The sequence below is a fragment of the Xenopus laevis genome, chromosome 5S, assembly GCF_017654675.1.
Source record: "Xenopus laevis strain J_2021 chromosome 5S, Xenopus_laevis_v10.1, whole genome shotgun sequence".
Taxonomy (NCBI): Eukaryota; Metazoa; Chordata; class Amphibia; order Anura; family Pipidae; genus Xenopus; species Xenopus laevis.
Window position 1 is genome coordinate 86,172,409 of NC_054380.1, and position 72,089 is coordinate 86,244,497.

General features: G+C 39.9%; 2 protein-coding genes across 5 annotated transcripts; both read right to left on the reverse strand.

Annotated features, from left to right (window-relative positions):
• Positions 1–16,416: 16,416 nt before the first annotated feature.
• On the reverse strand, positions 16,417–20,030 carry teddm1.S (transmembrane epididymal protein 1 S homeolog). Its single transcript, XM_018264788.2, has 2 exons — positions 19,805–20,030; positions 16,417–17,730 (listed from the first exon to the last, which is right to left on the reverse strand). The coding sequence occupies exon 2, from the start codon at positions 17,694–17,696 to the stop codon at positions 16,842–16,844; it is 855 nt and encodes a 284-aa protein (XP_018120277.1). The 5' UTR covers positions 17,697–17,730; positions 19,805–20,030; the 3' UTR covers positions 16,417–16,841.
• Positions 20,031–39,749: 19,719 nt separating this feature from the next.
• On the reverse strand, positions 39,750–47,676 carry polr2h.S (polymerase (RNA) II subunit H S homeolog). 4 transcript variants are annotated; one of them, XM_018265575.2, is made up of 7 exons: positions 47,528–47,676; positions 43,925–44,014; positions 43,745–43,828; positions 42,389–42,451; positions 41,973–42,066; positions 41,784–41,867; positions 39,938–40,158 (listed from the first exon to the last, which is right to left on the reverse strand). In XM_018265575.2, the coding sequence occupies exons 2-7, from the start codon at positions 43,995–43,997 to the stop codon at positions 40,041–40,043; spliced, it is 516 nt and encodes a 171-aa protein (XP_018121064.1). In that variant the 5' UTR covers positions 43,998–44,014; positions 47,528–47,676; the 3' UTR covers positions 39,938–40,040. The 4 variants fall into 4 exon arrangements, with proteins under 4 accessions (XP_018121066.1, XP_018121064.1, XP_018121065.1 ...); XM_018265577.2 differs by lacking the exon at positions 43,925–44,014 and having other exon boundaries at positions 39,750–40,158; positions 47,528–47,669; XM_018265576.2 differs by lacking the exon at positions 42,389–42,451 and having other exon boundaries at positions 47,528–47,675.
• Positions 47,677–72,089: the final 24,413 nt, after the last annotated feature.

Here is a 72,089-nt window from a genome sequence, read left to right on the forward strand (position 1 = left end):
ACCTATTGGACAAAGAGTGTAATGACACTCCCCTGCCACACTGCTATATAGTGTGTGCAGGGAGTGTCCTCTTCCTCTTTGGCTCCTGGTGCTGCTGCTAGTAGAGATGTCGCGAACTGTTCGCCGGCGAACTTGTTCGCGCGAACATCGGGTGTTCGCGCTCGCCGGAAGTTCGCGAACGTCGCGCGACGTTCGCCATTTTGGGTTCGCCATTGTTGGCGCTTTTTTTTGCCCTCTCACCCCAGACCAGCAGGTACATGGCAGCCAATCAGGAAGCTCTCCCCTGGACCACTCCCCTTCCCTATAAAAACCGAAGCCCTGCAGCGTTTTTTCACTCTGCCTGTGTGTGCTGAAGAGATAGTGTAGGGAGAGAGCTGCTGCCTGTTAGTGATTTCAGGGACAGTTGAAAGTTTGCTGGCTAGTAATCGTTTTGATACTGCTCTGTTATTGGAGGGACAGAAGTCTGCAGGGGTTTGAGGGACATTTAAGCTTAGGTAGCTTTGCTGGCTAGTAATCTACCTTCTACTGCAGTGCTCTGTATGTAGCTGCAGTGGGCAGCTGTCCTGCTTCTGATCTCATCTGCTGACTGCTGCAATAACAGTAGTCCTTGTAAGGACTGCTTTTATTTATTTTTTTGTTGTTTTACTACTACTACTACTACTACTACTATAAGAGCCCAGTGCTATTAGTCTAGCAGTGTTGGGGAGTGGGACTGGTGTGCTAATCTGCTGCTCCTAGTAGTTCAGCAGCACCAACTTTAATTTTTTTTTTTAATATTCATTTTTTTTTTATTTTACTTTTTTTTATTTTACTACCGCTGTAGTAGTGTATAAGTTGACCTTTTAGGCATTATTTGCCCTGTAGGCATTATTTGCACACTGTTTTCTTCAACCCGCCATCGAGCTGTGTGACCTTGTTCCCATTCTGTCTAAATATCCATAATATTACCGTCTCCAGAAAAAACACCGGAGTCACTTTTTTCAAGCAGCATTCATATATTTTACGTAATCCGTATCCACCGCTGTAGTAGTGTATACGTTGGCCTTGTAGGCATTATTTGCACACTGTTTTCTTCAACCCGCCATCGAGCTGTGTGACCTTGTTCCCATTCTGTCTAAATATCCATAATATTACCGTCTCCAGAAAAAACACCGGAGTCACTTTTTTCAAGCAGCATTCATATATTTTACGTAATCCGTATCCACCGCTGTAGTAGTGTATACGTTGGCCTTGTAGGCATTATTTGCACACTGTTTTCTTCAACCCGCCATCGAGCTGTGTGACCTTGTTCCCATTCTGTCTAAATATCCATAATATTACCGTCTCCAGAAAAAACACCGGAGTCACTTTTTTCAAGCAGCATTCATATATTTTACGTAATCCGTATCCACCGCTGTAGTAGTGTATACGTTGGCCTTGTAGGCATTATTTGCACACTGTTTTCTTCAACCCGCCATCGAGCTGTGTGACCTTGTTCCCATTCTGTCTAAATATCCATAATATTACCGTCTCCAGAAAAAACACCGGAGTCACTTTTTTCAAGCAGCATTCATATATTTTACGTAATCCGTATCCACCGCTGTAGTAGTGTATACGTTGGCCTTGTAGGCATTATTTGCACACTGTTTTCTTCAACCCGCCATCGAGCTGTGTGACCTTGTTCCCATTCTGTCTAAATATCCATAATATTACCGTCTCCAGAAAAAACACCGGAGTCACTTTTTTCAAGCAGCATTCATATATTTTACGTAATCCGTATCCACCGCTGTAGTAGTGTATACGTTGGCCTTGTAGGCATTATTTGCACACTGTTTTCTTCAACCCGCCATCGAGCTGTGTGACCTTGTTCCCATTCTGTCTAAATATCCATAATATTACCGTCTCCAGAAAAAACACCGGAGTCACTTTTTTCAAGCAGCATTCATATATTTTACGTAATCCGTATCCACCGCTGTAGTAGTGTATACGTTGGCCTTGTAGGCATTATTTGCACAGTGTTTTCTTCAACCCGCCATCGAGCTGTGTGAGCTTGTTCACATTTTGTCTAAATATTGATAATATTATCGTCTCTAGAAAAACCACTTGAGTTACTTTTTTCAAGCAGCATTCATATATTTTACGTAATCCGTATCCACCGCTGTAGTAGTGTATACGTTGACCTTGTAGGCATTATTTGCACACTGTTTTCTTCAACCCGCCATCGAGCTGTGTGAGCTTGTTCACATTTTGTCTAAATATTGATAATATTATCGTCTCTAGAAAAACCACTTGAGTTACTTTTTTTCAAGCAGCATTCATATATTTTACGTAATCCGTATCCACCGCTGTAGTAGTGTATACGTTGACCTTGTAGGCATTATTTGCACACTGTTTTCTTCAACCCGCCATCGAGCTGTGTGACCTTGTTCACATTTTGTCTAAATATTGATAATATTATCGTCTCTAGAAAAACCACTTGAGTTACTTTTTTTCAAGCAGCATTCATATATTTTACATAATCCGTATCCACCGCTGTAGTAGTGTATACGTTGACTTTGTAGGCATTATTTGCACAGTGTTTTCTTCAACCCGCCATCTAGCTGTGTGTATTATCGTTTCCAGAAAAACCAACTGAGTTTTTGTTGTTGTTGTTGTTTTTTTAAAAATAATGCCAGGCAAAGGCAGGCCGCCACGCAGAGGGCCGTGCTAGGGGCCGTGCTGCTATGCAATCCTGTGGCCCTAGCAAATTGCCCAGTTTTAAAAAGCCAATGACCCTGAACTCCCAAAATGCTGAAGAGGTAGTTGACTGGCTTACACAGCACACCCCATCCTCTACCGTTTCTAACTTTACCACAACATCCTCCTCATCCTCCACTGCTATGGCCACCCCACGTAACACTTCCTCCACCACCGGTGCCCCTTCTTCACTGGGGTCAGAGGAGTTATTTTCCATGAGTTTCTTGAACTGAGTAATGCGCAACCATTATTGCCAGAAGAAGATGAAGGAGATGAGGACCTTACACCAGATTTAATTCTGGCAGAGAACACGATAGAGATGGACATAATGAGTGATGAGGAGGAGGTCCCCGCTGCTGCTTCCTTCTGTGATGTGTCAGAAGAAATTGATGCATCTGAGGAGAATGATGATGAGGAGATTGATGTTTTGTGGGTGCCTAGTAGAAGAGAGCAAGAGGAGGGTAGTTCAGATGGAGAGACGGAGAGTCAGAGAGGCAGTAGGAGAATAAGACTTAGAAGAAGCAGGGAGGACAGCCCGCAGGGATCAGTAGGGCAACAACATGTATCGGCACCTGTGTTCAGCCGGCCAACGCACCCGCCATTGCCGCCAATACCGCCAACTCCGCCAACTTCTACTGTTACCGCCAGATCGCACACTTCCAAAAAGTCAGCAGTGTGGGATTTTTTTAATGTGTGTGCCTCTGACAAAAGCATTGTAATTTGCAATGAGTGCAGTCAGAAACTGAGCCTTGGTAAGCCCAACAGCCACATAGGTACAACTTCTATGCGAAGGCACATGAGCGGCAAGCACAAAGCACTTTGGGAGCAACACCTCAAAGGCAACAGGCAAACTAAAAGCCACACTCCTTCTGGTCCAGCATCTTACTGCTCTACCTCTGCTCTCCTTGACCCGTCTGAACCACCCTCCACTCCGCCTTCCACCTTGACCACCTGTTCCCATTCCCAGTCATCTGCCACCAGCCAAGTTTCTGTGAAGGCCATGTTTGAGCGTAAGAAGCCAATGTCTGACTGTCACCCCCTTGCCCGGCGTCTGACAGCTGGCTTGTCTGCACTCTTAGCCCGCCAGCTTTTACCATACCAGCTGGTGGACTCTGAGGCCTTCCGCAAATTTGTAGCAATTGGGACACCGCAGTGGAAGGTACCCAGCCGCAATTTTTTTTCTAAAAAGGGAATACCACACCTGTACCAACATGTGCAGAGCCAAGTTACCGCATCTCTGTCACTTAGTGTTGGGCCAAAGGTCCATATGACTACTGACGCATGGTCCTCCAAGCATGGTCAGGGCAGGTATGTCACCTACACTGCCCACTGGGTGAACTTGTAATGGCTGGGAAGCAGGGAATGGGTAGCTCAACAACAACAGTGGAGTTGGTGTCACCGCCACGGATTGCACGCGGTTCTGCCACCACCTCTACTCCTCCATCGCTCTCTACCTCGTCTTCTTCTTCTTCTTACTCTGCTGCTGGGTCCTCCTTCTCCTCCTCCACACCTGTGCACCCCCAGCTCCCCCTAGGCTATTCGACGTGCCAGGTACGCCGTTGTCACGCTGTCTTGGGGATGACGTGCCTGGAAAGCAAAAACCATACCGGATCTGTACTCCTGTCATCTCTGCAGTCACAGGCCGATCGGTGGCTGACCCCACACCAACTGCAGATCGGAAAAGTGGTGTGTGACAATGGAAGCAATCTGTTGGCAGCGTTGAGACTAGGCAATTTAACACATGTGCCCTGCATGGCACATGTGTTAAATTTAATAGTCCAACGTTTTGTCTCCAAGTACCCAGGATTCCAGGACGTTCTCACCCAGTCCAGAAAGGTGTCGGCCCATTTCAGACGTTCCTACACAGCCAAGGCACGCCTTGCTGACATTCAGCAGCGCTACAACATGCCAGTCAGGCGTTTGATTTCTGACAGCCAGACTCGCTGGAATTCAACGCTCCTTATGTTGGAACGTCTGCTGCAACAACAAAGGGCCGTCAACGAGTACCTTTTTGAACTGGGTGGTAGGACTGGATCTGCACAGCTGGGGATTTTTTTCCCCCGTTACTGGGTGCTTATGCGCGATGCCTGCAGGCTCATGCGACCTTTTGAAGAGGTGACAAATATGGTCAGTCGCACCGAAGGCACCATCAGCGACCTAATACCCTTCGCTTTCTTCCTGGAGCGTGCCGTGCGACGAGTGACAGATGAGGCTGTAGACCAGCGTGACGAGGAGCTGGAAGCGCACGATTTCTGGTCGGAATCACCAGAACGAACCCAGGCACCTGCTGCAACGCAGGGAGAGGTGCCAGAAGTGGAGTCAGAGGAGGAAGGTGGCTTTGTGGAGGAGGAGGAGGAGGACCAACAGGAGCAGGCTTCCCAGGGGGCTAGTGGTGACCTTTTGGGGACCCCTGGTCTTGTACGTGGCTGGGGGAGGAGACCGTGGATGATGCAGTCCTTGATAATGAGGAAGCGGAGATGGATAGCTCTGCATCCAACCTTGTGAGAATGGGGTCTTTCATGCTGTCATGCCTGTTGAAGGACCCCCGTATCAAGAGGCTTAAGGAGAAGGACCTGTACTGGGTCGCAACGCTACTAGACCCTCGGTACAAGCATAAAGTGTCAGAAATGTTACCAACATACCACAAGTCCGAAAAGATGCGGCATTTACAAACCAGCCTGCAAAACATGTTGTACAATGCTTTTAAGGGTGATGTCACTTCAGGAACTCATCAACATTCCAGGGGCAGAGGTGCCAGTAATCCTGCCACGAGCACACCTGCAAGGACAAAGCCCTTTGGCCAGTCTGTAACGTCAGACATGCAAATGTTTTTCTGTCCAAGGCAGCGCCACAACCCTTCTGGATCCACCCTCAAAGAACGCCTCGACCGGCAGGTAGCGGACTACCTGGCATTAACTGCAGATATCGACACTCTGAGGAGCGATGAACCCCTGGACTACTGGGTGCGCAGGCTTGATCTGTGGCCAGAGCTGTCACAATTTGCCATGAACCTCTTGTCTTGCCCAGCCTCAAGTGTGCTCTCAGAAAGGACCTTCAGTGCAGCAGGAGGGATTGTAACTGAGAAGAGAACTCGCCTAGGTCACAAAAGTGTCGATTACCTGACCTTTATTAAAATGAATGAGGGGTGGATCTCGGAGGGTTACTGCACGCCGGAAGACTTGTTCTGACTTCTATGCAGCTGTCCTTCTCTTCAAGCCTCATGACTCCACACACAGCTGTCCTTTAGCGTCCTCCTCCTCCCTCCGCCACCGTTACAAACTAGGGTGCAAACCCTACTGGTTTAATTTTTTCTGGCCTCTGTGCTTCAGTGGCTGCAACCAAAAAAACTGGGCAAACAATGTCTACAAGGTCAACGTATGGCAAAAAATGACTATTTTCAGCATTTATATGGCATAATTTTTCTGTCAACTGTGCTTCAGTGGCTGCGACCAAAAAAATGCATGTTTTCTGCATTTATATGGCATAATTTTTCTGGCCTCTGTGCTTCAGTGGCTGCAACCAAAAAAGTTTATATTTTCAGCATTTATATGGCATAATTTTTCTGTCAACTGTGCTTCAGTGGCTGCGACCAAAAAAATGCATATTTTCTGCATTTATATGGCATAATTTTTCTGGCCTCTGTGCTTCAGTGGCTGCAACCAAAAAAATTTATATTTTCAGCATTTATATGGCATAATTTTTCTGGCAACTGTGCTTCAGTGGCTGCGTCCAAAAAAACTGGGCAAACAATGTCTACAAGGTCAACGTATGGCGAAAAATGACTATTTTCAGCATTTATATGGCATATTTTTTCTGGCAACTGTGCTTCAGTGGCTGCGTCCAAAAAAACTGGGCAAACAATGCCTACAAGGTCAACGTATGGCAGTTGTTTAAAGAGAACAGTAGATTACTAGCCAGCAAAGCTACCTAAGCTAAAATGTCCCTCAAATCCCTGCAGACTTCTGTCCCTCCAATACAGAGCAGTATCAAGCAGATTACTAGCCAGCAAACTTACTATCATCTGTCCCTGAAATCACTAACAGCTCTCCCCCTACACTATCTCTTCCAAGCACACACAGGCAGATTTTTCAGATACATTTTTGCCCTTGATCCCCCTCTGGCATGCCACTGTCCAGGTCGTTGCACCCTTTAAACAACTTTAAAATCATTTTTCTGGCCAGAAATGTCTTTTCTAGATGTTAAAGTTCGCCTTCCCATTGAAGTCTATGGGGTTCGCGAACCGTTCGCGAACCGCTCGCGTTTTTGCGCAAGTTCGCGAATATGTTCGCGAACTTTTTTTCCGACGTTCGCTACATCCCTAGCTGCTAGGTGAATCTCCATTGAGCCTGGGATCACCATAGGCCCCAGTAAGCTTTTACCCTAAAGGGACCTGACACCTTTAGTGTTAAGTCGGGGACCAGGTAACCCCGTGAACGAGGACCAGCTAAAATAGTAAGATACTGTTATAGTTCTCTCTAGGAGAGAAAGACAGAGAGGTGTAGCAGAAAGAGCAGCTGTCGCTCCAACGAGGATTGTAGGAGGAAGTAGCTTCCCACAAGGCCTGTTTGCCTTTAGAGCAGGGACCTCAGTTGATAGGGCAGTAGGTGAGCAAAGGACTACCTGAACCCTACCTGATAGATCCCGATCCCCTCACTGTGCAACGTCGGTTGAACTGGGATTTGATGTGCACCTATCTGCAATATCCTTTGGGAGTCGCATCTGTTTGACTGTGAACCTTTACTGTCCAAAGTGATTCCATCTGCTGTGTCCTCAGACCTATTGTAAGTAAACCTGTGGTCATTTGCCTCTGGCATAATAAATCTGCTCCTGTTGTACCCTTTTAAAGAACCTCCTGGTGTCCATTATTCTATTTGTACTTATATGCCTGTGAGTTGTAGTTCAACTACAGTTTAAAGGGGAAGCTTCCATTTGGCGAAGGCTCTGCCCTGGGTGAAGATTCGCAATGTAACCCATGCTCACTACCTAGCTGGTCACCCTTAACTTCTAATTGGTAGATTAGGCCAAAAAAGCGTTACATTTTTGGCGCCCAACGTGGGGCCACGCCCCTAAATCCAGGCTATTTTTGTGATTTAGTGTTTTTGTGCACTGTCGCTTTAAATTTTCGTGACAGGCGGCGGACCTGATTGGCAAAAGGCTGCCTGCATGTCTCCTCTACTAAATTGCTAGGTATTTTGCCCCTAGTATCTCAGGGCCGTGGGTTCGGGCTTGGAGGTTCTATTTCCCGATACACGAGCCTGCGCCATAGCTAAAGTCTCGCGAGCGCGAGATTTTGCTGGCGCCAATCTTTTTCCCGCGCAGTAACTGTTGGCGCGCTTTGGGAGTAAGGCGGTCCCTGACGTCACGTCCCGCCGCCATTTTTGTGAAGAGACTTTGCAGAGAGAGGACGTGTGTATCACTGCTCCACCTGTTAGTGCCTGTGGACTTCCGGCGGCTGCCTAGAAGTTTCACCGCACTTCCACTCTTCACATCAGCTGTACCAGCTACTTTACAGCTTCTCATTCCAGCAAACCGGAGGATTTCTGCATCGCTCCTGTTCAAGGTGCTGCACCATCACGGACCCCGGCTGTGGCCCATCCACGTGCGGACCTTCCGGATCTCCCTACTAATTGCTTTGCGGCTGCGGGCATAGTGGAGGACTATTCTACATTCTTCATTCCGGTAAAACCCTTTTCAGTTATTATGGCTGACCATTCCTGGGAGGGTTGGGCGGATGCGGAGGAGACCATGACTGGGGCTCCGCTGTTCTCGGATGAGGACATAGAAGATGTAGACTTTGGCCTTAGATATATTTGGGCCGGGACATATGGAGAAAAACTAAATGTCCACTATAACCGGATAGTTGTTCCCTATTGCGGGCACTGTACCCGTGAGCTATCCACAGAGACCTGCAACTTTCACTCAGCGTGTCCCTATTGTTTTCACGAGTGCTGGTTAGGTCCCTATGTACTTTATGCTGATCCTAAAAAGGGCATAAAAACAAAATCCATCGCTACAGACACAGATGGACTGTCTTCAGTGTCAGGAGACTCTGCTCCTGCACCTGTTCCCGCATATCCTCTTCACCTCTCCTCAGTGTGTCCACCCAGCAAGCAAAGCCTGCTCGTTCCTATAAAAGCTTTGTCTATTTCACATGGAGTAGGCGCTGGTGGGGATGCAGCCACAAAGAGTGAGGATCCACGTGTTCCACCCAGAGGCAGGGGGAGTACTATGCGCAGGAACCCTGATGTTGTACCTAGGCCTATCACTCCTAGGCCGGCCACACCCAAGCCTGCCATGCCTAGGCCTGCTACTCCAAAGCCAACCACTGCACCAAAGGATGAGGCTTCATCCACAGTGGTTCCATCAGAGCTTCCAACATCTCAGCAGCCTGTTGCCTGCTTGTCAAAACCCTTGCTTTCTCCAGAGGCACAAGGTTTCTGGGTCTCTCAGGGAAGGGCCGACCCCAAGAAGGCACGCACAGTTTCAAGGGTGCAACGTATTATCAATGCCCGTGTTCGTGACCGTTGGGGATATCCAATGCCCTATGCACCTGAGTGGGTTTATGACGAAGTGGAGAAGAATTTGGAGGAATGGCTTTATGGAGAACTTTTAAAGAAAACAGATGTGGGACCCAAGGGATTGTTCCAGAGCAATCCACAGAAGCGGCAGCGTGACATGGTCTTCCTCTGTGACACCCTCAGCGAATGGTGGTATGGGCGTACCATCTTAAAGCACCATGTTAAAAGTTGTGGGAAGTTTCAAGAGGACCGTTTCTTCAGCTTGTCAACCACTCTGCCTAATGGAGGGAAGGTAGAGAAGCCTCACCCTTCTTACTATCTATCCTATGAACATACCCTGGAAAAGTATGGGATGATTTCTTGAGCTGTCCACAGTGGATCCGGCTGGACCCTGTGTGTTGTAACTTTTCAGTATGCCTCTAAGAGTGAGAATTCCTCTTAGAGATGATTTGTTTACACTTGAGGACGTCGTTTGATTGCCCCAAGTTTTGGGCCTTCTTCATTTCCTGATGTTCTTCAAGATTGATGCCCCAAGTTTTGGGCCTTCTTCATTGTTTTGTTCACTCATTGTTCCATTTCTGGACTTCTGAACATTGTCTGGAACTGTAAATAGTTGGGTTCATGAGACAAAGACTGCTGAGCCCCCACCAAAAACTCTTCTACCTCTAACTACTCGCTGAGTAGCACCTTTATTCTTTGCCTTACTACTCCCCAAGTGGCTCTCAGTGACTTTGTACACTTGGGTAGGGGGGGGGGTGATATGAATAAAGCTTTTGGTTATGGTGGGGTCATGTAACTCAACTGCAATAAAAATGAGTGTTCATGTGTGAAAAGAAATCTATGTTAAATTTTCTTTTCAGCCAAGCCTGTGCCTGGACCTCCTGATACACTATGGATGGTTCAAGTGTCGTAAGTTAAGTGCCTGAGTGTTCCTATAAGGACCTCATGAATGTAATAAAGTTATGCAACTGAAGTTATTTGCACTGAAACTTATCCAATACAGTATTGCACTTTTGCTCTTTACTGTTCTTTTCTCCACAGTACCCATTGTTACCAGGTATTCCTCAGGAGAGGATACCAGAAGAGTGATGTTCAATGGTATTGTTGGTTTGCACTTATATATTCACTTTGTTACTATTGTGTCTATATCATTTCACCATTGTCGGGACGAAATGGATTTTTCCCCCGGGTGTATGTAGGGACCTATAGGATATCCTATCCCTATAGAGTTAATCCCCTACCTTTTGTATGTAGTTCTCTTTTCCCTTGTTATTGGGCCAAGCCCTTGTAACTGGTAAAGTGTAACACCCACACCTATTGGACAAAGAGTGTAATGACACTCCCCTGCCACACTGCTATATAGTGTGTGCAGGGAGTGTCCTCTTCCTCTTTGGCTCCTGGTGCTGCTGCTAGGTGAATCTCCATTGAGCCTGGGATCACCATAGGCCCCAGTAAGCTTTTACCCTAAAGGGACCTGACACCTTTAGTGTTAAGTCGGGGACCAGGTAACCCCGTGAACGAGGACCAGCTAAAATAGTAAGATACTGTTATAGTTCTCTCTAGGAGAGAAAGACAGAGAGGTGTAGCAGAAAGAGCAGCTGTCGCTCCAACGAGGATTGTAGGAGGAAGTAGCTTCCCACAAGGCCTGTTTGCCTTTAGAGCAGGGACCTCAGTTGATAGGGCAGTAGGTGAGCAAAGGACTACCTGAACCCTACCTGATAGATCCCGATCCCCTCACTGTGCAACGTCGGTTGAACTGGGATTTGATGTGCACCTATCTGCAATATCCTTTGGGAGTCGCATCTGTTTGACTGTGAACCTTTACTGTCCAAAGTGATTCCATCTGCTGTGTCCTCAGACCTATTGTAAGTAAACCTGTGGTCATTTGCCTCTGGCATAATAAATCTGCTCCTGTTGTACCCTTTTAAAGAACCTCCTGGCGTCCATTATTCTATTTGTACTTATATGCCTGTGAGTTGTAGTTCAACTACAGTTTAAAGGGGAAGCTTCCATTTGGCGAAGGCTCTGCCCTGGGTGAAGATTCGCAATGTAACCCATGCTCACTACCTAGCTGGTCACCCTTAACTTCTAATTGGTAGATTAGGCCAAAAAAGCGTTACATGTGCTTAACATTATGCAAATAACAAGTACCATATGTGCATGATTGATACAAATGAACACGATTTGGGCAGGCAGAATTTGTGATCAGTAGCTATTATCCCACAGTTTCTTCTGCATACTGCTATGAAGCAATGAGATAATGAACATATTGCTATTTTAAAAGGCAGAACCAATTAATCTCATAAATCCATATAAAGCAGCAGTGCTTGAAGTGAGTTCACTTGGAATTCTGGTTGAAAGGGAAGAAATTGTTTAATTTTTCATCCTTAGCTACGATGTAACTGTGTAAAAATCATTCCTATCATAAAATGAACTGGGGGTCTATGTGTCTTGAATGCTGAATTTATTTTCATACAGCTACATACCCCACCAAAATATAATGTATAAATTGTATTGGGGGGTGTTACGATTCATAGTCCCCTCCATTAAAGCTATTTAAACTCTGCAATGACTATATGGAAATGTTGGAGTTAATGGAGATTATCCCCCTAAATGTATTGTAAAATATGAACCATATTTTCTTCCTTCAAGTCTGTGTTCTGATTTAGAATAGTGTGTATGTCTATCTGTGAAAATTTACGGGAGTCTGGTATTGGTAGTTATGCAAAAGTTCAAAGGCCACAGGCTGGGTATTCGTGATGTAATATACATAAACAGATATATTAAACAATTATATAACAAAGAATATATCTAATTATATATCATTTCCTGACCAAGAGGCTTTCTCCGAAGTGATGAGCTCATGGTATATGACTCTTTGCCCTACCTTAAAACTGCTACATTTTTTTCTGTAGGGAGGGAGAGATCCTGTAGCCTTCATTATTGGCTTTTGATGTACATAGAATGGCTTCCATAGTTACAGACACCCTTCATTTGCAAAAGTAAACAAGAGTTATATTCTTGTACAGCCCTGTAGCTGTACTCAGAAACAAAAAAAGTCTCTATCCTCTATTCTCTGCTCCCAACACTATAAAGAACGACAAGGCAGCAGCTTTGAAAGTCCTTGGTTTACGTATTTTCTTATTATTTATGTAAGTTTGCGTGAAATGTTTGTTAGCAACTCCCATAATCCTATACACATAAGCATATACACTTATTTATCTGTCTGACAACCATTTTAGCCTTGCTTAACAGCCACCACACCTGACACAGCACCGTACCTGGATACCCAGGGGTGTGCGCCAATGAGGTGAGTTGAGAAGCATCACCCCACTAGTTACCAGGGACGGCAAAGTGCCGCTCCTATAACTTTAAGAGCCGAATTTCCAGTTTTCAAACTAGAAATTCGGCTCTTCTAGCGCAGAGAGGTAGGGTGGGTGGTTGGGTGTGAGAGTTGAAACATTCATACTGATAAATAGGTGTAGCATTTCTTACACCTAAATTAAAACTGACCATTTCTCAAACTAATGGCCCCTAAATGGCATATGAGTACATTGCTATATTACTATTATTTTAAATGCATGATCTGTGAATGCTGTAGATTTATCCAAATCCAAATTCTCCATTCATGTGCTTTATGTATTTACATAGAAACTAGTGCATCAGAGCTGCTTAGTTACTAGCCCTGTGTGATGCATTATAATGTGTGCTTTCATTCTAAATTGATTGGCTACTCCATATTGGTAACAGCATAAACACTGACTAAGCTTATGGTGTAATTTATAAAAATTAAAGTCTAATAACAAACAATAGGAACAAAAGCAACCAGGGTCACACTGGGCTGGCTGGACACCAGTAGAAAACCAGGTGGGCCCCAAGAGGGCCAAAGGTACAAGGTTGGGGTGGAAGGGAGATATGGTTGGGGCAAGACATATAAGGTGAGGCAAGTTGTTAGGAAGCAACTGTATTCAATGCTTTAGCAAAATGTAAGTAGATCTCATGCACTGCAACCCTAATGTGTAGGCTGCTGCTCACCTTCTAATAGAAGGCAATTAAATTTGTCTGGCATGATTTATTATGCAGAAACCATACTGGAACAAACATTGTATTTTTGTTTTTAAGTATGCATTTAAGTATCTTTTGCCTTATTACCCCTTCCAAGTCTATAATTTTCAGGTTGAGAGTGGAATCTCTTTTTGAATAATGGCACAGCATTGGCATGAGCCAATCTCTTGGTGCCATGCCAGACCTCAAGGAATCCTGGAAAATTACTAAACCCCTCAAAATGCAATAGCACCCCTTCAACTGGCATCCATGTGCTTTCTTACCTCTCCCTCCCTGCACAGTGTATTATGTAGAAAGTAGCTCCTGTTTAGAAATCTGAGCTAAAAACTGTAGAGCAGCAGAGTTCCTCTGCGCCATCTTCTGCCTATTTATATCTATTTGAGTCTGTTTAAGTCTCAACTACTTTTAATTGGTGAATCTTTGTATTTTCAAGTTTTTTACACACATATAAGTGTAGAGAAATACAAAATTACGCAAATGTTAGGGAAAAAATATGATGCGTGAAAATTAGAAATCCGAATTTTAGTAAATCAAGCCCTTAGTTCAGAGCATGGCCAGGCCTGGCAGGTGCCCTAGGCAACCGTGCCAGCCGCGGTGCCAGCTGAGCACACTCATGCGCAAATTAGCGATCATGCTCAGATTAGCGTTGATGCGTGCATGCGTGAAATGGATTGTGTGCATGTGCAGAAGCGCAATAGCCAAGAACTAGCAGTGACAGTCGGGGAGAGAGGGGACCGGACATGGAAGGTACGTGCCTGGCACCCCCCCCAGCTTTACACCCTAGGCACGTGCCTACTTTACCTACCTCTAGTTCCGGCCCTGCCTTAGTTTCTCCCTTATACAGTTGTTTCGGCTATATAATGTCATGGGCCCATGTTATGAGAATTGTTCCCTAATTCTCAAATGCAAATGCGAGAAATGAATTTGGTTTTATTAGTTATTGCCATATTCATAGAGTAGTTGTGAACTAGGAGAAGAAAGCGTGACTGCCTTTTCTGCCTTTTCTGTCATCCAGCATATTATGGGAATCATGATCTGGAAACATTTCATGCCAGGCCAGAGAACCTTTAATCACTTCATAATCTAGTACTGTATGAATATAAATGTTCTAAACAGGCCCAGCTATCCAATAACTAAGTTTCCATAGCTTGATGTTGAGCCCACAGACATGCTGATGGCTCTAAAAGCTTAAAATGGCCTAATCCTGTTCATGTTCCTCCAAATTTCACCTTATGGCAATGGTGGTCAATACATCCTTAATCAAAACCATAAGCAAGAAGTACTATCCCTATACTGTATATTAATGACTGTTGTATCTTGGCAGCTGTCTGTACATTGGTCTATCAGGAGTGCCCATACTTTACTAAAGCGGGATCTACTTTTAGTGATGTTGTCCCATTATGTTCCTCATCCATAATAACACTGTTAGCATTCTGTTCCATTGAAAATATTACTTCAATATTGATTTATGAGAAAATGTATATTGCTATATTTAACAAACAACTATTTCTTATATAACCTTAAAACATAATATATGTCTGAATAAAGAGCATGAAAGAAGAGGGTGATATAGACTTTTATTGGCCAACCAATATATACATTCACTGGGGACTTTCATTTCAGCCAGAAATGCATTTCATTTCAAACTACAAATGTAGAGTTCAATTTCAAGTACAATGCACCATGTTTTAACTATGGGTGCACGGACAACATGCACCTGAAGTTCAGTTGTATAAAGGCAAACAAGTGGGCCCTTTAGTGCAAAATAAAAGCAATTGCACTGAATTTGTTTTTTGTGATTGAGTTGTGTTGGCATTGTGTTGCGTCTGGCATTCAGCACTGAAATTAATTATCGTTGTGATTCTTAAAGTGGACCTGTCACCCAGACATAAAAAGCTGTTTAATAAAAGTCCTTTTTAAGCTAAACATTAAATCTAAATTATTATTTTTTTAATTAAAGTATTCATGACTGTTGTAAACTTATTTAAAAATCTCAGCTGTCAATCAAATATTGTCTGCCCCTCCTCTATGCCTTAGGCATAGAGGGGGGGGGCAGGCAATTACTTTCACTTTCCATTCAGCAGTTCCTAGATGTAACTGTTCTACCCACATTCCCCCATTTATCTTATCCATTTAATTGTGTAGCCAGTGCATGGGGATGGACATCAGGCCCCCCATTCTGGTGCACAAACAATATTCTGAGATGATGCAGGGCTTTCTTTAATAACAGTGTCCACAAAATGGCTCCTGCTTGCTTGCTATAATTCTGAGTTCCCAGTCCAAAGGAAACAAGATTCAAATGATTTATATAATTAAAGTAAATGTAATTAAAGTTCATTTTGATTGACTAACGTGATAAAATAGGATTTGGAATAATTATTTTGAGTGACGGACCCTCTTTAAGTGTTAACTGCTGGTACGAGATGAGATGGGATGGACAGACTGGTGTAGAGCAAAAATACGTAAAAGTTCAAGGAACGGCTTTGGATGCAAGTACCTTGAATAAATACTGCAGATTCCCACCATGGCTGCATCATCTGCATTTGCAGCCACAAATAATAGTGTTATCTGCATAGACTTCTACCTTTGCATTTGTTAATCTAAAACAATATGATGAACTACAGTGAGACAGTGCCTCTATTGGGCAAATATTGATAATAAAAAAGAACACATAGTTCCCCTTGGTTTTCCAAAACAGTAACTTATACACCGTTAATTTTTTCAAAACATTGCAATAGCTTATTTTGTATTTCCAGATTTATTAAACAAACACTATAGTGTCCTTATAGTGTCCTTTTAAAAACAACAACAATAATAATAATAATAATAATAATATAAAGTAAATGCATGTTTGCCATGGTGCCGAATACTTTTCGAGATACTTTGCAACACTTTGGATTTTTTTTTAAATCAAATATGACCTCCGATGCACCTTGTCTAGTGAGATATTTTGCCTTTAGTCATGCATATTATACACATTTGCACTTTAGGAAGCCTAGACTTTTCTTGTGAACTGTGCAGTGCAACGTGTGAAAAAAAAAATATATAACTTATAATAACAAACAACTGCTGTTATGATAAAAGGAAAATGTACTTTCGCAATTAATGGAGACTGGAATATGAAACATTATTTTATTACATGAGTAATTTACCATATTCATGTAAACCTGTATAAATGATGCTGATGAACTGCAGGTTACCACATTACACTTTGCCAATGAAATCTTAAATTCTTAAATAATATTTTCATTGTGACAGAATAGCTGTAATAAATGCCACTTTATGGCAGAAATATCTGGTGGTACGATTTACGACTCTCATTGGACTGTTTACCATTGCAATATGTTATTGCTTGGATGATTGGCTTCATCCTGCAAACATCACTTCCCCTATGTCTATTTGAATTAGTAACTGCTCCTTTTTGATCTGTTTTTGGATCTAGTACTCACATGACACATTCTGTTCTTTAATTGTAGACATTTGTATGACCGTTTTTCTTATCTGCTATTTCTAGTATAAAAATATGTATTGCTTACATGTACTTTAAAGTTCCTCATCCCCATCATATAGTGTAAGTTTTTCTAACTCTCCATTTTCAGCCAGCTGGTAGCCTGTATTTTTTAATTTACCCCCAACACGGCGGTGCACAAGGTAGGTGGCCCAAAACAAAGCTCCCATTAAGCCTGAATTAAAGGCCAGATGCCAGCAGTAGAAGGTTGTGAGGAACATGAGATCAGCCGGGTCTTCCCCATTCCAATATTGGCCAGTAGGGGGTTTGTACAAAATAAAAGCAACATGAAGCAGCCATGTTCCCTGAACCAACACCAACCATGCCTTGGTAAACCACAATTTGGGTTGGTTGGGCCACCAGAATTCAAAAATGAAGATAGCACATGTGATGGCACATGTAAGAAGTAGCAAGAGGTGAACCTGAACCTCAACAGCTTCTTTCCCATGGGCATGGAACTTAAGAAGAAGGGTGGTAACAAAAAAGGCAGCAGTGGTTCCAGCATGTTCAAGTAGTGGGCAACGAGTGGACAGACAAGCTTGACTTACAATATCCAATGCCCCGCTCATGCAAAAGTATCCATACATGGTGGCATGCTGCCATTCATTGGGGTTCTGGAAATGAAAATTAGGATCACTTAAACTGAAGAAGCGAAGTTTCTGAACCCCAGGTGGAAAGAAGAATTCTGCCATAACAGCCATAAAGCCATAAATTAACTTCATTACACCCTCAGCTGGCAATGATTTCAGAAATCCACGGTTTGTCTTGTTCTTTGCTGGATACTGATCACGGCAACCATTGAGTACCATCCAGGCGTAGCGGACAGCATACAAGAGGCCAAAAGACAAGAAAGCTAATCCAGGGGAGATATGTCCTATGAAAGTACCCATCTGCAAGGTGCTAGGCCACAAGTCTGGTGTTGCACTAAAAGATAAAATACTATATATATAAATACTATAATACTGTTAAAATCACTGTAACAGAAAAATAAAGCAGTGCAAAAATTATTTAAAGGGGACCTGTCACCCTAAAAAATAATTCCAAATACTTTTCTATCATGTTAGTTGAGCAATATGAAATGTACTTAAACCATACATATTACTTAAATTTTGTTTCCTTCAGTCTTGGAATTACACAATCACAGCACCACCTCTATGTCTCAGGCATAGAGGCGGGGCAGGAACTATATGATTGACAGCTCAGATATTTAAACACTTTTATAACAGGTACGAATGCTTTAATAAAAAAAACAATTTGAGTTCTATGTTTAATTTGCTTTCATTATACAGTTTTTTATGTCTGATTGCCACGTCCGCTTTAATGAAGAAACAAGAATTCTGCCTAATTCAATTTATTAGATGACAGCGGAGTTTAAGGGTCAGGGCACACTCGGAAAACTAATTGCTCCGAGTGCCATCCCATCGGTGATTTACATGGCAGGCGAGGCAGTTCAGGGAGATTAGTCGCCCCGAAGAAGAGGAGATTTGTTGCCGGGCGACTAATCTCCCTGAATCTGCCTATGTGCCATGACCCTAAAGCTACACAAATTATATGTCACTGGAATTTAAGGCAACATGAATTTGCCTAAAAGTTCATGGGAAGGAAAGGTTAGTAGAGTTCAGAGTGGAATGTTATACTGCTGTTTAGAAACATGAGAGCATTAAAAAAAAAAAAATTGTAAAATTCTACAAGACCAACCTATTTGTGGTTTAAAATATTTGATCTTATTCTTGTACAGTAGATTTCTTGTGTTTTCTGCCAGTCACTGGATATTTTGCAAATGTCTGCTTCTTGTTGTTCTCTGTTTGGTTCAACTGCTTTTTTCTAATAGGTATGAGGTATATATTTGTTATGTGAGTGATTTCACAGATATCTACAGTAGCTGCATAGAACCCAACACAGCCCACGAAAGTGTGGAAAGGATGCAGAGTCCTTAAAGTGATACTGACACTAAAAAACTACTTTTTAAAATATGAATGTACATTAAAAGTTACCTATAGGTCATGTTTTTTTGCAGAGAGGTTTGTTATTGTAAGTAATTGTTTGTTTGAAGTTCCTAAACCTGACTGTTTTGCCAACCTGACTGCCCCATCTCTGCCTGTTAAAAATTCTAATGCTAACGGACTCCTGCTGTACAAATATGGCAGCCCCCTCATAGGCAATCCCAGAGATTCAGATAGGTAATGTAAAAGCATTGGGCAAATACTTTACGGCAAAATTATAAGAAGCATGCAAAGTCAATTTTATGGCAGATGTAAAAAAAGGTTAAATTTCTCAGTATCTCTTTAAAGATATTTAAATCAGGGCTGTCCAGCCTGCTACCTACTTTTGTTAAGCATCATCATTTAAGTGGGATTCTGGATTTATTTTGGAAACAGGGTGATGGTGGCAGGTTGAATATTACAAACAAAAACTCACATGTAAGATGCCAAATGATGAACCTACATGTAAGCTAACAATTGTATTACCTAGCTAAGCCCTCCTCCAAGATTGGTGGTTTATATAATGAATAAAGTACCCCCTCTTGTAAATTATAAGGATATTATAAGTTACAGAGGAGTTTCATGACCAAATAAAAACACTTGGCCCGAAGGTCGAGTGTTTTTATACAGATCATGGAACTCTGAGGTGACTTCTAATATCCTCGTATTTTGCAACAGTGGGTACTTTATTTATTATAATACACAAGTTTCAGTGAGTCATATGACAGAAATGACATCACTACTCACCGTTTATAACTGATGACATCAGTACTCACCGTTTATAAGGATATCATTTACAAGATATTCATGGCTTTTGTGTATTATATCTCTATCACCAGAGCTAAAACCCAAAATAATATCTTGGTTCTGCTTTAATTCACTGTGATATCTCAGGTTTTGGATTTAAGTTACAGTATACAGTAACAGGTCCCCAGCAGTGCTTCAGAATTATCACAGCTTTTCTATGAATAAGAGTGCTTCATTACATTAGTGTCTGGTATAGCATTGTACAGTACCTTTATGTTGCACAGTTTCTTCTCTGTAATGTCTTAGAAGTACAGCAGTTTGTCTGTGAGTAGGTCTTTAGTGCCAGTTGGTGCTGCTGATAATAGCTCAGCTGTTATAGCAGGTGCTTTCAGTTGTGTTTCCCATTGATGGTTTGGTTGCTGAATGACAGAAATACTTAGAACACACCTGAGTTCTTACACATACACCCTCCCCCACAGGTTGGCTCTCCGTGTATAGCTGTGTCAATAAGCTATGGGTAGGGTGTGGGTTATAAAGTAGTGATGCATTTTAACAGAATGTAAAATCCAAGCGTGAAAGAGGCGGTAATAAAAAAACAAGCAGTTAGAAGGTTAAAGAGGAAGAAATACTGATTTATAGACAGGTGCTAAAAAAAGAATAGAATATGCAGAACAAATGTGACTGTACAAAATGACATTTCAATAATAAAATAAAAGGAATATTGGCCTGGAACCTACGTGTAGTATTTGTACCTGGATAGAGAACTGGCTGAAGGATGGATTACAAAGAGTGGGGGTAAATGGAACAATTTCTAAGTGGACCAGTGCTGTTAGTGGAGTACTAAAAGGCAAGTACCCCTTGGTTCTTTGCTTTTTAATGACCTGGATGTGGGCATTGAAAATACAGTTTCTATTTTTTCTGATGATACCATATTGGCAGAACTAGAAGTTTCATGCAGGATGCTGCCACTTTGCAGAGTGATTCGACTAAACTGGAAAACTTCAAAATGAGGTTTAATTCAAGGTTATACACTTTGGCAGAAATAATATAAATGATATGAAGTGTATTGGGGGTTTCCTTAATTGGGAAGGATCTTGTGGTTTTTGTAGTTAACAAGTTGTCTATTGCTGGGCAGTCTCATTCTGTGGCTATTAAATTAAATAAAGTTCTGTCTTGCATAAAAAAGGGCATTAACTGATGAAAACATAATTATGCCTCTTTATAGGTCCCTGGTGAGGCCTCATCTGGAGTATGCAGTGCAGTTTTGGACTCCAGTCCTTAAGAGGGATATAAATTAGCTGGAGAGGGATGGTAAGAGGGATGGAAGACTTAAATTATGAGGGTAGACTGTCAAGGTTGGGGTTGTTTTCTCTGGAAAAAAGACGCTTGTGAGGGGACATGATTTACTTTATTAGTACATTAGAGGACATTTTAGACAGATATCAGGTGATCTTTTTTTCTATAAAAAGGATCACCACACCAGAGGACACACCTTCAAACTAGATGAAAAGAACTATTTTTTTATTATTTGAAGCAGCGTAGGTGGTTCTTCACAGTCAGGACAGTGAGGTTGTGGAATGCACTGCCGGTTGATGTTGTGATGGCTGATTCTGTTAATGCCTTTTAAAGGAGAACTAAAGCTTAACTAAAGAAGTAGGTTACAAATGTTGTACATTATGATTTGGGCTTCTGTACCAACCCAAGGCAAACAAAGACCTTTAGCACGGAATATCTTTGCCTCTAGAGATGCCCCAGTAGCTCCCCATCTTCTTTTCTGCTGATTCACTGCACATGCTCTGTGCTGCTGTCACTTACTGAGCTTAGGGACCCACTCACAATATACAGTACACATAGAATAGAAATGTCACAATATACAGCTGATTAGTAATTAATACAGATAATTACTACATGTCAGCACAGAAATCAGTGCAATTAGCACCAGAATTTAATAATCAGCCCTGTAGCATCAGCTTATATTACAGGCCCACCTCATTTTCTACTTGATAATTTGTGACGACCCCTAAGTTTAGCTTCTTTACAGAGCCCACTGAGCATGTGAGTGTCACAGACACTATCCAAGGTGGTGACCCTCTGTGACAAGTTTGAAATCCTGGATCATTGCTGCTATTGACAAGCTGAAACTTTAGGCTGGTGCAATAAGTGCAGTAAAATACGGCATTTTTAGCCATATTCATTTTTAGGGTTTAGTTCTCCTTTAAAGGGTCTTAGATGATTTCTTGGACAAGGGCTATAGTGATACTAAAATCTACAATTAATATAGATATTGATATATAGAGTTTATGTGTGTATACGGAGGGATCATGTGAGTGTGTGTGTGTATGGATGCTGGGTTTTATTTGGAGGGGTTGAACTTGATGGACTTTGGTCTTTTTTCAACCCAAATTAACAATGTACTGTAACTACGTAAAAGTTATCTATAAAGGACTAAAATGTATAAACTTTGATGTCAGGCGTTTGTTTATGTGAAAAATCCGCAAGCTTCACTAAATGGTATTTTGAGTTTACAGTCCAATCTATATTACTACTTCTATATATGTTGCCTTTTATTTTATACACTCTGTTTTCACTTGCCAACAGCCCCACAATACCATCCTGTGGTACTGCCCATTACCTGTCCTTCTTATTTCTCCTATTAACCTTCCAACTACCTGCTAAATTATGTCTTTTTAATTTGCCTACTCCTCTATGGTATCTTTTTGATTAGTCTTAGAGCCTCTGTCGTAGGGTACAACACACAAATGAATGATACATGCCTATTTAGTATATATCCAGGTTTCTAAAGCAACATTGTATATCCATACTCTATACAGCTCCCCTCAAACACATCAGTTAACACATGTTCCATCTTCAAACACACCTTAAAACCAGGGGTGTTTCAGGAGTCCTTGCAGCACTGAGTCAGCCTTTCTGATGTTGGCCTCCAACTTGCACCTGGTGCATACCATTTCAAGTACCTGGTAACTTGTGGGCTGTTGCAGCCTGAGGCGAGATTCTCAACATCCACCACTGGCAATGATTTTAGTTAAGCACGGGTTGGCCTATTCTTTGGTTGATACTGATTACGGTATCCAATGAGTACCCATAAGGAGTAAAGCTGGCAATATACATTGGCAATAGACGTAAAGATCTGATCATACGAATCATCGATTTGTACGACCGTGTGTGTTGACATTTTTCGTTCCATGGAGATTGGTCGTTTGGCCAGGTTAAAATTTCTGTCGGCTGCGATAATATCTCTGCATGTATTGCCGATTTCCAATGGGAGACTGTCACCAGCTTTGTCGGACATAACTTTCCTGCGATTGCTGTCAGGGTCAGAACATCGGCTGATCTGTTCTTTTACTACTTTATTTAAACAGAAGGTTAGTGGCAGGTCGGGAGATGGGGAAGTCCGATTATTCAAGGATTCAAATGATCAGATCTTTGCGTCTATGGCCAGTTTAACAGACAGACATACAAGAGGCCAAAAGACAAGAAAGCTAATCCAAGAAAGATATGTCCTAGGAAAGTACCCATCTGCAAGGTGTTAGCCATGAGGCTGGGGTTGCATTATATGTTAAAATATCAGTATGATACTGTTAGTATCACGGTAACAAAAAAAACAAAGCAAAGTGAAAAATATTTAATGAAGCAAAAAGTAACAAGAGTTCTGCCAAATTCCATTTAATAAATGTCATCAGAGTTTAACACTACACAAACTATATGTCATTGGAGTTTAAGGCAACCTGAATTTGCCTAAAAGTACAAGGGAAGGAAAGGTCAGTAGGGTTCCCAGCCACTACAAAATGAAACTGCTGTTTAAAAGAATAAGAGGATTTAAAAAAATTGCATTGAAACAAATTATAATATTCTGTGAAATCAATCTATTGTTTTTTTTGTCATTTGGATTATGTTAGGAAATGTTTCTTACAGATTTCTTTTGTTTTCTGTCAGTAATTGGATATATTGCTAATGTGATGTATAGTCTCCAGGCCAATTGCTTTTTTCCCTAATAGTCAAAGTACGTAGTTTTATGTAAAACAAAATGAATGAATTCCTTGAATTCCTTCCTCTGTCTTCAGAGTTTAACACTATACAAACTATATGTCACTGGAGTTTAAGGCAACCTGAATTCAGCTAAAAGTACATGGGAAGGAAAGGTCAGTAGGGTTCTCAGCCGCTACAAAATGAGACTGCTGTTTAAACGAATGAGGATTTAAAAAAAATAGCATTGTAACAAATTTTAATATTCTGTGAAATTGTTAAATATATTTGTGTGAAAATATATTTCTAATGTAATGTATAGTCTCTGGGTCAATTGCTTTTTTTCACCTAAGTCAAAGTATGTATTTTTTATGTAAAACAAAATTAATGAATTCTTTTATTGTCTACTGATATGCTTTTGATGCCTACAATATTGTAAGTGCATTTTATTTTCATAAAGAAAACTTTTAAAAGCGATTACACTAAGGAAGCACACCCTTTCTGCATTTTGTTTTATAGACTTTTTCCAGTCTGAACATCCGTCTTTTAAAGAGGTAGCACCCAGAAATTGATTGACTGCACCAAGATCAATTCCTATTAGGATTTATGAACTGCCTATTGAATCATAAACTGAACGTTTACCTTTGAATTTAGAGGAACTTGGTTTTTTTTTTAGCCCAATCATAGCGTCCCCATAACATTGAAACATTTTCCACTATGCATTTTTATGTGGTTTATTTTTCTGCATTTTGTTTTATAGACTTTATCCAGTTTGAACATCCGTCTTTGAAAGAGGCATCGCCCAGAAATTGATTGACTGCGGCAAGATGAATTCCTATTAGGATTTATGAACTACCTATTGAATCATTTATGTGGTTTATTTTAAAGGTATCCATTCAGTTGCATGGAACCTCCCAGCACAGCCCACATAAGTGTGACATGGAACAACGGCCCTTAAAGGAGAAGGGCAGGTCCAATTGATTGGAGGTGCCAAATGTTAGACAAACCCCAGGGAGTAATCACTTACCTGATACCACAGGCCTGTGCTCTTGTTAGCAGAAAACGTCACCAGCCCAGGGTACTTGCAAATGAGATTTATGTACATGCCTAAATAAAATCACAAATTGCTTCACAAATTGTTTTTCAGTATTCCCAGTCCCATCTATATTACTGCTTCATATATTGATTGCTATAGGTGACAAACTATAGCAAATTGTGAACCTTTTATTTCATAGCCCCATAATGTCCCTTAAAGGAGAAGGAAAGCTACCGAGGTAGTTTATTGCCAATAGATTAACGACAATAGGGCAGGCTTAAATACTATATTTATTCTGTATAATGCTTTACCATACCTGAGTAAAAAGCTCTAGAAACACTCTCTGTTTAGGATAGCAGCTGCCATATCAGTTTGCTGTGACATCACTTCCTGCCTGAGACTCTCCCTGCTCACTCATAGCTCTGGGCTCAGATTACAGGAAGGAAGGGGGGAGGGAGAAATGAGTAAACTGAGCATGCTCACGCCTGGGGCAAGGAGGTTTAAGCTGAAAACCGGAAGTCTGATACAGAAGCCCATGTGAACACAAAAGAAGGAAAGAAATGTGGTGTTTCTTTTGATAGATGACTCTGAGCAAAATTACTTTGAGTGTTTATTGGTGTATTTAGATAGACCTTTCTGATAGAGCTTACTTAATTTTAACCTTTCCTTCTCCTTTAACATTTTTGCATTCTAATTTTACAGGTGAAGAAAATGAACCTTTAGAGAAACTACTGAAGAATATGCTTATCAAACAGACAAAGGCGCAGTGTAGTTATTTGGCCAGAGGAAATATATCTAACCAATAGCCTAAAGACGTGAACATTTGCCTAGTGAAATAAAACATAATTCTAAGCAACTCTCCAATATACTGTACATTCATTAAACATTTCAGCCCTTTATTTGTAAAAACAATTGCTATTAAAAACAGCATTTGCTTAATTCCTGTTAAACAATGTTGCAAAAGTATTAGCTCCCAGCAAAGACAGGTCTGTTAATCAGCTGGTTTATATTGTTTCAACAGTCTGAGCCATCAGGGCAGAGAATAGAAATGGATAAACATTGTGTTTAATAGCAATACATATATAAACAACTTAAAAACATAGACAAATTGCAATAAATTTATTTTGCAAAGTTGTTTATGATTGTGGGTTTTTTTTATTAGACGAAGGAATTTTTTTTGGGTTGACATTCCCTATAATAACACCATATATACATTCAAATCCTACACAATACAAACCAAGTTTTTAAAATTAGTGGGTTAAGCAGTACACAATAGGGTAATTCTGGCCAAACAGGTCAGTTTCTGAAACTTATGACCCCAGTCACTCCTACTTTTTATCTTTTGCCCAAGATTCACAAACATCCCACCAGGCCACTAGGGGGGAGACATATCATCTTTGGCATAGGTTGATTTACAGAACATTTCTGTATCTATGGAGGATGATATTTTACAATCACATGTGAAAGCTCCTATACCAGAAGTCAGGAGAGTTAAGATTTAGAATGTACCAATGGATTCAGACAGTTTCTTTACATGCAATGTACAATCCCTGTACTTTTATATTGCACACTCCCATGGTATGATGGCATTGAATACACTGATAATAGGAAACACCACCGCTTTCTGTTTGATCTGTTATAGGTCATTCTTAATTGTAATTACTTAGCCTTTGCCAAAGAATATTATTTACAGACATCAGGGACAAAAATTGGAGCAAAATGATTGATTTTTCTGAGGACTTGTTATTTTAAATGTAGTACAGTTTAGATTCATAGATGATATTCTATTTGTCTGGAATGACAAAACATCTTTATGTCAGGACATTTGGTGACACTTAATGATAACAAATATAATGTCTTTTTTTTTTTAATTAAATTTCAGTTTTATTTGGTCTGGTAGCAAGAAATTCTTAGTGCAACAATTGTGCAATGCTACATGGTTAGAGTCCTTATTTTCTCACAAACACAAAATAGCTTAAAGCATCAAAGATACATTTTAACATAACTGAAAAGAAATGAAAAAAAAAAGTTAAAGAAAAGAAAGTTGAACTTAAACCTTAAAAGTTAAAACCCACTATCATTTAAATGTTGTTAGGTAGTGAAATGTTATTCAGAGCTGGCCTACGTGGTGGAGGGCCGATAATGGAAGCTAGTGTTGACCACTCCCCCTTGTAAACCACACTCTTTTAACCCACACCCAGGGCTGTAGGGGTGTGAACAGTGCAGGACTTACAGGTGTGCACAATACAGAAGTTTTGTAGTCTTTAAGGACAAGTAAAGTTAAACTAAAGAAGTAGCTAGAAATGTTGTAGATTATGTTTTGTGCTTCTGTGCCAGCCCAAGGCAACCAAAGCCCTTCAGCAAGGAAGATCTGTGCCTCCAAAGGTGCCCCAGTAGCTCCCCATCTTCTTTTCTGCTGATTCACTGCACATGCTCTGTGCTGCTGTCACTTACTGAGCTTAGGGACCCACTCACAATATACAGTACACATAGAATAGAAATGTCACAATATAAGGCTGATTAGTAATTAATACAGATAATTACTACATGGCAGCACAGAAACCAGTGCAATTAGCATCAAAATTGAATAATCAGCCCTGTAGCATCATCTTATATTACAGGCTAACCTCGTTTTCTGCTTGATAATTTGCGATGACCCCTAAGTTTAGCTTCTCAACAGATGCTCAGAGCCCACTGAGCATGTGAGTGTCACAGACACTTTCCAAGATGGTGACCCCCTGTGACAAGTTTTAAGTCCTGGATCATTGCTGCTATTGAAAAATATATAAAACATAACATTTTTAGGGTTTAGTTCTCCGTTAATTAGAGTTGTAAACAATGCAGGGGCCAGTTCATCTCAGTACTGATACCTTTAAAGGGGAGCCAGTGTAGAATTTGGAGGTAGATATAATAATCTGTGGGTTGTAAATTATATATTTTAAAGAGCCTTTCAAAGGTTCCCCAAGTATTTGCATAGAACAGGTCTATAATTTGTGTAATCCCACAGTCACTCCATCACGTAATGTGGATGTGGGGGATAAGATTAGTTAAGGCAGTAGTGGAGAGGGAAATATCCCAAATGTGTATTTGTAATATAAATCTGGTAGTTGGAAGCAGTTTATTAAGAGTGGGTCTGTTTTGGCTGTTAAGCCAGAAATACTGTGGAAGTTGATGGTGGTCAGAGTAGCCGGCCTCGTGGTTGATCCATCTTATATATCCTTGAGGGGCATGCATACGGATAGCTGTTTCCAACACAGAACCACGAGGCTCTAGTATATTGCGTTATTTGAAATTTCACTCTTGTGGGGCTTGTCATGCCATATAAACTTATTAAGTGTTCTTTTAAATGATTTAATAAAATGGAGCAGCAGCGAGATTTGGCGAGTTCTAAACAGGTATATATCTGGGGTAATAGATTCATCTTTACAGCTACTATACGACACAACAGCTTTATGGGCTAGCCCAAGGGTTTGGGGGTCGGTTGTGGATAATGAATTAATCATTATGAGTTTGTCAGTTATTATTTGCTTCGAATCTGATTGTAATAGTAAGAATTTGTTTAACCTCAATTTCCCAGGATTTTATCGTCAATACATCAAGTTCACTCCGTACCTTAGTGCAGGAGTCTGCTAGAGTATTGTGGGCCTCTGCAAATACTCCCACCTTGTCCTCTATGTGGGCATTGCGTATTCCTATATCTTGCCCCATTTGGGCAAACCAATACACCAGCTACAAATGGAATGGTTAGTTTGACAATCAACAAACATTACTGCTGAGGCAACATGAATACCGGTAAATTTAGTTTTTAGATAGGTGGTACCTACATATTAGGGGCTTAAGGAGTTAAACAAAAGGCTTTACTTATCCAACAGGATTGTTGTGTTAGTATTATGCTATTACTAATATTTATTACAATAACTGGTTGCTATGGGTAACTTTATTGGTTCAGTAAATGGCTACATTGTTAAATCAGCCTCAATTGTTGAGTCTAGCATGCAGTTAAAATGCTGGCAACAACATTTATTCACATGCTCTCTTGCCTCAGCAGTAATGTGTGTTAATTGTCAAACTAAGCCTTCCATTTGCAGCTAGTGAATTGGTTTTCTCATACCATTGTTGTCCACTTTCTGATGTTTATAGTGTTCACAACATGCTATCTTTTGTATCTCCAGCCAACAAAGACAATGGATTAATGTTCAGCAAAAAACAAACAAGACTCATAAGGTGGGAGAGGGAATGGAGGATGTGAAAGAGTAGAAAAAGTGCAAGAATCATTTAGTTAAAAAAAACCCACACTTTATCCAAATTGGTATTTGTGTAATTTGAGGTTTTACCTACCATGAATAAAATAACATTTAAAAAAGAAATGTTGCCATATTTATTCAAAAAAAACCTGAATAAAAAAATGATTGCATTAATTCATGAAAAAAATTGTAGTTTACTCAGATTTTTCATAAGTTTACAAGTATTAAAAAAATATGAAAAACTCTAAAGCCTTGATATCTGTACTAGTAAGACAAATCAACTGTGTTTTTCTTAAAGACGTTTCACCAGTCATCCGTCTGGCTTTCTGTCAAGAACTACCTCTGGTGTGAGGTTGGCAGGTTGGAGCCTATGTGCTGTGTAACCGAGGCTTGATGAAAATGCAAAGGCCTTATGATAGTGAGCAAATTATTTAAATTTATTTCAAATTAATTAAATTTGATGCAATAGCAAAATATCAATACTGACCAGTGATTTGAAAACAAAGCCAAAATAACAGATAGTCTTTAAGTAGGCGAGGCTAAGGGGCAACCAAGAGCAGATCCATGAGGAAGGTGGTGGTCTAGACAGGCAACAATCAAGGGTAAGTCCGTGGAGCAGGCACAGGGCCAGACTTACTACTCAGGTGCCCTAAGGCCAGCTACGTTCCCTGTCACCTCCTCCCCCCATCTTCTTCCGCTGTCCTTCCCCATCCCGTCTCCAACCCACCCACTTCCTTTAGGTGCGATCGCGTGCACACGCAGATGCCAGGGTTGCCAGGTTGGCGGGTTTTCCACCAAATTGGGCGGTTTTTTAAGCGTGGTGGCGGTTTTTCCAAGTCCAAACCCGCCAATGGCTAGTTTTGGGCTAGTTTTAATGGGTGCCGCGGGTTTCGACATGGAAAAACCGCCCAATGCTCAAATAGTAGCACACGCACTGCTGGTGGCTGGCTGGCTGCACGATCGATGCGAGGGGCGGAGCCGGAGACTTTGGAAAGGGAATCAGACTCAGAGAGAGCCTCAGAGAGGGGCGGGCACGCCGGGCAGGGGCAGACTGGGCCTTGGGAAGAGGAGGAGCCGTTGGGTAGAAAGGGAGGGGAGGTGGATTTGCGTGAGTAGAATGGCGGTGTAGGCTGGGGGAAAGAGGAAGGGCCAAGCTCTGAAGGCAGAACTAGGGGTTTCCCGGAAGGCAATCTTTGGGGAGGGGAAGGTAAAGATTGGGTCACGTGATAATCATATTACGAAAGTCCCACTTCCCTCTTGTGTTATAATAGTTAAGGGGCAGATAAAGCAGTGAAGGCTGGATTTCAGGTGAGACAGTGTGAGAGGCAGTAGGAGAGTTCAGCTCTGTGAATATTCTGTCACTTTTGTGTCCCTGCGCAGGGTTACCTGCTCGAACTGATTAGTGGGGCCGACACATGTATTCCGTCACGTTTATATGCTCTGGCGCAAGCTTGCAGTCCGGCCTGAGACAAATCTGAACCTCACAGCGAATTGTTTCACTGTCACTGCAGAGGACCCTTTGGCCGTACAGTGTGTTACCGCCTGGGCGCTTATTCATATGTTTACCCACCATTTATTACCACGCCCGGGCTGGGCTCTCACTTCGTGGTGGGAATTGGTTGGAGACAAGTTGGACACCACGACGACGACAGTGCCGCTTTGCGGGACTTGTGAGTAGCTGTCTGCGACTGTGTGTACTGCGTTGTGTTTGTGTCTTTCTTATTTGTATGTAGGGCTGTTGGGCAGTAATGGGATCCTGTCATTGCCCGGTCCCCAATAAAACAATATTCGGTTGGGTGTGTCACAAGAGGACTCAAATGAACACACATTTATAAGCGCTCAATGTATTCGCAGTACTGTCAGTACAGTTATGGGACCTGTTATCCAGACTGCTTGGGAGTTTTCCAGATATGGGATCTTTCTCTAATTTGGATCTCCATTTCTTAAGTCTACTAAAAAAAGCATTTATTATTTAAACCCATTAGGATTGTTTTGCCTCCAATAAGGATTAATGATACTTAAGTGGAGATTGAGTACGGTTTTATTATTTCACAGAAAAAGAAAATCAAATTTAAAAATATGGATTATTTGGAAAAAAAATGGAATCTATAGGAGACAGCCTTTCTGTAATGCAGAGGTTTCTGGATAACGGATCCCATAGCTGTATCCTTTGATGATATAAACTTTTTTTCAATTTATGAATTGGGCTACTTTTGGGCTACTTTTAAAATGGCTTTTGGCTACTTTTTGGCTAGTTTTTTTTATGGTCTTTGGCTGGTTTTGAAATGAAAACCTGGCAACCCTGGCAGATGCACAAATTGTCCGGCGGACCGGCACTGGAGACATGCGGGAGATTTGCAAATCTCCCGCACCCAGTCTCCAGTGCTCGTATTTGAATGTGCCGCCCCTGAAATTCTGCCACCCTAGGACTGGGCATTTGTGGCCTCGCCACAAATCCGGGTGTGTGCAGGCAGAAGTCAGAGCTGGGAAATCAACAAGTACATGGATTCAGGCAGAGAGGGAACCCAGGCTGGAACAGGAACAAAAATAAGCATGGGGGGGCAAGATCCCCAAACTGACATCAATGATCCAGCAAAGGGAGGCAGAAATGGACTTGCTTATATAGGCCCATAATGACCATATTGTAGACACCTGGTCTTAATGAGAATGAGGGTGGAGACAAAGAGAAAAGCAGAGAAAGCAACTGTCTATATGTACAGTCTCGAAGCTGGAACTCTGAATGCCTCCAGTGGCTCAACAGGAGAGCACACTGATCTGTCTGATTACCATGCAGGCCAGGAATTGGATCCTCAACACTCAATTTAGAATGACTGAATTCTAAAGCCTTGAATTAGATAAATATATTACAATTTGCTAAGAACATATTCCATTAACTTTTACATGATTTCTGCAGTTTTAGATGCTAGAGTTTTTCATGCTTTTTTTGTTTAATAAGTGTGTAAAGACCACATATTTTAGTGAGAACTTGGCACTTTGTTTACCTCTCGAGTTTTTGTTTGTTAGTGTAAGGATGTGAAGGATTAAACCTGGATGTTGTAGTGATGTCATCTGCATCCACAGTAGAAGGGCTCCTCCCCAAAACATACTCCTTTACAATGTGAAGGAGGGTATTCTATGCTGTGAGTGCTAGACATGTCCTATAGGGGGCAATATCATGTAAAGGTAGGGAAAAACAGCTTTAGGTCTCTTTGGCTTCTCTGTGGTGGTTCTTTCAAAATCAGCATGAAATCAAAGAAGGGTCTCAACCCAACCTCATCCATCTGCAAAAAGTATTGAGCAACCCTGATATGCAGAACAGTGAAATATTGCAACTCACATTTATGCATCACTAATCACAAATCCTATTCCTTTTGGCAAAGTAAGTCCTGGTCAGTCCCTTCCATTATGAGTCTAACCAATAGCTTTTGAAAAACCTCTGTTGGATCACAGTTATGCAGTTGTCTAAAGGCCCTTTTATGGGCCTTTCCATAGGAGGGATACCAACATTCCCACCATGACATGAGAACAAAGAAACTGAAAGCACTTTAATTTGAATCTTGAGTTTGCAAGCCCAGCGCCTGTGTTAAAATGGATTAAACATGTCAATTAGGTGCACTAACAGGATCTGGAAGCACAGACTTGTATTAAGTGACTCCAACAGAAACCATAAACTGCTATACACCTTCATCTGCAACTACCATAACGTATTTTTAGGTAGGACTTACAAAAACAGTGAAACCTCTATTGGCTAAAACTAAGTCATCATATTGCTAAATTCTACCGTCATCCACTGCTTAGGCTGTGAGTAGCAGATTTCATCTAATCTGTAACTAGACTACAAGGAGAGCTAAGCTTGGACTTGGTAGGCTAGATATAGATTGACAGGGTAATAGCTGGGCTACCAGTGATAGACTTCATCTACCTACTACAATGCAACCAGTGTAAAACTCACCAGGCCTGGGGCCTGCTTACAATAGGAATGCTAGTGTTACAAAGAATAATAAATGCTAAATTCAGTTTTTCAGGGCACAAGCAGATAATTAATATTACCATAAGTTGTTTTTTTTTTTTAATAGGCAGATATACAGCAGGTAGATTGTGATGCCCTGCTCAGCAGAAAAGGCCAAACATCTTGTGAGAAGTAAGGGTTGCCTTACAAAATTTAGAAAAAAATGCTGAAATAGTAATTAAGAAAGCGGATAAAGGGGGTGGAATTGTGGTGTTAAATCGAAGTCAGTATATAAATGAGGCCTTAACACAACTTAATAATACTGACCACTACTTGAAATTGGATAAGGATCCGACATGGGATATTAAAAAATATATTGATGAGATAATTGTTGGTGCTTTTGATTCAGGCATTATTACAAAACATAATATGGATTTTCTGATTACTAACTCACCACGCGTTCCTGTTTTATACCTATTGCCCAAAATTCATAAAAATCTACATAATCCACCGGGGAGACCCATCGTATCAGGTATGGGATCCATTTTACAACCCCTTTCCAAATTTGTGGATGCATTTTTACAAGATATAGTTAAAGCTATTCCAGAATGTTTAAAAGATACAACTGACTTTTTGTGCAAACTAATGGAACTGACACATATCGAACCTGAATGGATATTATGTAGTATAGATGTACAATCTTTATATACATCTATTCCACATGATGAGGGGATCCATTACATAGAACAAGCACTTCTTTCTACCAATACACCTCATAATATGGTTTATTTTTTGATTGATTTACTGACTATTGTATTACGAAAAAATTATTTTCGTTTGATAAAGAGTTCTATATACAAACACAAGGGACCGCCATGGGGAGTAATCTTGCTCCCAGTTATGCAAATATTTTTATGCACTTTATTGAACAGACAATTATTTTGGGTGACATGGATTTTCGGCATCTTATAAAATGCTACTACAGATACTGTATTTGGATGACATCTTCCTGATCTGGAGTGGCGATGAAAGCAGCCTTAAAACTTTTCTTGAGGTTATTAATCTAAAGCATAATACTATTAAATTTACGGCTGAATTTAATACTGATTATGTACATTATTTAGACGTAAAAGTTTCGAAACGGGGTAATCAACTAGAAACTGATTTATATACTAAACCTACGGAATGTAATAATATGTTACTTAAAAGCAGTTTTCATACCCCAAGCACATTGAAAGGTATACCTAAGGGTCAATTTCTTAGGATTAGGCGAATTACTTCAGATGACCACAAATATATAGCGAGCAGTAATAATCTTATTGATAAATTTGTAGAAAGAGGGTACAATGGTGAAATCCTCAGAGGAATGCGTGATGATGTACTAAAAATTGATAGAATTTCTCTTTTACAGGGAAACAGAAAACAGCATGATACCACTAAAAAAGAACGTATACCATTTGTATCCACGTTTGGCCCCAAGAGTAAAGAAATTCAGAAAATTGTACATAGATACTGGCCAATGCTGCAGACGGATCCAATTTTAAATAGATATTGTAAGGAAAGGCCCATTTTTTCATATAAGAGAGGACGGAATTTGGCTGACAGATTGGTTAAATCTGATATTACTTATACCCAAAACACTACTCGATTTATTGGTCCCCCTAAGATGGGAACCTTCCCCTGTCTAAATTGAAGCAATTGCAACTCTATAATTAAGGGAGCATATGTGATACATCCTTTAAGGGGGAACAGGTTACCGATTAAACATTATTGTACTTGCAATTCTGAATATGTTATATATGGTTTGAAATGCCCATGTGGGAAGATGTACGTGGGCCAAACAAAAAGAAAAGTACGTATAAGGATAGGTGAACATAAGCGATCGATTTCTAATTATGATCCATTGAATATTAAAACCCACACTCCTGTTGGTAAACATTTTTTTGAACATAAACACAACAGTGCGAGTTTAAGATGGTTAGTGTTGGAGGCAATTAATCTGCCTCCACGTGGTGGTGATAGAAAAAGAATGCTCCTTCAATGTGAAGCTAAATGGATCGATATTTTAAATACATTGGAACCATGGGGGATAAATGATGCATTTAGCTTAAAGTGTTTTCTATAACTGTTACACTCTTGCACCTTTTTTTAGATTGCTATCTCTACTTACTGAAAAATGATTGGCATGAAACTGGATTGAATATGACCTAAGGGTAGGACTTTGAAACTATTTTTATGACTAGATTATTTGAGATGACACATGATACTTTTTCACATGATATTTTTGTACTATTTATTGTAACTATTTCATATGATAACTTTTGTACTATTTATTGTAACTATTTATGTGAACTACGTCCTTACTGATACATTGTATATTATTGGTGCAAACTTTTTTATGCCTTTCTGGAGTAAGCCACAAGATGGCAGTATTCCGCTTGGTATTGTTTTTAATTAATTATGTTCGTCTGGCCAAATTGGGTGAGCTGATGAACTTGCTGGTGTATAGGGTTAATAAATAGTCTGGGTGAATACACATTGTAATTAGCACCTGATGAAGGACATGTCTGTCCGAAACATGTTGTGTTTGAGTGTTGGAATAAAGTACACTGGATTTAATTTGGCTCTCCAGAGTGAACTTTGCTTGTACCTTGGATATTGCGTGGCTTCGACGGTGCCACTGACTCTGTTCAATAGAGCCTTGATGTCTTTGGAGTGAGGGACCACCCGACTAACTTCATATCATTGAAGCCAGGCCGAGTTTTATGGATCCATACTGTATAAAGTGCATTTTGGTTGGAAAGCTTAGGGTTGATATGGTCCCTATCTGAGCTCTAGTGATCCAGTTAAAATGGTTTTGCTAAACTTTCAAAATAACTTCATCATTATAATATATACTTGCAAGATGCATAAAATAAGGTGGAATATACTACAGGTATATTAGCTGCATTATTGCATTTAAGGAGGGTCAGCCTGACACCAGTCCAAAGATCTTCCCCTATACACCCCAAATTACTTTTGACCTAAAACTGTCTTTGGGTTTGACAATGGAAATGCCCCAAATGTTTATAACTTACCAACACTAAAAATAAGTTCTGCATTTTTATGAGCAGAATCAGTTCTAAGTATCTATTCTCATTAGATAGAAACAAGAGTCAGTAAAATTTAATAAAACTCTAAGAATACTCATTATATGACATAAATAGTTGGTGTGGAATTATGTTCCTCATTTAGCACTCTCAGACTTGTCATTACCAGGGGAAAGGGCAAGACAGCAGAGTTGCAGCCTAGTTTCTTTTTCTGCCAATAACAGTTCTTGCTGTGTGTGTTTAAATTCAGGGGCAGGGGTCTGTCAGAGGGCTGAAATGGCACTTACCATGGGACCACTGCATCACACGACCCTCTGTTGGGGGGTAGGATGGGGGTGAGAAGTGTAGTTTAAAGAAATAAGAGATATATTGTATGTATTCTAAAGGATTTTGGGCATGCTGCAATGAGATGGATGAAACATATAGAATGGGGAGGAAAGAAAGAGGGTGAACACAGGAAAGAAGAGCAGAGCATATGAAAAATCACAAGGTGAAAATATAAAGCAAAGGGAAAGTGGTGAGAATAAAATAAAAAAGGAAAAAATACAAATCAGACCATTATTGCTAGTTCTCAGGCAAGATTATAAGCAAATGAGTGCCTTTATTTGACAAATCAACTGTCTAACAGTGTTAGACTCACAACGTTTACGATTTTAGGCATGAACTGAATAATTGGTTTTAAATAAAAAAGGAAACAAATTCACAACCATTTATTAAGTTTGTGGATAATAAAATGGCTGAATATCTGCTAAATTCACAATCAAGTCCCATAGTGCATCCAAACCTGAGTAAAAAATGATGGAAGAAACTGATATTCGTTAGGGAAAATAATATTTTGTATTAAAAAGAGTTACCTGAGGAACTTTTCTACACTTTCTTGAATCAAACGTATATTGGATAAAGGGAAAACCAATAAACCTGCAGGGTTAAGTAGTTACCTTTATAGGGACAAATGAGGGACAGATTTCCCTTTAATACGAGCCTGCGTCCTCCCCTCTGTTACTGCATTAACTAATGGTCCTTAAAAATCTTCCTTTTAATAAACTTGGGATGTACTGTAGTTTCCAAACAGATCATGCAATTTCTCCGTAACACAACTAAAAAGTTCCCAGTTTTCCATACAATCTCCTTTGGCAGGAATTCTTTTAAAATTAAATTTTTTTCGGTTTATCTCTCTGTAATGAATGCAGCAAATGCTACCTTAACCTTACTGTGGAAATCAGGAAGCTGTCTGAACAGGTAATACATGATAGGGCTATTTTATAGTATTTACTATATTGGCATCCAGTTTATAAAGAGTAGAAAACAATCACATCCTGCTCCCTTTGTAAAATAATTCTTTCTACAGGTATGGCACCTGTTATCCAGAATGCGCGGATTTGGGGTTTTCCGGATAACGGATCTTTCCGTAATCTGGATCTACTAGAAAATCCTTTAAACATTAAATAAATCCAATAGGTTGGTGTGGCTTCCAAAAAGGATTCATTATATCTTAGTTTGGATCAAGTAAAATGCACTGTTTTATTATAACAGAGAAAAATAAATGGGATTATTTGGATAAAATGGAGTCTATGGGAGATGGGCATTCCGTAATTCAGAGCTTCTGGATAATGGGTTTAATGGATAATGGATCCCATACCTGTAGTACTAAGGTCAGTGGAATGGGGCATTCCTAGGTTGCACTGGAAATCCACCCATGACTCAACGTGCTAAAAGAAACAAAGAAAGAGTTTTTACTACATTTTAAAATGACACAAATAACCTTCACTAAATGTAGAAAATACAAAACAAGCAGAGAGAACAGACCTTAGTTTTGAATCTGCTTAACCTTTCTCAAGAGGCCTCTCTAGTGCACTTCAGCACAATCATTTAAATACATTTAAACATAAGAAGCCAAGAGATGTCAGAGTTTACCAATCATTACGCAGGCTCTGTCGCATATATTATATTAATGTGAAGATTCATATGCATAGGGACAAAGTGGCATTACTGCAATTGTTGCACAACAGTGCCACCTTCTGGCAAGATGCAAAAGACTATTTCTCATTGAAAACAACTAATAAATCAAGATATTAAATCTAATTGTATTGTTATGTTTCACTTACATCTCTCATTCCTTTGATTGCTGTGTTATAAAGTTTCTCCTCTGGTCGTTTGTATCTTTATTATTGTAAATCCAGCAAATTATGATACATACCGATCAATTGTGTCTGACATGATGGTTGATATCCACAAAAAAACAAGAAGTAGGCATTTGACTATCAGGGTTAGTCACAGGTGAGTGGTTGGCAGGTAGAAGCCTATGTGCTGTGTAACGTGGGTAATAAAAAAACAACTTGAAACGCAGCTGACATCAGTGGGCGGACCCGTGCCATCAGTGGGTGGGGCTATGACACGGCGATCAGCGATTGGCCGATCGCCGTGTCAATCAAGGGAATCCCGCCCGGTTTTCCTTATTTGGAAAACCGGGCAGGAAGTATAGACCCGGGCAGCCCACTTAAAATACCGGGCTGTCCTGGTCAAAACCGGACAGGTGGCAACCCTACCTTTACCAGGCCAATGGTCGAAGGCAGGCGGCTGACCAGGAAAGTCCGAAACTCGCAGAGGGTCTGGGCAGGAAGCTGACAAAGAGAGTCCAATAGGCAGGCTGAGGTCAATACCAGGAGATCCTACAAGCAATAAGGAATAAAGAGGAACACAGGCATGGAGCAGGAGCAGGATCAGGGAACCAGAAACTTAAGCAGGAATCTGGAACCTTGGCAGGAATCGGGAAATTCAGCAGGAACAGAATACTGCTAGATCTGGCTCTAAGGCTTCAATGATAAAGCAAACAGGAGTTACCTCCAATTGACTTATAAAGCCCTGAATTGAATAATTGGCAACACATGATGTCAATGAGGAAGAGACCAGCAGGAAGAGAGCGACCCATGACCATCAGGATAGTTAACCGAATCCATAATGAAAACCCCCAGTGGCTGAGTAGGTTGATGCAGATATAGTTCATGAAGCAGACCAGGGGTCGAAAACAGGTAAATCCTGACAATGCCTGGTGATCCATTCTCATATGTAGCACCACTGACAAGCACAGAGTTATTGCAGGTAAATGGAGCCGCAATACAATAACAATTATCATTGTGGCTCGCTTAGAGTAAATTCTCAGGTAGTTGAGAGCAAAGATATTGATTTGTACATTTTATCTGTGCTTTGTATCTATTCAGTAGCACAATACTTTAGCATTCGCCGTCAAGGATTTTGGTGTTTTTGACCTTGTGAATAGCTGTAGGCAAATGGAATTAATGTTTAAATAACATTTTACCTCTAGTAGCAACACTGCCTTTTCATTCCAGTTTGATGTTAATTATCTATCATCCCTGTAAAATGCATCAGAATGTTTTATGATTTCAGAGCCCATCTCATGTCTAATGATCTGTGAAGCTGTTGGCAGTCCCAATTCTAATGTGCATAAGGGACAAAAGACTCACTTGTATTCCCTATCATTTAGTTAGGAAAAATGTTCAATGTCTGAAGGAAAGGGGTTGCCATACACTGATCTTACTCCAAAGTAGCTTCAAGTCCCTTCTCTGCCACATTTCCTATCTTTAAGTGCACATGCCCTCTTATGTAAAAGACTCAAAATAAAAAAACACTTTTTTTATTCCTTATCTGCTTCTTGCTTGATATATTCATTAGTATTTACTAAAACATTTTTTGTGTTTTTAGATTTTAGTTTATATCATACATGCAATTCTACAAGTTCGATCATGAAGAAGAAAAAAACAAGTATGACTCAAGTGCCTTTTGTTTCAGGACCCAACCTTCCTTTAAAAAAAACATAAGACTGCAGCAAAATGTTTCTTTAAGTACCTTTTAGAGGCTTTAAGCATAGCCTGCAAGCATACACAACTTTAATAGATTCTGAATCAAATTTTAATTGTAACTGAAAGTCCAAGTTTTAACGGTATTTAAAATAATTTATACTGATGACAGATACTGGTTAAATTATTGCATGTTTCTTTAAGAACATCATATCTAGCATGTTTCTTCCTTGGAATCACCTTTATATTGCCACACACTGCATTATTATAATCTCAACAGAACTATTTATTACAAAATAATATTTTATTAAAATACAAAAAATACAAGAAATTGAAAAGGTCTATATTATATTCCAATACTGCACCATACAAATATTTCCCTTCAGCATTAGAAAGCCAGTTTCTTCATCAAGAGGTAAACACGGGAATCTACTTCAAACCCATGCAGATTGTTAGCATCTCCCTGAAGCCTCATCAATAATCCTCCATATGAAACATATGCAGACCTACAGAAAACACATGAGCCATAAGCATATTACATAACACAGAGAAAGTTGGAAAGAAGAACTCATGTAAAGAGTGAAATATCAGTCCCATTCAAGTTAACAGAAACTTTCATATGATTGTTCTAACTGGTGTTTATTCTACACAATTCAGATTTTGTCTATTCATAAGTGAGAGCTGCCAGAGTTAATGTACCAATAAATGCTTTCAACCAAAAGCAGAAAAAAAAACCTTTTTGCCATCTACATATAGTCATATAATAACGTTTGGGAACACCTCTTAATTCTTTGGAATTTTGTTTATCATTGGCTGAGCTTTCAAAGTAGCAACTTCCTTTTAATATATAACATGCCTTATGGAAACCGTAGTATTTCAGCAGTGACAAAGTTTATTGGATTAATAGAAAATATACAATATGCATCATAACAAAATTAGACAGGTGCATAAATTTGGGCACCCCAACAGAGATATTACATCAATACTTAGTTGAGCCTCCTTCTGCAAATATAACAGCCTCTAGACGCCTCCTATAGCCTTTGATGAGTGTCTGGATTCTGGATGGCGGTATTTTTGACTATTCGTGCATACAAAATCTCTCAAGTTCAGTTAAATTTGATGGCTGCCGAGCATGGACAGCCTGCTTCAAATCATCCCATAGATTTCCAATGATATTCAAGTTGGGGGACTGTGACGGCCATTCCAGAATATTGTACTTCTCCCTCTGCATAAATGCCTTTATGATTTCCAAGTGTGTTTAGGGTCATTGTCTTGTTGGAATATCCAACCCCTGCGTAACTTCAACTTTGTGACTGATGCTTGAACATTATCCTGAAGAATTTGTTTATTATTGGGTTGAATTCATCCGACCCTCGACTTTAACAAGGGCCCCAGTCTCTGAACTAGCCACACAGCCCCACAGCATGATGGAACCTCCACCAAATTTGACAGTAGGAAGCAGGTGTTTTTCTTGGAATGAGGTGTTCTTCTTCCACCATGCAAATCGCTTTTTGTTATGACCAAATAATTAAATTTTTGTCTCATTAGTCCAAAGCACTTTCAGATCTTTTGAGAGTTGCTTTGAGGAGAGTCAAACAGAAGCACAACTCGCAATCGGCAACCTTAAATACCTTTCTCATGATTGGACACACCTGTCTATGAATGTCAAGGCTTAACCAGCTAATTCAACCAATTTGCTGTTGTCAGTAATCAGTATTGAGCAGTTACATGCATTCGAATGAGCAAAATTACAAGAGTACCCACATTTTTGTACAGCCAGTTTTTCACATTTGATTCAATTGCATACAACCGAATACTGCTTCACTAAAAATCTTTGTTCAGAAAACAGAAGTACTCAGATGTTCCTGGGAAATGAAGGACATACCACTGTTATCTTTTTTTGTTGAAAGTGGAGTAAATTATTATGCAGGCTGAGAGGGGTTCCCAAACTTTTTCATATAACTATACAAAACTAGACATTACAGTGCTCTTTAACACATAGCAAACATCAATTATTTTAGGTTTTATTTCTGGTGCAGGTGCAAATAACCTTCATGTGTTTCCCTACGAAGTGGATATCCACATTTGAGAAGAAGAAACATATATATTGGGTGAGGATAAGGATGCTTACAGGCGGGTAGCGGCTTCTGTGGATGTTTCATCACCTTCTATCCGATAGACCTTGCCATACATGATGTATTCAAATTGGTCAGCTCTAAGAAAACAAATAAACTGCATGAGTCAGGTGGCTTACAAAGCCTGTAACTTGGAAAATAACCGGATGAGCCATAAGCTCCTTTTATTTGCAGTAATAGGACACCTTGAGGGCCGGTCATCAGTAGGATTGTACTCTCCATCATCCAATGTACCATCCTCATACAGCGTACAGGCAATAACTAAGCGGAATTTATCACCTGTGTAAGAAGAGTAAGGAAAAGACACCTGAGAAGACTATTCAACAGACTATTCAGGGCAGTTCATATTTTGTAAAAAAATTAATTCAAATGCATTTTTGAACCACGTTTTTCCCCTCAGTGTCATCCATGGTCTCAGATTTTTTTTTCCTAGAATGAAACCCATAATTTAGAACTACAGCACCGGCTCCATACATTTTACGAGCTACTGCAGGTTATGTGCTACTTATACAACAAGAGGATCAACTGCTACGAACTCAACAAACCCTTCAGCTTCTTATCAAACCCCAACATCCCACAATGCACCAAGTAACACACTCACCATTATAAGGTTTGTTTCTGAGTTTAAGACTGATAAGATCCAGAAGCAGACAAACTGAAGGATCTGTATTTGCAAAAGGAAGTTGCTAAGGGTTCAATAACACTAGCAAAGAGAGTTTCACTTAACAGTTTACTTAGGGGCATATTTATCAAAAATCAAATTTGTGAGCTGTGCAAGGGTTTTTCTACCTCGGATAAACTCAAATTTTGAATGTTTGGGTATTTATGAAAAAATCAGCATGTCAAAAATTCAAATGAAAAACGATGGGGAAAAAAATAGAATCGCTCGAATTGATCAGGTTTATGTGTCGAAAACTGTAACTGATAAGAGTTTTTGGATAAAAACCAAAAAACTTCAGCTTTGCCTAGGGCAACTCCCATTGACTTCTATATGACCTTGCCAGTTTTAGATGGTGAATTTTTAATTCAAATTTTTTGAGTGTTTTTGCTTAATAAATAACAGAACTTCTAGTTTTCGAAAATATAACTTGAATTTGTGAGTTTGGGTGCAAAAATAATTTGAATCATGGAAAAGATCTAATTAGATTTTTGATAAATCTGTCCTTTCAAGTTGGAAATAATCTTATAGGTACACATTGTTTATGATATGTTAGACTCTTTTTAAACATTAAAAATTAATTTCCAAATAGTTAGAATTTTATGAAATATTGCGTTTTTCTCCAAAGTGAACTCTTCAACAAGGGAAGAGGTCCATTTATCAAAGGTCGAATTTCAAATTCATGTGAATTTTTTTTTTTAATTTGAATATACTCACAATTCAACTGGGAGGTTATTGAAGAAAAAATTTGAATGGCTAATATTCAATCGAATGGTTCCGACACGAAAATTCGAATTGTATTAGATTCGTACAAATCGAGTTTTTCTCCTGAAAAAAAACCTTAAATGTCAGGAAGACTATTAACACCTCCAAATGGCTCAACTGACCTCTGTCATTGACTTGTAAATTAACTTGCCAGGTTTTAGGTGGCGAATATTTGAATTAGGACCAGAGACGTAACTAGAGGAGGGTGCACCGCCCCCTCCGTACGGCCGGAAATGGCCGCATTTACGGCCACATTTCCCATTTTTGCCCATATTTCCCCTAGAAGAGAGTGGCGTGCGAGCTGCCGGGGGGCCCAATCACACCCCCTGCTCCCCTGGTAGTTACGCCACTGATTAGGACTGTTGCCATGGTCGAGTAGTGATACCTCTCACATTCGAATACAGGGATTAAAATTTGAACGTGTGAATTTTGACCCTCGAAATTAGAATTTACAATTCGACCCTTAATGTCACAATCATTTTAACATGCTTACAACAAATACCATTAACATACGGACAACAAATCCCAATTTACCCAAGTCCACAGGATAAACTTGTATATTGACATCAAGGATCAAATCCATTTTGAAAGACTCACTTTCACAATGAAGCCTTGAGACTAGAAGACAAGAAACAACATTAGCAATGCCAAGAAAATGATTGCACCTTTCAAGTCTGGACCAGACTGCAATAGTGGCTTTGCAATATTGCTTACCTCGATCAAATTTTCTTCCTTCAGGATCAATATCCTTTACATCAAAGATGTCTTCAAATAAAATGCCAGCCATGGCAGAGAAAAGCAGAGCTAGAAAGAAAGTATCATATAAATTCCAGTGCAGTGTCATTTTAGACATTGAGGTTCAGTCCTTAAAAAATATCTAACTGGTATGAATCATGAGAAAACTGAGCTGTGGAAATCTGTACAAAGATTCTTTGATGTAAAGGATATTGATCCTGAAGGAAGAAATTTGACTGTAGTTTAATTATACTGATTGTTTGTGTGTGTTTTCTCCATTATTTTGCTGTTATGGCCTCCACTCTGCAGTTATACATTCTTATTTGTTAGGTGCCTCTTTAAATAGTACATTTCATCCAACTATACTAGATTTCCACAAAGCATAGCAAGATATTTTTTATTTGTAATTTACTAATCTTTTACAGAAACATAATGAACAATGTAGTCGTTCACACTATATTTTGATTAGACCAAGATTTTCTTGATTATTAGAGAAATACACCCAAAGCAATTGGCAGTTTTAAACAGTAACACGGATGTTTCGCAGATGCAGCATTATTGTCATTAAATATTTTCAAATTTTAACCTCCTATTCATATACCAGTATATTGGTAAGACCATTAGACCGGTCAGGAAATGGATCTCTGAGCACTTAAGATGTGTTTCCAAGTATGAGAAGAGTTCAGCAGTGGCAAAACATTTATTAGAGAAACATGATGGTGATACATGCATCTCTTTTCAAATCATCGATTTAGTAAACCCAGGTGTTAGAAAAGGAGATATGGAGAAACGACTCCTCAAGAGGGAGGCTTATTGGATTTATACTCTAGATACTTTTATGCCTAGCGGTCTGAATAGGGAATGGGAAGTCAGTCTCTTTGTAGATTGATTGAGTTATACGATCTGACAACTTTCCATTTTTCATGGCCATTTCCTCTCTTTCTCTCGGGAGACTGTATTCTAGGTGTGGATACATTAGTATAATTATATATATATTCATTATTTTCTATATTCTTTTTTTCTTTCATGTATTTTGTATATTGTATTGTTTACTCATATGTATCCTCAATGTTACAGTCTCTTCCAAATTGTATTCTGTCATTTTACATATTTAGCACACAAGAGTATATATTGTGTTTATACGGTCCTCATTATATTATATTATATATTTCAATCTATATTAACCCATGATAACTTTTTATACTATCAGGGTGTAATAGTAAGTAATTTTTAAGGGCCGTAATCACAGATTTCAGATTTATATTTATATTCATTTATGATGAGCGACAGTAGTGACTGTGTGTTTTTATGGAATTCGTTTTTGTAACATTTAACCTTAATTTAACTATTATATGACTTTTTTTTTATCCACTTCTCTAAGTGATCAGCAGAGGGGTTAGCTACTTATACGGGTATATGGCAGAGAGCGCATTGGCTTCTCGAGGAAGTGACTAGTTTGAGTCACGAAACGCGTCAAGCCATGCTCTCACCCTGCCTGCTCTTCATTTGTATTGCACAATGTTTTTACTGCAACATTTGGAATAAAATTGGAAACTTTTTAAACAGTATTGGCCCACGGATCCAGTTTCTTTGGCAGCCTGTCAGTGTGCTTTCCTATTTGTTGCTTTGTTAACCACATGACCGGAGTGGTAAGGCTGCCTGTTACTGAGGATCGCTGCTCTCCTCCCCCAGGACTCTCATTCGGTGTTTCTTGTTTATTCATATACCAGTCTCATATTCAAATCAATGCATGGTTGCTAAAGTCTTTTGGACCCAAGCAAATAAGATCGCTGAGATTGCAAACTAGAAAGCTGCTGAATAAAAAGCAAAAATGTAAAGCATACTAAAAGTTAATTTAAAAGTGAACAATCCTTTTAAGGAAAGTGTTGTATATTGACATTGATCTGATGTAGTGTCAGCAGGGTAACCATTGTTCATGTTCATAGGATATTAAAGGGGTGGTTTACCTTTGAGTTAACTTTTAGTATGTTATAAAATGGAAAATTCTAAGCAACTTTTCAATTGGTCTTCATTATTTATTTTAGTTTTATTAATTATTTTCCTTTTTTTTCTGACTCTTTCCAGTTTTCAGAAGGGGGTCACCGACCCCATTTAAAAACGAATGATCTGTCAGGCTACACATTTATTGTCATTGATACGTATTACCTAAATTTCTACTCAAGTTCCCTCCTAAGCATATTCAAATCAATGTATGGTTGCTAGGGTAATTTGGGACATAGCGACCCCACATTGCTGACATTGCAAACAGGAGAGCTGCTGAATAAAAAACTAAACTCAAAAACCACAAATAATAAAAAATGGAAACAGATTGCAAATTATCTCAGCATATCACTCTCAACATCATACTAAAAGTTAACTCAAAGGTGAACAACCCCTTTAATTGTGATTGGGATCTTACATTCTGCATGGTTCTTATCCAGTTTTCTTTTTTGATTAGATGCGGCTGCTGTCATTATATGAACGGCTAACTTTTGTGAGTGTTTAAAGGGACCAGGGCCAGACTGGGATTTAAAATTGGCCCTGGCATTTTGTCCCACCACTCCACTAAATAGTCACTGTCTGGGCAGCTTACAGCAGCCACTCTGGCATTTGCCAGTCCAGGCCGGAAAGGGACTTATCTGTGGCTCCTGAGGCAGAATCTGGAACTTGTAGAACTCTTGTGTGGAAAAGGTTTAATAACATATCAGCAATTATGCCCAAAAAAGTCTTGCCTCTAGGTATGTCCAACACAGAGTTGCCAAGTTGGCCATTTTCCAGCCAAATTGGGCTACTAATTTAAAGCCCAGGCGGGTTGGATTGGCTACTTTTGGGGCTTTTTGCTGGTTTGTACTTTAAAACCCAGCCAATTATTTTTTCTTCCCCTTATGTGCCAAGCCTGTGCCTCCCAATGCATGTTGGGTAATGTCATTTTTGCCAAGCTTATTGTAAGACTACAATACCCAGCATGCAATGGAACTGACTTGTGTAGATTTTGGGCTTTGTACCTGTCTCCCGTCCCATTTTCTCACATTTTCAGGTTGACCTGATGTTTACTGAAACTTTATATGTATTAGGGCCTTCTGCGGCCTCTATGCCTCCTCTGTGGTTACGCCAGAGATGACGGGCGAATCTGTCACATTTTGCTTAATGGAAAAAAATTTAAAAAGGTGTATTTTCACATATATTCATTTGTTTTTTAGACTTTTTTCACTGCACACATTGTGCTTTTTTATGGGCTACTGTGGAAGTGCCTCTTGGCTAGTTTTGCAGCTGACTTTAGTTGCTTTTGAAAATAAGACCTGACAACCCTGGCCACCACCATGTATAAAAGGGAGTTCCAACATCTGTACAGTTCCTACGGCTCACCAGGCAGGACAAACATCCTGTGAACATGTGACAACTGAATATTTTCAATGCTTTTTCTTTTGTAGCTGCAGGGGAAAGAACATGAGGCACCCGTCCCTAGCCTAGCTCCCGCCCTCCCTACTGAAATTAGCACAGAGCCCGGCTAAGCTAAAGAAGTGAATAATTCCCAGCAGTCCCTGATCATTCTCGATTTCGCAGTCACACATAGCTACTTACATCCACAAGCTCCTTGACTCCTATTTTACAAAAAAAATCCCGACGCCGCAAATCTCATCACGCGAGACTGCGGCGTCACCGCTGCACGTGAACGGAGTGACGCGTTACGTAGGTGCTTTGTGGGCGTGGTGGGCAGAGACGACGTAGCGTTATGGACTCGGATGCTACTGTGGTTGTGGTTGACTCGCTCACCATAATCTCGCCTACTTTTGTTAGAGAACCATAAAAATAAGTAAAATTGGTATTTTCTTTCCTACTGGCAGTAAGCACCAATAGTTGTAATTCATTTATATTTTTTGCTCAGACCTGGAAAGTAAAATACATTTTCTTATGCGCTAACAATATATTTTGCCAACGGAGTGTGTTCTCCCAATATGACCAAAAACTAAATATTTTTTTTATTTTGTGGGTCCTGGTTAGTGATGGGTGAATCTGACCTATTTTGCTTTGCCAAAAATTTGCAAAATGTCTAAATACCTGTGTGGTTTTCAGAAGTCTGAAACCTGGACAAGCCTGGTTCCTGTTTCTCGGGCGCTGTGGCCAATCACATGCTGCCACATCACAGGCCCGCCCCTTCATGTCACTTGCCCCACCCCATGATGTCACGGGTACCGTCCCCTTCCCGGATTCCGAGTGTGGAAAAGGTGGCAGCTCTAACTGAAATGCATTGAAGTCTATGGGTGACAACATTTTTTTTTCACACGACAGACTGCGTGAAAATTTTTTTTGCCCATTAGAATCTATGGGCGTCATTTTCAAACTTGTCGAAAAAATTCTCTTATCACTAGTCCTGGTATTTCTGTATTTCTGTGGGCTAATTTGGGAGAAGACAAACGCTATGCTAGATGTGCATGAATCCTTTAAAATCTTCTATATTTTTATATGAATGTGAGCTAAAACATTATCTGATTTTGAAACAAGTCCTAAACATAGTTGAGGAAAATCTAGTTATATAAAAATGTATCATGCATTTTCAAAAAACAATGACCCAATAACATATCTGCTTGCGTCAAAAGTAAGTGAATCATGCTGCTCTCAGTATTTGGTGTGGCCCATTGTGCAGCATTAACTGCACGTAAGTTACCAGATCTACCACATAGAGGGGCTCACAGAATAAAGTTAGTAGGAGAGTGCGGTAATAGTCCTGCAATCGACTCTGAGAAATTCAGCTTTCCTTCTCCTTTAAGGTCAGGACTTGAACATTCACTTTATTCTTCTTTAACCATTCTTTAGGAGAATGACTTGTGGATTGTTGTCTTGCTAGATGAACCACTGTCTCTTGAGATTCAGTTCACCGACAGATGTCTTCATATTTTCCTGTAGAATTTTCTGGTACAGTTTAGACCTCATTGTTCTATCAATGATGACAAACCATAGACCCAAAAGCATAAAAAAAGGCCCAAACATCATCTGAATTTTTTACTAACTTTATTTAATGGTTAGTTGCATGTCGCAAGATTGCTATGTGCGATCGGTCGTCAAATAAGAAGCTTAAATCTGTGACCATCTGTACATTTGCACATATACATACACTATATTTTTTTGCTTCCCCCACGCTCGCTGGCATTCCCAAAGTTTTGTCACTTTCTCTTCCATCAACTTGGCATATTTTTGCTAGAGGGTTGTGGATTCTTTTAGTTCTTATGGTAAAGATCAGTTTGGTTGTCCAGAATGAGAAATGCTAATGAGATATGCATGCAAAGTGAGATTGAAATGCTTTTAACACTAAATTTAAAAATATTTAATTTTATACAGCTCTGTAAATAAGATGTAGAATGTGAATCTGATAGAGACCCAAATGTCTGATCAGTGTGTGCAGACTGCAAAAAGATTTCTGTTTCCCTTTCGCCCAGCTAGTGGACTTCAGTTAGTAAAGTTGACCAATGGTGTATGTTGGGGCAGCAATAAAGACTTACACCTTTGTTCTATGCATATTGTTTAGTTGGTTGGACATACTTGTTATGTTTTGGTAGCCAAAGATGAGTAGCGTATTACAGTGCTTTATTAGCAGAGACTCATGCAGGCATTACACAACAGTAACTTTAACTTTTAAGCTACCTGGAAGTATGCACAGTATAAGTATGGGCACAGTAACATCTACAGGCCATTTACACCACATATTCCCCCTATAATAGGAAAGCATTTGGGCAAATGTAATAAACAACAACAATGCATCTTAAAACAATAATATACATTATTCACATCACATAGTCCTTGGTCCATGCAGGTAGTTTTCTGATTCTCTCAGTACGCCTTATAGGTTCACTTTCTTCAGGCCTATTGCAGTTGACATCAGGAGTAGGAAAGTGTCCTTCATCAAATGGAGCTTCTCCAAAGTCATATCTAACAGGAGCAAGACGACTTGCATTCCATATGCGACCATCAGACAGTTCATATGTGTATGGTCCTCGCTGGCTTCTCACTTCAAGTGGTGTAGTAAATTTAGATTGTCCTTGTTTCAGTATTCCTGTTTTTTAATTCTGACTAAAGATCCACGCTGAAAGTGTACTTCTCTTGCACCACGTTTTCTGTCAGTATAAGTCTTTCAAGTTGGCTTGGTGACGTTTCACAATGTCAGCAGTAGATGATTTTGTAGGCACAGTATTTTGTGGAAGCTTGATGTCTGCAACATGTAACTTAGTGCGCATCTGTCTGCCATGTAATAATTCAGCTGGAGATGATTGAGCTGTTGCATTGCATAGTTATGTAGGAACTCTGTTGTAAATACTTTTCAAGATTTCCCAGTAAGATTTGCTGTCTGTAGTGCTTCTTTTAGACTTCTGTTGAATCGCTCGATTTCTCCATTTGCTTGTGGGTAATACATTTAAGATTTCCTATGCACAATATTCCTCTCTCACAGAAAGGATTCGAACTCAAATGAGACAAACTGTAGTGCGTTGTCTGATATTAACTCCTTTGGATTACCTTCTCTGCTGAAGACTGTAGACAGACATGTTATCACTGTAGCTGATGTTAAATGAGAATCAAATGCAATTTCTGTCCATTTACTGTAATAGTCTATCAAGGTTATAGCAAATCTACAGTCTATAGGAGCATCTGCAAAAGGACCGACAATATCCATAGCAAGGTTTTCCCATGCTGAATCAGGGAATGGTACTGGTTTTACATCTGGTCTCAACTTAACTTTGCGTACAAAGTTCTTTGCACAAACCAGTGAAGTGTTGCTTTGTGGTGAAATTTTAGACACTGGCTGTGTGGCAGGCACTGGTGCTGTAGTAATGAGACCATCAACCAATTTTAGGTTTAATGCAGCAAAGAGATCCCTTCCAAGTATAGCAGTACCCTTATTCACAATCTAAAAGTCACATTTTTCAGTATTTGATTCAAATTGTACAGTCACTGGCAAGCAACCAAGCACAGGGATTGGATCCTTTAAGTAACTGACCGGTTTAAGGGCAGGTGCAACAAGTGTATCTTTTGCAAAGTATTTGAAGAAAATATCCTTTGGTAGTATAGAAACAGCTGAACCTGTATCAAGCATCAGGTTAATGGAGTGTCCCTTGTCAGCAGAAGCAGTACTGACACTGACAGTGCATATAAACTTGTCTGGAATAAATGTACCAGCTTTATCCACACTTAATACTGTAACATTTGTAGTAGTGACTTCATGAACATCTTTAGCAGAACTTAGCAAAATGTCCTACCTTTTTACATTTGCAGCACTGTTTAGCTTTTGCAGGACATGTAACATGATTTGCATTGTGTTGTGTTGAACCACAGCGAAAGCAGTATTTTCTATTTGTATTTGCTGCATGGTTTTGCAGTGAATCCCTTTCCTTAGCACTGCATTTTGCCTGTGACTGTGCATTCACAGTCTGTACATTCCCAGCAGTTCCCTGACTGAGAGTTTTAGCCTCTGCCACTGCTGTTTCAATTTGGCTAGCAACCGTAATAGCCTTTGCAAGGGTTAAATCCTGCTCTAGGAGCATTCTCCCTCTAATGCGAGGTGAGTTTGTTTTTTCCACTATTTGGTCTCTTAGCAGTTCATCTGTTAGATTCCCAAATTCACAGGTAACAACCAGCTCTCTCAAAGCTTCTACAAATTGTTCTGTGGATTCGCCATTACGTTGTCCACGTATGTTGTCCAACATACGAATCCAAGCAGTAAAAGGTATGGTAGGCTCACCAGGGTTTGGAAGAAAAGGTGCAGGCTGCTGCAGAGGTAGAAGAGCCATCCTTGTCGCCATGTTTTGGGTAGCCGAGGATGAGTAGAGTATAACAGTGCTTTATTAGCAGAGTCATGCAGGCATTATACAGCAGTAACTTTCACTTTTAAGCTACCAGGAAGTATGCACAGTATAAGTATGAGCACAGTGACATCTACAGGCCATTTGCATAAACACCACAATACTAGAAGATTTTATCTGCTGATACACCCTATCTGCTGGTGCAGATTATTACAGACAGTCTACACCAATAGAACAACAATAGATTGCTATACAAGGTATAGCCGCCTGCATGCTAGTTGATAGGATGTGTGCAGGGCCGCCATTAGAAATCACGGGGCCCCGTACAACAAAATTTTTGGGGCCCCCTGGGCCCCGCCCACACTGACTACCAAGCTCCGCCCCATATCCCGCCCACATCGCAGTTAAAAGACCACACAGACATCAGCGCTAAAAAAGTAACCCCCCCCCACACAAGTTGTAAAAAGCTATTGATGGTCAGGGCCCCCAACAAAAAAAATGTAAAAAAAACTAAAAAATAAACAAACATTGGTGGCAGGGGCCCCCTTCTAAGTTAAAAACAAATTGGGGCCCCAAAAAAAAATTTGAAAAAAAATTAATTTTTTTTTGAAAAAAAAAAAACATTGGCGGCAGGGGCCCCCTTATAAGTTAAAAACAAATTGGGGCCCCAAAAAAAAAATTTTTTTGAAAAAAAAATTTTTTTGAAAAAAAAAATGGTGGCAGGGGCCCCCTTACAAGTTAAAGACAAATTGGGGCCCCAAAAAAAATTTAAAAAAAAATTTTTTTTTGAAAAAAAAAAAAAGTGGTGGCAGGGGCCCCCTTACAAGTTAAAAAAAATTTGGGGCCACCAAAAAGAAAATTAATTTTTTTTTTAAAAAAAAAACCCAAAAAATAACAATGGTGGCAAGGGGCCCCTTACGAGTTAAAAAAAAAATTGGGGCCCCAAAAACAAAAGTTTTAAAAAAAAGATTGGTGGCAGGGGCCTATAGAATATTAAAATAATACATTGGTGGCCAGGGGATTAAAAAAAAAAAAACACAAACTGGTGTTCAGTAGAATTGAACTCATGGCTTCAGTACTTCAACTTCGCCTCCTTTCGTGACTTCGGGTCTTTTCACCGCTTCAGGACTTCGGCTTCGGCTGTTTTCGTGACTTCGGGTCTTTGCGCTGCTTCAGGACTTCGGCTTCGGCTGTTTTCGTGACTTCGGGTCTTTTCGGCGCTTCGTGACTTCAGGACTTCGGCTTTTTCCGTGACTTCGGGTCTTTTCGTCGCATCGGCTTCGGCTTTTCGGCACTTCCGCATTCGGCACTGAAGAGGCAAGACGTACGGCTCGGGCGCTCGTAAGGGGGGCCCGGATCTTCAAAAAAATGCAGCGCTGCCGGGCCCCCCTTCATGCCCGGGCCCGGTACGCTTGTCCCCCCTGTCCCCCCCTGATGGCGGCCCTGGATGTGTGTATTGCCAAGTGTATTGGGTTGACGCTACGCTACTTTACTTTACTTTACTGGCCTAACAGGTAGACTACCAGGAAAGGCCAGGGCCAATATTTAAGTTTACCAGCAATGTGCTTGATGATAGATTTGTAGAAGCCTCTTATTCCAGCCTACCCATTAAGCCCCAAACTGCCCCAAGTTTGGCTTAATCTTACCAAAAATAATATGTCAGCACCTTATATATACAGGTATGTGGTGTTTTGTCCAGATTGCTTGGGACCTGTGGGTTTCCACATAAGGAATCTTTCTATAATTTGGGTCACCATTCCTTGACTTTCCTTAAAAAGGGATCTTATTAAGCATTTTAAGCAGCACAACCCCTTTCACATTGCTAAGCAGTAATCATAATGTGACGGAGAAGGGTTTCAGCCATTTTGATTTTAATGGGGGCCAGTCACCCTCCGAAATAATTCCATATCCTATTTTACTGGATTAGTCGAGCAAAATAAATGTAGTAATTGCTGTATTTGAATCGTAGAGACAGGAAAGGCAACATATATGATTAACAGCTTACAATAAGTATAGAAGTTTTTTATTAAAAAAAATATTGATTTCATGTTTAATATGAAAAAGACTTTTATTATACGATTTTTATGTCTGAGCTAAAGGTCCCACTCATAAATGTTTTACAGCAATTTTATAGATTCGTTCAAAAGTGCTAGCAACAGATTTAATTTATTTGTATGTGTATGTGCAATATTCTCTTGGAAACAAAGGCAACAATATAGTGTTAGCATATTCTGCATATTCTGCTTTGCAGTGTATGTTTCCTGCACACCCCTCCATCACATCCAAGGCACGTGCCTCTTCTACCTACCCCTATTTCCAGGCCACAACAGAGCCTATACATAATTTGCATTCTCAGTGGAATTAACAATCTAAGGGGGAATTGTAATATAATTTGCAAAGGGAACACATTAGCGCACAAATAAGAATAAATATTTGCATGTCACAATGTCATTCTCTTCGTTAGACTTTCATAGCAATGCAAATCATGTGCTTTTTTTCTCGAGTGCCATTATACCGCAAAGATAGAATTATAAAGAGAATGTAAACCTTCAAAACAAATTGATGCACAATTATTCAGAGTGTTGTTCTAAATACTTGATGTAATTAACGTCAGATGAGGTTTTTTTTAGTCTTTCCTAAGCAGATCAGCATCAGTAGAGTTTTCTCTCTAAGGGGCAAATTCACGCCGAAGCGCCTAACGTTCGCGTCAATTCGCTAGCGTTGGGCATTTTCGTTACTGCGCAAATTCACTAACGAACGCTGGCGTAACTTCGCTAGTATTACTTCGCACCCTTACACCTGGCGAATTCGCACAACGGACCTAACTACACAAATTCACTAACACGCGCATTGTACTGAACGCTACCTTTTACGCTAGACTTCCTCCGCCACCTCAGACCAGGCGAATCGCAATAGAGTAGATAGGGATTGCTTCAAAAAAAGTTCACATTTTTTCTAAGTCCCAAAAAACGCTGGCGTTTTTTCTATATTATGGGTGATAGGCTGAAAAAGATCGAAATTTTTTTTTGGGGCTCCCCTCCTTCCCCCCTACATTTCCAGACTCATGGCAACTTAACTATACAGTGGGCACATGTGTAGGGCAAAATAAAAATTTTATTTGATGTTTTGAAGGTTTCCCAGGAATTTGGATTTTGCCAAAGCTTTTGATACTATGCCCCACAAACGACTGCTTTCTAAACTAAGGTCTGTTGGGCTTAATGAAGTAGTTTGCACGTGGATAGGAAACTGGCTACAGGATCGGGTACAGAGGGTGGTTGTAAATGGGACATTCTCTACTTGGAGTAAGGTTCTTAGTGGGGTCCCCCAGGGCTCAGTATTGGGTCCACTTTTATTTAACTTGTTCATTAATGACTTAGGGGAGGGTGTTGTAAGTAATGTATCAGTGTTTGCAGATGACACAAAATTATCCAGCCCAATTAATTCCATCCAGGATGTGGCATCCTTGCAACACGATCTTGACAAACTGGCAATCTGGGCAGCTAAGTAGCAAATGAGATTCAATGTTGATAAATGTAAAGTCATGCACCTGGGATGTAAAAATATCCAAGCCACTTATACCCTTAATGGGACTGCACTAGGCAAATCCATTATGGAAAAGGACCTTGGAGTCCTTGTAGATGATAAACTTGGCTGTAGCAAGCAATGCCAGTCAGCAGCATCAAGGGCAAATAAGGTCTTGAGCTGTATTAAAAGGGGCATAGAGTCAAGGGAGGAGGGGGTCATTCTTCCACTGTATAGAGCACTTGTAAGGCCCCATCTAGAATATGCCGTACAGTTTTGGTCTCCATCACTCAAACAGGACATTATTGTGTTAGAGAGGGTACAGAGAAGGGCAAATAAGCTGGTAAAAGGTATGGAAAATCTTAGCTATGAGGAAAGACTGGCCAAATTGGGGATGTTCACGCTGGAGAAGAGGCGCTTAAGGGGTGATATGATGACTATGTATAAATATATAAGGCCAGGGATCATATAATAATCTCTATAATGCTTTATTTACCAGTACGTCTTTCCAGCGGACACGAGGTCACCCATCCCGATTAGAAGAAAAGAGGTTCTGCCTAAATATTCGGAAGGGGTTTTTTACAGTGAGAGCTGTGAAGATGTGGAATTCTCTCCCTGAATCCGTTGTACAGGCTGATACATTAGATAGCTTTAAGAAGGGGTTCGATAGCTTTTTAGCAAGTGAGGGAATACAGGGTTATGGGAAATAGCTCATAATCCAAGTTGATCCAGGGACTAGTCCGATTGCCATTTTGGAGTCAGGAAGGAATTTTTCCCCCTCTGAGGCAAATTGGAGAGGCTTCAGATGGGTTTTTTGCCTTCCTCTGGATCAACTGGCAGATAGGTAGTTAAAAAAAAAAAAAAAAAAAAGGTTGAACTCGATGGACATGTGTCTTTTTTCAACCTTACTTACTATGTCACTATGTTACTATGTACTATGTAGTGGTGCTACATATTCCTCCATTGAAATTTGGCGCCGTGTTCAAATTAACCATCGCTAGTGTAACTTCGCTTCGCTTAGCGAATCAACTCTAGCGCAACATTGCAACCTTACGCTACCCCTGAGCGCAACTTCGGATTTGAGTGAATTTGTAGAGCGCTGGCGAAACTACCCCTGGCGAAGTGCGGCGAAGTTAAGCCTGGCGCAACTACGAATCTTAGTGAATTTGCCCCTAAGGATTGTTGGCAGAACTGGCCAGCAGATGGCAGCGTTGTTTTAATTTTATTGTATTAGCATCTTGAAATGAAGGTAAGATCTTGAAATCTAGAAAAAACTAAAGGCTTCTCTTGCATTGACAAATGTCAGTGTTCATGAGTCCAACATCAGATGAACACTGAACAACAATGGTGTGTATGGCAAAGGTTGCAAAGAGAAAGCCTCTACTACCTAAAAAGAACGTTACTGCTTATCTACAATCAGAAGGCTATTGGAAGAATATGTCTGTGGACAGGTAATGAATTTCAGCATAAGAAAATATTCAATTTGTGAAACATGTTGGTGCCAATATCACAGGTTGGGCTTGCTTTACTGCTTATGGACCAGAATGTTTTGCCATTGTTAATGGCGCTTAGTATTCTTAATTGTACCATTACATTGTGCTGGAAATTGTCTGTGAATTGAAGCTCAATAAATATTTGGACAACAACCCTAAACATTAAAGTCAATCTACCAAGGAATGGTCATAGCAGAAGAAAGTTAATATTTAGGAATGGGTCAATGTCGTAAGCTAATGTTAAATACACAATAACCAGGGGCAGATTATAATGAAGGCTAGGGGAGGCTTAACCTCCCCAAACCAGCAGGATCTAACATCTACTGCATGTTAAGAACATGGGTAAGCTGTCCCCAGGTTGGAAAATAGCTCACGCAGCTATAATTGCATTTGCATAGACGCAGACCCCGACTCCCTTCTGATTGGATAGTATGCAGAAAGAAGGCAGTACATCCTGCTGCTTTGCGATTGGTTAGGCAGCAGGATGAACAGCCTTGTAGGATTCTTCTTGTTGCCAATCGTAAAACAGATTTGCCCCTCAACAAAGAGAAACAGGATAGGTGCACATTACATTGCAAAGTGCATTGCTAGAGCCAGGCGAGACTATTAGAAAGGAAAGTTTCGGACAACTTGTCTCATCATTAATATATTATTTTTGCTTAAACAAAAATCATCTGTAACACATAAATTTGAGTGGTACACAGAAACCACGCGCACACTCAGGCCCTTCGAAAATTAACGCTGGTGCCCAAGACCTAAGGGAGACGGCACTCCCAATGGACCAATGTAAGGAAAAAAGGCCTGGCACACGGAGCAAATTAAACCAGGGTCCTACCCCTGGTATGTTTATTGCGTCAAACAACGTTTCGGAGGGCGTTCCCCCTTCGTCAGGTGATCATCCTGACGAAGGGGGAACGCCCTCCGAAACGTTGTTTGACGCAATAAACATACCAGGGGTAGGACCCTGGTTTAATTTGCTCCGTGTGCCAGGCCTTTTTTTCCTTACACATAAATGTGAGGACATGCTTGAGAGCTCTGTTGCTCTGATCTCTGCCTTTCCATAAGACATGCTGTCCCATTAATTAAAAAAAAGCCCAAAATTCTGTAGGTAAATTTCTTTTTCATTTAATTTGGATTTTTCTTGTAATAGTACTTAATATGTGTTCTGGGTTTACTGTTAATGCAGTCCAAGTTCCAAAACCCACCAGCACTCCCTGGCCTCTCCGGTACAAGCTGGCCTGGTGCACAGTTGAAAGGGATCGGCAACCCTTAATGAAACACGTTTAGCACGAAGAGAACCGGCACTCAGAGCTCCATACATGCGGGCAAAGCCCTTGCTTTACTGTTAATGCAGCTATATGTAAAGAAATGATGGTCATTCTAGGGCTCCCCAGATGTTGATGAACTAAAGGAGCATCCCACCTATATATAGAACACTGCAGAATTTTTGATAGGTACCCATCAAAGGGGTTGTTCACCTGTTAGTATGACGTAGAGAGTGATATTCTGAGACAATTTGCAATTGGTTTTCATGTTTTATTATTTGGGGTTTTTGAGTTATTTAGCTTCTTATTCAGCAGCTCTCCAGTTTGCAGTTTCAGCCATCTGGTTGCTAGGGTCTAAATTACCCTAGCAACCATGCATTGATTTGAATGAGAGACTGGAATATGAGGCCTGAATAAAAAGATGAGTAATAACAAGTAGCAATAAGAATACATTTGTACCCTTAGAGAGCATTTGTTTTTTAATGGGGTCAGTGACCCCCATTTGAAAGCAGGAAAAAGTCAGAAAAAGACGGCAAACAATTCAAAAACTATAAAAAATAAATAATGAAGACCAATTGAAAAGTTGCTTAGAATTAGTCACTCTATGACATACTAAAAGACTACAACCACTCCTTTAAATAAGACAATGTGAAGTGAGTAGAGGATTGCAAAAAATCTTTCTCTTTTTTTATGTTCTATTCGCATTATGCTTTGAAATTGTACTGTATTTTTTCTGCCAAGTGATCTTGGCATAATCTTCAATATACGGTTATGAAAAATGTATTCTTCCTAAAGATTAGGGGGCAAATTCACTGATGGGCAAATTTTCGCCTGCGAAGGCTTTGCCGCACTTTGTGCCACTTCGTCAGTCGCTAATTCACTACCACTACGCTAATTTAATGCGGAGTTGCATCAAGGCAGATGAACACTGGCGAAGTTTCGCTAGTGTAAATTCACCAGAGCGAGCATTTCATATCAAACTTTCACTAACGTTCATATCTGGCTAACAAAACTTTGTTAGTACACTTACGCTTAGGTCAATTTGAATAGGGAGGGTACATATAGATCATATATATGTTGCAAATGCTTGAAGTGGCCACTTATTATTACAAATGGTCAAGGAAGCAAAATTAAATCAAAAGAGATCCTCTTATGTCCTAGAGACATGAGCCCACCCTAAAACAAATGTGGCATGCCCCTCAAATGGTTAAATTTTTTTAAAACAAAACATTTAACACTTACAACTTTTAAATACAATCCCACTTTATAATATTTAAAAAACGGCAGCATTTTCTATCATTTTTACAACTTTTCGGCATACAGGATATGAAGTCACGGACATAAGATTGAGGAGGCTGTAGCTTCATCTTATCAGTTCGCCAGGTCTAAGCTGGTGAAGGAAACTCTGGCGAAAAAGGTAACGTAATGTAAAATTCTCAGTTTATTAAATTTGTGGAGTAACAATTGTTCGCCTGAGCGAAAATTCACCTGGCAAAGAGGGTGTGAAACTTTATTAGCGATGAACTCTTTCACTAGCAAATTGTCCTGTTCGTAAATTGGTGATCTCCCTGCGGCTTGGATTTCTGGTGAATTTTCCATAGCGACTTTACCCATTAGTCAATCTGCCCCTTGGGATTTTAATATGATTTTGGTTTAAGGCCTAGTATCTTTTAGCTATGCCAGTTGGTATTATACAAGGAAATGGCACTGTGTTTATTCCGCCATATGTTCTGAGGGTATTAATTATCACACTGTCACTGTATTTATCCTGCAGTGTGTTCAGGTGACATTATAGGTGGCATTAGCTCTGCATATATTCTGCAATGTGTTTAAGGAGTAATACACATGCCTAGGTCTGGACTGAGAATTAAAATAGGCCCTGCCATTTCAGGTATACAGAGGCCCAATCAGCCCACATAGAGGCCCAAACAGCCCCCACCAGCCCACTTAATACTGACTTTCTATGGCACCTTATAGCAGCCCCTCTGGCATTTGCCAGAACCCACAGATTGCCAGTCCGGGCCTGTGACATGCCATTGGCACTGCAGTTATGCAGTATTCTGAGGCAGACACTGCATTTATTCTACAAAGGTGAATTTGTGTGCGATTTGACCAACAGTAGAGGATGTCCCTTTAACCCTTTAAGTGCCACAGAACGTAGAATCTACGTTCTGTGGATCAAAGGACCAAAGTGCCACAGATCGTAGATTCTACGTTCTGCAGCACTTCCGGGTTTGCGAGCGGAGGAGCGGCTGTTAGAGCCGCTCGCTCCGCTCCTTCACGATCCCCTGCCCCTAGACAACGAGCAGAGCAGGGGATCGTGTGGCCCCTGGGGCGCGATCGCCCAGGGGCCCCAAAGCAGCAGCAGGGACGCGTTTCCTATGCGTCCTGCTGCTGCCTGCGCCGCACTTCCGCCCAGCTCCGCCCCCACATGGCTGATGATCGTTGGAGCTGGAGATCTGCTGCGTGGGACCCTTTCTGATCGATCTGCAGCATCTACCCCAGGTAAGTGTAACATTTACACACACAAAAACACACAAACACACCAACACACACTTATTACAGTAATATACACTTACATTCACACTTACACACACTCACACATAGATTTTTGGGGATTGGGGGGGTCACACACACTCACAGCACCCATGTACACTTGCACACGCGCACATGCGCAAATAACATGCAATTTACCCGTTGTGCACACGCATATGTACATATATGGCTTTGTGGCTTTTTTTTTTTTTTTTCTTATCGCATCGTCTCTTTTTGGGCTAAAAAAAATGTTTTATTGCCGTTCCGAATAGCGTATTCGCTAACCGTACTGTGCAATAGCTTTTGTATGTTATTTTGGTGGTTATATTGCAATTTTGGGTATTTTGGTGCATTTTTAGCCATTTTATTGAATTTTTAGCCATTTTATTGCATTTTCAGCTCTGCATTTGTGTTGTTCACTTGTTTCTGCCCGTATAATCGATTTGGCCCAGCTAAAATATTCAAACGGTAATTCTGGTGGCCGATTACACTAGTGTGAAAAAAAAAAGCATTGATTTTTGTGGTTTTATTAGTTTTTGGTGATTTATTTGCATTTCACACTGTTCTGTGTTATTTTGTTTTGCCTATGTAAATTTTATCTACTATATATCCATTTGGGGGTCTCTGTGCGCCACATAGTTTGGTATATCTATGCATATTGGGCATCAAAGTGTTCAGTAGACCCCTGTCATTCATATTTAGGATGTTTTATGCTGATACGTTACGAAATGTGGGGCACATAATGGGGTAAAATTCAAGCTTTGTGACGATTTTCAGAAATTTGATAAAAACCGTTATGTTCAGCATTGCTTTGCAGTTTGGCAGTTTGCTGTAGAAACACTTATTTACCCATTTTGGATTCGTCAGAATGTGTACTTTCTGAAAATATATGGTTTTCTGGGGTCTCTGTACTGTTAGGGGGGTCTAATGTCGCATAATACACACACCAGGTGCTTATATTGCAGCAGCCAGCGCGTCAGCTGTGAAAATGTCTATACATATTGTCATTTGGGGGTCTCTGTGCGCAACATAGTTTGGTATATCTATGCATATTGGGCATCAAAGTGTTCAGTAGACCCCTGGCGCTCATATTTAGGATGTTTTATGCTGATAAGCTACGAAATGTGGGGCATATAATGGGGTAGAATTCAAGCTTTGTGACGATTTTCAGAAATTTGATAAAAACCGTTATGTTCAGCATTGCTTTGCAGTTTGGCAGTTTGCAGTAGAAACACTTATTTACCCATATTGGATTCGTCAAAATGTGTACTTTCTGAAAATATATGGTTTTCTGGGGTCTCTGTGCTGTTAGGTGGTCTAATGTCGCATAATACACACACTGGGTGGTTATATTGCAGCAGCCAGCGCGTCAGCCGTGAAAATGTCTATACATATTGTCATTTGGGGGTCTCTGTGCGCCACATAGTTTGGTATATCTATGCATATTGGGCATCAAAGTGTTCAGTAGACCCCATGCGCTCATATTTAGGATGTTTTATGCTGATAAGTTACGAAATGTGGGGCATATAATGGGGTAAAATTCAAGCTTTGTGACGATGTTCAGAAATTTGATAAAAACCGTTACGTTCAGCATTGCTTTGCAGTTTGACAGTTTGCAGTAGGAACACATATTTACCCATATTGGATTCGTCAAAATGTGTACTTTCTGAAAATATATGGTTTTCTGGGGTCTCTGTACTGTTAGGGGGGTCTAATGTCGCATATTACACACACCAGGTGCTTGTATTGCAGCAGCCAGCGCGCATCAGCCGTGAAAATGTATACACTATTGTCATTTGGGGGTCTCTGTGCGCCACATAGTTTGGTATATCTATGCATATTGGGCATCAAAGTGTTTAGTAGACCCCTGGCGTTCATATTCAGGATGTTTTATGCTGATAAGTTACGAAATGTGGGGCATATAATGGGGTAAAATTCAAGCTTTGTGACGATTTTCAGAAATTTGATAAAAACCGTTACGTTCAGCATTGCTTTGCAGTTTGACAGTATGCAGTAGGAACACATATTTACCCATATTGGATTCGTCAGAATGTGTACTTTCCGAAAATATATGGTTTTCTGGGGTCTCTGTACTGTTAGGGGGGTCTAATGTCGCATATTAGACACACCGGGTGCTTATATTGCAGCAGCCAGCGCGCGTCAGCCGTGAAAATGTATACACTATTGTCATTTGGGGGTCTCTGTGCGCCACATAGTTTGGTATATCTATGCATATTGGGCATCAAAGTGTTCAGTAGACCCCTGGCGTTCATATTCAGGATGTTTTATGCTGATAAGTTACGAAATGTGGGGCATATAATGGGGTAAAATTCAAGCTTTGTGACGATTTTCAGAAATTTGATAAAAACCGTTATGTTCAGCATTGCTTTGCAGTTTGGCAGTTTGCAGTAGAAACACTTATTTACCCATATTGGATTCGTCAGAATGTGTACTTTCTGAAAATATATGGTTTTCTGGGGTCTCTGTACTGTTAGGTGGTCTAATGTCGCATAATACACACACACCGGGTGGTTATATTGCTGCAGCCAGCGTGTCAGCCGTGAAAATGTCTATACATATTGTCATTTGTGGGTCTCTGTGCGCCACATAGTTTGGTATATCTATGCATTTTGGGCATCAAAGTGTTCAGTAGACCCCTGGCGCTCATATTTAGGATGTTTTATGCTGATAAGTTACGAAATGTGGGGCATATAATGGGATAAATTTCAAGCTTTGTGACGATTTTCAGAAATTTGATAAAAACTGTTACGTTCAGCATTGCTTTGCAGTTTGACAGTTTGCAGTAGGAACACATATTTACCCATTTTGGATTCGTCAGAATGTGTACTTTCTGAAAATATATGGTTTTCTGGGGTCTCTGTACTGTTAGGGGGGTCTAATGTCGCATATTACACACACCGGGTGCTTATATTGCAGCAGCCAGCGTGCGTCAGCCGTGAAAATGTATATACACTATTGTCATTTGGGGGTCTCTGTGCGCCACATAGTTTGGTATATCTATGCATATTGGGCATCAAAGTGTTCAGTAGACCCCTGGCGTTCATATTCAGGATGTTTTATGCTGATAAGTTACGAAATGTGGGGCATATAATGGGGTAAAATTCAAGCTTTGTGACGATTTTCAGAAATTTGATAAAAACCGTTACGTTCAGCATTGCTTTGCAGTTTGACAGTTTGCAGTAGGAACACATATTTACCCATATTGGATTCGTCAGAATGTGTACTTTCTGAAAATATATGGTTTTCTGGGGTCTCTGTACTGTTAGGTGGTCTAATGTCGCATAATACACACACCGGGTGGTTATATTGCAGCAGCCAGCGCGTCAGCCGTGAAAATGTCTATACATATTGTCATTTGGGGGTCTCTGTGCCCCACATAGTTTGGTATATCTATGCACATTGGGCATCAAACTGTTTAGTAGACCCCTATGTTTATATTTAGGATGCTTTATGCTGGTAATGATACATGGACAATACGATGCTGGAAAGTTGAAGCTTTGAGGCAATTTTCAAAATATTTTACCAAAACCGCCAAATTTGGCAAAGCCTTGCGACTCAGTAGTTTGGGGCAGAAAGGCATGGGTACCCATTTTAGATTCTGTATAATGTGTACTTTCCAAAAATATATGGGTTTGGGGGGTAAACATATATTTCTGTGTTTTTACCCCACAAAAATGCAGTCAATGTGTTGATTTTTCATTAGCTGAAGTTACCCACAGGACTATTTGTATGCGCTAACTTCATTTTGGGGCCTCTAACTGCCATATACTTTGGTAAACCTATGCACAGTGGGCACCAAACTGTTTGGAAGACCCCTGGCAATCATATTTAGGGTGTTTTTTTTTGGTGCGTAACGATACGTGGGTGATATGGTGCTGAGAAGTTGAAGCTTTGAGGCAATTTTCAGATATTTCACCAAAACCGACAATTGTGGGAAAGCCTTGCGACTCAGTAGTTTGGAGCAGAAAGGCATGGGTACCCATTTTAGATTCGGTAGAATGTGTACTTTCCAAAAATATATGGGTTTGGGGGGTAAACATATATTTCTGTGTTTTTACCCCACAAAAATGCAGTCAATGTGTTGATTTTTCATTAGCTGAAGTTACCCACAGGACTATTTGTATGCGCTAACTTCATTTTGGGGCCTCTAACTGCCATATACTTTGGTAAACCTATGCACAGTGGGCACCAAACTGTTTGGAGGACCCCTGGCAATCATATTTAGGGTGTTTTTTTTTGGTGCGTAACGATACATGGGTGATATGGTGCTGAGAAGTTGAAGCTTTGAGGCAATTTTCAGATATTTCACCAAAACCGACAATTGTGGGAAAGCCTTGCGACTCAGTAGTTTGGAGCAGAAAGGCATGGGTACCCATTTTAGATTCGGTAGAATGTGTACTTTCCAAAAATATATGGGTTTGGGGGGTAAACATATATTTCTGTGTTTTTACCCCACAAAAATGCAGTCAATGTGTTGATTTTTCATTAGCTGAAGTTACCCACAGGACTATTTGTATGCGCTAACTTCATTTTGGGGCCTCTAACTGCCATATACTTTGGTAAACCTATGCACAGTGGGCACCAAACTGTTTGGAGGACCCCTGGCAATCATATTTAGGGTGTTTTTTTTTTGGTGCGTAACGATACATGGGTGATATGGTGCTGAGAAGTTGAAGCTTTGAGGCAATTTTCAGATATTTCACCAAAACCGACAATTGTGGGAAAGCCTTGCGACTCAGTAGTTTGGAGCAGAAAGGCATGGGTACCCATTTTAGATTCGGTAGAATGTGTACTTTCCAAAAATATATGGGTTTGGGGGGTAAACATATATTTCTGTGTTTTTACCCCACAAAAATGCAGTCAATGTGTTGATTTTTCATTAGCTGAAGTTACCCACAGGACTATTTGTATGCGCTAACTTCATTTTGGGGCCTCTAACTGCCATATACTTTGGTAAACCTATGCACAGTGGGCACCAAACTGTTTGGAGGACCCCTGGCAATCATATTTAGGGTGTTTTTTTTTGGTGCGTAACGATACATGGGTGATATGGTGCTGAGAAGTTGAAGCTTTGAGGAAATTTTCAGATATTTCACCAAAACCGACAATTGTGGGAAAGCCTTGCGACTCAGTAGTTTGGAGCAGAAAGGCATGGGTACCCATTTTAGATTCGGTAGAATGTGTACTTTCCAAAAATATATGGGTTTGGGGGGTAAACATATATTTCTGTGTTTTTACCCCACAAAAATGCAGTCAATGTGTTGATTTTTCATTAGATGAAGTTACCCACAGGACTATTTGTATGCGCTAACTTCATTTTGAGGCCTCTAACTGCCAGATACTTTGGTAAACCTATGAACAATGGCCACCAAACTGTTTGGAGGAACCCTGGCAATCATATTTAGGGTGTTTTTTCTTGGTGCGTAACGATACATGGGTGATATGGTGCTGAGAAGTTGAAGCTTTGAGGCAATTTTCAGATATTTCACCAAAACCGACAATTGTGGGAAAGCCTTGCGACTCAGTAGTTTGGAACAGAAAGGCATGGGTACCCATTTTAGATTCTGTAGAATGTGAACTTTCCAAAAATATATGGGTTTTGGGGGGTAAACATATATTTCTGTGTTTTTACCCCACAAAAATGCAGTCAATGTGTTGATTTTTCATTAGCTGAAGTTACCCACGGGACTGTTTGTATGCGCTAACTTCATTTTGGGGCCTCTAAATGCCAGATACTTTGGTAAACTTATGAACAATGGCCACCAAAATGTTCAGAGGAACCCTGGCAATCATATTTAGGGTGCTTTTTCTTAGTACGTAATGATACATGGGTGATATGGTGCTGAGAAGTTGAAGCTTTGAGGCAATTTTCAGATATTTCACCAAAACCGACAATTGTGGGAAGGCCTTGCGACTCAGTAGTTTGGAGCAGAAAGGCATGGGTACCCATTTTAGATTCTGTAGAATGTGTACTTTCCAAAAATATATGGGTTTTGGGGGGTAAACATATATTTCTGTGTTTTTACCCCACAAAAATGCAGTCAATGTGTTGATATCTCATTAGATGAAGTTACTCACGGGACTGTTTGTATGCGCTAACTTCATTTTGGGGCCTCTAAATGCCAGATACTTTGGTAAACTTATGAACAATGGCCACCAAAATGTTCAGAGGAACCCTGGCAATCATATTTAGGGTGCTTTTTCTTAGTACGTAATGATACATGGGTGATATGGTGCTGGGAAGTTGAAGTTTTGAGGCAATTTTCAGATATTTCACCAAAACCGACAATTTTGGGAAAGCCTTGCGACTCAGTAGTTTGGAGCAGAAAGGCATGGGTACCCATTTTAGATTCTGTAGAATGTGTTCTTTCCAAAAATATATGGGTTTGGGGGGTAAACATATATTTCTGTGTTTTTACCCCACAAAAAATGCAGTCAATGTGTTGATTTCTCAGTAGCTGAAGTAAAGTCCTGAACAATTTGGATGCGCTAACTTCATATTTGTGTCTCTAAATGCCAGATACTTTGGTAAACCTATGCATAATGGATATCAAACTGTTCAGTGGACCCCTGGCAATCATATTTCAGGTGCTTTTTCTTGGTACGTAATATAGTTTGGGATATGCGGAGCAGCAAAATAAAACCTTTGAAATGATTTTTCAAAATTTTGAATTTTATTTTGAAAAACCGCTATGTTCAGACAAGCTTTTCTGTTTGGTAGTTGGGAGTAGAGAGACATAGTTACCCATTTTGTAATCGGCAGAATGTGTACTTTTCAAAAATGTATGGTTTTCTGGGGTAAACCTATGGTTTCAGGATTTTTTGCCTTGGAATCTAAAGCATGCCGTTTTCTGCCTTAGTGCTTTCAAAATTCAGTAATATACTGCCGGGAGTTTTTGCTGTACAGAAATCCTAAATCTCCCTAAAACTATACATATCTGGTATTGGCACGTTCGAGAGACATAAGGCTTTCCAAATCAGTTGGATTTTCATCTGTAAAATGAAATATTTTTCTGGTATAAATTGATATACAATGAAAAATGGTAATTTTTCATTTTTTTTTGTTATTTAGCACTATAAATTTTTTTGCACAGGTGGAAATACATGAAAACTCAGGCAGATTTAGAAAGCTCAGTTTCTACCGAAAAAAACAATGTATAGTTTTCCTAGGTAAACTATAGGTTTCCCCTCAGAAAATGCCCCTAAAGTGAGAGAGCACAAAATGCTTAAAAACGGCTGGCATTTCGCGTAACCAAAATGTGAAATTCTGCTGGCACTTAAAGGGTTAACAAGCCTCCCCAAACAAAAAAATCATCCTCCGCCTATGACAATAACTTCAGTTGTTTACAAACAGCCATTCATCTCAGTAATGTACACAAAAAGACAAACATTTTTATAATGCACAAAACTACAAGAGAACAGCCTGGGAAAAATAACCAAACAATAACAATAAATACCTGCCCTGTGTTCTGAAAAAAATGATTTACATGGCACTTTGTCTGGGGAGTGTCCCTCCTAACTACTGTTATTGTGTTGATATATTGATATGACCTTTATGTTTCTACATTTACCTTTCTCTTTTTTATATTTTCTTATGTTTTTGCTTTTATTGTAAACATGTCTGTTTTTCATATAGGATGTGTTGAATAGGACATTGTTTGTTTACATACATGTGTATACATGTAATTATGGAAAATGAAGGTTTATTTTGGCTCGTATATAACATATATTTCATACAGATTTGATTTTTTTCTTTTTCCATGGGCAGATTTTTGCATGTCTTGTTATGCATTTGTATGCTAAATAACCATAAAGTAAAACTGCTCTTAGAATATTTTAATAAACTGACTGTCCTGTTTGGCAATATACATCGAACAATGCCTGTGTAGAGCAGCATTTTGTAATTTTCAATGTTAATGATACTTTGGATTTCAGATGACATTTAGCATAGTAATGGAACTGAACTATGCAATGTCATCTGAAGGCAATGACGTAATGCCAATTAATGGAGAAGTCTGGGGCTGCTTTTAGGCTATTACAAAAATACCCTTTGATAATAAAATATAGACTTTCTTTCTTTACACTACTTCCTTCGCTCTTACATTTTCTCCCATGAAGTTTTACAATCACCTGATTTAATAGCCCAAGCAACTTTCCCCTCTTCACAGAAACTAACAATGAAACAAATCTCACCATTACCTAGTTTTCAGTTGTGAAAAAAATACTATTCATTAAATGCGATCCGCTATACGAAAATCCATTATCTGGAAAGCTCCAAAAAACCGAAAAGGCCATTTCCCATAGGATCCATTTTGTCCAAATTATCCAATTTGTTAAAAATTATTTCCTTTTTCTCTGTAATGTTAAATCGGTACCTTGTACTTGATTTAAACTAAGATATAATTAATCCTTTTTGGAGCCAAAACCAGTCTCTTGGGTTTATTTAATGTTTACATGATTTCTACTAGACTTAAGGTATAAAAATCCAAGTTACGGAAAGATCTGTTATCCAGAAAGCCCCAGGTCCAGAGTATTCTTATTCCTGTACTTGCACTATCCGTACAGTTGCTTTCAGCATCACTGCCTCCCTCCTGGTTGCTGTTCTGAATTTAGAGGAGTTGTGCCTATTAATTAAAGGGAACCCTAGAGCTAGCCTCTGAAACAGGCAGTAGCTCTAGGGTTCCCACAATGGCCTGCATTAATCTCTGTAATACAGTCGTGCCAAAACGATAGCACCCATCACTCACACACCAAATGCTGTCAATAAAACCAACTGGACTTGGAAATTGCACAAGTGCAAGTGCCGCTGCTTCAATTTGATGCATCAGGGGCATCTCCCAGTCACACTGAAATTATGGTAAAACACTGCATTATGGGTAAGAAACGGGTTGCGTCAGAAATTGCACTTTGTACATTGTGGTACAGTAAGTAAATGAACCCTGTTGTGTTCAGCTTTAATACATAAAGAGCCCTGTAATAGATAAATTGTAAGAGTTTAATGCTTTTAGCTAGCATAACTAGTTTTACAGGGGTTAAGCGGGTTAAATAAACGGCTTCTCAGTCAGCGGCACAGGCATTCACATACAGAACAGGCCTGTACTGTTGCATTTCGAATATTGTAATCTGTGTATTGGCATTATACTTTGATTCTCAGCTGTTTGCTAAGTTAAATGTTTTCCAGATGCTCAAAAAATTCTGTATGCCTTTCTTTCCCCCCTATTAAGTCTAAGGGGAAATTTAAAATCCAAACTTCCAGAATATCTTTATGGTTTTAACTCCTAGAATCATGAGTCATTTTTCTTTTTATTTCTTAGAATTCACTAAGAAATTACATATTACTTGTTTGATATTCAGACACAAAACACATGCAGAATCCAAGAGAAAACAGCTAGTCCACTCTGTGGTGAGACTGTTAAATGCACCAGTCATTTGGTTGTTTTTACACTGCAATCTGATCCTCACCAACTTTTTTACCTGAAGGTGTTAAACCCAATCTTTCTCCTCCTTGGTGTAGAATTGTTTAAAGTGGATGTTCACCTTTCTATCACCTTTCTAACATTATTTAAAAAAAAATATATATATATATAACACTATTTACACAATATTAACAATTTGATTGAATTAAAAGAAAATGCAGGTAAACCCGTTATCCAGAAACTTCGAATTACGAAATGAACATTTTCCATAGACTCCATTATAATCAAATAATTGAATTTATTTTTTACAAAGGATTCCCCTTTTCTCTGTAATAATAAAACAGTACCTTATACTTGGTCCAAACTAAGATATAATTAATCCGTATTGGAAGTAGACCCAGCCTATAGGATTTATTTAATGTTTACGTGATTTCCTAGTAGATTTAAGGTATGAAGATCCAAATTATGGAAAGATCTGTTATCCAGAAAACCCCCAGGTCCCAAGCATTCTGGATAACAGCTCCCATACCTGTAATATTTTCAATATATCTACCTGGAAAGTTAAAACTGCATGGATCCTTAGGTCTCTTCTATCTTCCCAAGTTTGGGGGATCACCAGCACTCTGGGTGTTTAAAGGAGAAGGAAAGCTACCAAAGGAGTTTATTGTCAACAGATTAGCCAAAATAGTGCAAGCAGTGTGTTGGGAGTTTCCTTAACTGAGAAGGATCTAGGGCTTTTTGTAGATAACTAGTTGTCTAATTCTGGGCATTGTTATTCTGTAGCCACTAAAGCAAATGAAGTTCTGTCTTGCATAAAAAAGGGCATTAACACAAGGGATGAAAACATAATTATGCCTCTTTATAGGTCCCTGGCAAGGCCTCACCTGGAGAACCCAGTAGGGGGTTCTTCACAGTCAGGACAGTGAGGTTGTGGAATGCACTGCCGGGTGATGTTGTGAAGGCTGATTCAGTTAATGCTTTTAAGAGTGGCTTGGCTGATTTTTTGGACAGACATAATATCAAAGGCTATTGTGATACTAAACTCTATAGTTAGTATAGATATGGGTATATATAATTTATGTGAAGGTATGGATGGGTATGTGTATGGATGCTTGGTTTTCATTTGGAGGGGTTGAACTTGATAGACTTTCTTTTTTCAACCCAATTTAACTATAACTCTATATTTAGTCTGCAGAATGCTTTACCATACCTGAGTAAACAGCTCTAGGCACTGTCTCTGTTTGTTTAGGATAGCAGCTGCCATATTAGCTTGTTGTGACATCACTTCCTGCCCACGTCTCCCCCTGCACCCTCATAGCTCTGGGCTCAGATTAAAGCAGGGAGGGGGAGAGTGGAGCAAACTGAGCATGCTCAAGCCCTAGCGGTTTATGCTGAAAACAGGAAACCTAATACAGAAGACCATGTGTACACAATAGAAGGAAAGATATGTGATGTTTCTTTTGATAGAGGACTCAGGAGCAGCATTACTCTGAGGGTTTACTGGTGTATTTATATAGACTTTTCTGATAAAGCTTACTTAATTTTAGCCTTTCCTTCTCCTTTAAGGTCCTGTCTACTTCTAAGTGGCATTACGGAACAAAGAACGCACAGGCATTGATCTTTACTGCACATATTCTGCTCATTTGCATTTCTTTCCTCTGATTTAAGTGAAGTGATTCAGCCAACCATATGAATGAACAGCATGGGAAAAGAACATGTGCACTAGTGTCATCGGCGCCTCCCTGCAATGTGACTGCATCGGAGGCCCACTGGTCAGCAAAGACTTTGTGCCACGCTACCTTTGCAGGAAGACATATTTTAAAAACTTTAGGGCTTATTTATCAAAAATTTAATTTGTGAGGCTTGTAAGGTGTTTTCTACTTCGAATAAATTCACAATTTAACTCTGTTTGCTTATGTATCAAAAAATACGAATGTAGAAAACTCGAGTAAATACAATCGTAAAGCACTTACTTTTTTTCTAATTTATAGGCTTAAAAACCTTGATTACCTTGAATTTTTTACATTTATAAGCTTTAAAAACATAAATTTGTACGTTTACTAACTCAAAAATAATACTTAAAACTTGAAAACTGGCTTGAA

Excerpts from the sequence above, each read along its gene's own strand:
- teddm1.S (XM_018264788.2), bottom strand. The coding sequence starts at position 17,696 with ATGGGTACTTTCATAGGACATATCTCCCCTGGATTAGCTTTCTTGTCT.
- polr2h.S (XM_018265575.2), bottom strand. The coding sequence starts at position 43,997 with ATGGCTGGCATTTTATTTGAAGACATCTTTGATGTAAAGGATATTGAT. Across the intron at positions 42,067-42,388 it reads CAGAAACAAACCTTATAATG|GTGATAAATTCCGCTTAGTT; the intron begins GTGAGTGTGTTA and ends CTTCTTACACAG. Across the intron at positions 41,868-41,972 it reads ACTGATGACCGGCCCTCAAG|AGCTGACCAATTTGAATACA; the intron begins GTGTCCTATTAC and ends TTGTTTTCTTAG.